Source organism: Quercus robur, chromosome 7 (genome assembly GCF_932294415.1).
Source record: "Quercus robur chromosome 7, dhQueRobu3.1, whole genome shotgun sequence".
NCBI lineage: Eukaryota > Viridiplantae > Streptophyta > Magnoliopsida > Fagales > Fagaceae > Quercus > Quercus robur.
Window position 1 is genome coordinate 811,110 of NC_065540.1, and position 63,427 is coordinate 874,536.

A 63,427-nucleotide genomic window follows, 5' to 3' on the forward strand; every position below is an offset into this window, starting at 1 on the left:
ACAAAAATCCTATTTAGATTTCTAAATAAATGGATATTTACATGATAGAAGGTATTATCAAATTGCTCTACAAGACTACAATCCTTTGCACTCCCCATATACTACGTGCCCCATCCAATCCGAAGATAAACTATAATTATAAGTTGATATGGAGAGCCAACTACCTTCCTTGAAATTCTTTGATTTTCTTTGTCAAGGTGGACTAAAAAATTGTTACGAAGAGCATTTAGCCCTTTACCAAGGATGCGTATTAAGATGTAAATTGTGATTGATGTCTATACCAAAAAAAAAAAAAAAAAAAAAATGTTGGGATTGATGAAAATTTTGTCAGAAAACTCATTGAAAATAAACTGGAATCTTTCCTGCCCCCAAATATAGAATGGGCTCGGTCCTCATATATGTCAACTCCTTCCAACAAACTGTCCCTCTCAGTTCTTGGATTTTGAAGGCTGGCAAAGGGTGGTCAATTTTTATTTATTTATTTTGGATATATATATTGAAATCTCAATCACTCCCATACCATTCAGTACAGCTCCAGGCCCATTAGCATTTCTTTCTCTCTCTTTAGTGAACATCATCAACGCACTACAAGATTAAAGCCCTTTAACAAGTGAAAGAAAAAAAAAAAAAAAAAGGAGAGAAAGACACACCTTAGGTCTAAATCTCATGGCCAACTCTTTTGGTTGTGAACTCTTTTCGTTCTTTCTGAGTTCCAATTAAAAAAGAGAGAGAAAAAAAGAAGAAGGTATTGGCTAAAAAGAGAGAAATAAAAGGAAGGTGGTTCCCATGAGGTCATTAACTGTGACATATAGCAAAAATGAAAGATATGATTTTAAAGAGCCATGCTTTAGATGTATGCTTTATTTCATTTCAGGTTTCACCCACCAAAAAAGAAAAAGGGAATATACTTCTTTTTCTTTTTTGCATCAGGTGCTAAATATAAAAAAAAAAAAAAAAAAAAAATTACATCTTGAAAATTTACACGTTTTTAGTTTCCACCTATCTTTATTTTCCTATATATCATGCATTTTTTATCCACAATCTGTTCAATTGGTCAGGGTATTAACTAGTTGATTCTTGTTAAAAACTTACAAATTCTTAACACTTTTTACAAGCCAAGACATTCGTAGAGGTGCTCCCGATGTTTTCAGTAAATAGTTTCTTATTGAACTTATTGATAGCTTCCCCCTCCCCAAAAATAAAGAGAAAAAGATTGGAAACAGCATATCTAAATGACAAAAATACATATTTTAATTGAAAATACAACATAGTGTATGTAGAAAGCACATTCTTCCTCTTAAGAAGGACGATTTATGGCAGCTGGATAGACTAATTTGTTAGAGAGTACAAACAAATTCTAAACAGGCTGTTCGCGCGAGGATACTATATGCAAGACGGGACTTCGAACCAAAAAGATGGATTTTGCCACAACTTAAACTAATAGAACTTTCGGAAGTACAAATAAACCGAGAACAGAGGAACAAAACAAAAAGTAACAATCCTATTGATATCACAATGAGTCACAAATATCATATTACAAGATCACACAAGTACAGAATTAAGATTAAGTTACAAGCTCCTAAGTTAAGTTAGGATACTTCTCCTATATAATTCATGCGAGGTAGAATACACTTACAAACATGAAGTTATCATTCCGTTAATTAGATATGAAATCTAGTTTGTCAAATTATGTGTGTCTTGTGAAAGAGTAAATAATTCCTATTTATACCCCATTATTGGTAGTTATTACATCCAAGGACGTAGCCAGGAATTTCCACATGGGGGGGCCGGATTATACATTCATATGTTAGCTGTTATTTTATAAATATATTATGTATATAAAATTATCAAATTAAAAAAAAAATATAATATTTCTAAACTTAAATGAATATATAAAAATTATTTATTTTGCTATAAAGATGTACAAAATTAATATTTTAATGAAGAATTTAGCATCTCCCATCAAAGTTATGCTTGAAAATGATCTTTCATCGAATAAAATCATTCATTATCATGCATCTCCTTAATCTTTAATAAAATGGTTAAAAAATTAATCTAGAAAAAAAAAAATCTTTAGTCTTAATATATGGCTTTCACTTCCTATATTTAACTATTCCTTTAAGCACAAAAAAAAAAAAAAAAAAAAAAAAAATCATTAGTCTTGTATGGACCAAAAAAATAGGTAGTCCAGGCCCACCTAGAGTAGTGGGTCGTGTCTTTCAACCTTAGCCCAAATCAATAAAATTTGTAAGAGGAGGGAACGAACAACAACAGAGGGCTTTGCTCGAGGATAGCAACTAGGAAAAATAGGGTTTATATTAAGGAACAAATGGCTATCTAGCTCTCCACAAGTTCTCCCAAGGAGACTAAGTCTATACAAAAGGTAATACTGTTCAATCTCTTCTCTCAACATTCTTCCTTCTATTATTATTATTATTTTTTTTTTCGATCCCTTTTGCGATGCTCTTCCCTTTTCTTATATACCCCTACCTCCATCACATCTCCACCATCCATTTCTACCTAATCTCCCTCCTTTTTCAACACTTGTTACCTTTCACATCTGAAGAAGATGGTGGAAGGAGTCTGCTTAGCTGTGATTTACACTGTTCAGGTCACTTCCTCATCAATACGGCTGATAAAACTGTTGTCTACCATTTAATGCGAATGCAACAGGCTATACCAGGCCAAAAGCTTCCCTACTGCCTACTGATTTCCACTCTTTTCAGATCCTAGCTTCCTACTTAGAATACCACAGAGTACCATGATTCATTTCTTCTCCTCCTTGGGCGGCTTCCTTCCTTGGGCCCATGGCTTGCTGCATTTCCACGTCAATGCTGCGACCTTTCAACTTCATCCTCGGTCCTCGGGCCAATGCTACGAGCTTTCAACTTCATCCTCGGTCCTCGGGCACCCACAAGTCTTAATCAACCATAACAAACAATTGTAAATTTAAGCAGATAAAATATATATTTTTAATACTATGTATAGCATACATATTTATTAAAATCATTATACATAACTTGAGAAGATTCTACTGTAAAAGGGAAATTTTAGAAAAATATATATCTTCTCTCTAGAACAAACCCAAATTATCTTCTATGAACAAATCACTATTGGAACAACTTATTTGGCACCACAATTCAATCCAAAAGAAAACAAATCAATTTTGAAAAAAAAAATGATATATGATGATGATGATGAGAGAAAATTATATCCAATTTAAAAGAAAAAAATTATGATGATGATGAAGAGAAGTAAAGGGTGAAGTTTAAAGATTAAAAAGAAGAAGAAGAACAAAGAAAAACTCACTAAAGCCTAGTACATGTTTTCAGTGAGTTTCTTTTCTTTGTCCCTCATGATCATGGGTTTTCAGTGGACTTTTAGTGTGTTGCCACATGGGATATTAAGAAGAAAAACAAAAAATTTTTGGTGTTGCATAGTGCACGTTTTCACACTTGCACACATAAGTTAGACGAAAGTTAAAAAGTAAAAAACCCAAGTGACATTTAGGTGGGATTTAAACTATTTAAATGTAAAGTCCATACTTTGGGGGGGCCACTCAATATATTTTGGAGGGGCCAACTATTAATTTTTAAGACCCCAACTAATGTTTTAGACCATATTATAGAAATGTTTTGAACTTTTAAGGGGGCCATGGCCCCTCCACCCAACAACGTGCCTCCGCCCCTGATTACATCATCTCTTATGTGCCCAAATAATTGCTTGCTTGCTTATGAACACTTGAATAACTGCTCGCACTATTATCCTTTTCCAATTGGCCCTGCAATCTCTTAAATTTTATAATTTGTTGAATATTGACTCAAATTTCTAATTAGTTTTGGTTTGAGTTTCCTTGACGTAGAAGCAAAGATATTTCCATGGTGTGGAAGACAATGATTCTCCTTGTCATAGGAGGAAAATTATTACTTATTGAAGAAGTAATGAGTATTCCTTGTCCATCAAGGAATAAAATTGAAGTTTTATAAATAGGCATTGTTGCAAAGGATTTGGTGGCTTTTGCCCAAGATTCCTCCCACATGGGGAGAGGTGGAAAACTTCTAGAAGAACATGGTGGGTTTCTTTGAAGAGTGGTTGGTAGATTATTCGGGGTTGAAAGATTACCCATGGTTGTGTGTTGAGAGTTTTTTGTTTTGTGAGTGTGAGAGATTTATTGGGTGTATTAAGGCTTTGGGTTTGTGAGTTAATGTTGGTGAGGTTTGTGAGTGTTGTTCGTGTGAATTGTGAGTAGTGGCGGCTCCAGAAATTTTTTAAAGAGTGGTAATTATGAAACTTAAATTATATATAATCTAATAAAAATAGAATTTCATATATTGACAAAAAAAAAGCAAATACTGAAAATCTTACAATTTTCTTCTACGAGTTTTTTTTTTTTTTAATTTTGAAATTGTTGCATGATAATCTCATTATCAATGCTATAGTTAGATATCTTTCAAAATTTTAGTTCAATAAAATTTTTCTTGGGCTTTTCCTTTTTGTTTCTAAAGCCCTAATATAATGTGAAGAGGACCAAAGTTTTGTTAGAATTTTTTTTTTTAGAAGAAGTATGGCTATAAACTTAGTTGTAGTTTGAGGTTATAACTCTTACTAAAAAAATTAATATAGCTACATATCTTGAAAATCTAATAGTTGAATTACATTTTCTTTATGTTTTTAAATACATGTTAAATTTCATGTCAATCAGATGTTATTTAGTATTCGATCCATAAATTTATCTTTTATGTATAATTTTAACTACAAAAACTCAAAATTTAAATGTTTGATTGATAACATAACTTTTGATCTTTGATTTTATTGATATTTTGCAATGGATGATATAAGAAGAAAATATAATACAACGGTAGATTTGTCAAAATTTACATTCAATAAAAAAAAAAAAAAATTAGGTGGAGTTGTAGCTTAATCTACAACTAAGTTTGTTACTAAATTTTGTCCAAAGTTTATTTATGTTGGGCCTAGAAAAATTTAGGATGGTCACCAAATTTTTTTTAAAGTAAAAAAATCATAAAATTTTTAAATTTTATATATAATAATTATTTTTTTCTAGGTCAGGTGGTCCTCTGATCACCTTGGCATCAATGTAGAGTCGTCCCTAGTTGTGAGTGTTGATTAATGTTGTTGTAATCCATATTGTTGATAGTGGATATTTTAATTGGCGTGAACGTAGGCATGAAGTTGGTTGAACTGCATTAAATGTTGTTATCTCTTGTTGATGTTTTATTTTTAATTTTTATTATTCGTGTGAATGCACTTTTGCTAGCCCCATATATATATATATATATATATATATATATATATATATATATATATATATATATATATATATATGCGCGCGTAAAAACACAGATTTTTGGCTCTCACGTATGCCATTATTTTATTTATTAGTCGAATAATGTGATAGCTACCTGCTATTAACAGGGTTTAAAGGAATACACAAAATCGTAAACTTCAATCTGAACTCAAACTTAAACTTCAAATAAATTTATATATAATAATAAAGAGGCTAGCGTCATTCACACTTTCTATGATATCACTAGAAGTTGGAACTCGTTTGGTCTTTTGTCAACCCCTTGGAGTTGAAACCCCAAATTGCCAATTTTTTTTCTTTGGAAAAACCAAAGTAAACCCTTCTTTCATCTTTGCTCTTATTTTTATTTTTTGTTTAGCAACCAAAAGTTAATTGTATTATTTTTTTTCTCACAAAATTTTGGAATATACAAACTCCGTTCTCTAGAGGAGGAAAGGCCAAATTATGTTATTGAATCACAAACTTCTTGATATCAAAGATGAAACTGTAATTTACACAAGTTACAGAGAGTGCAAATAATTCTGTATGAATTATGATGTAATTACTTATCTACCAAGTCCAATTTACAAGATTTAAGAATATAAAATATAATTTTCTCATTCAAAATAATTGAAGGCACGCATCAACATGATTACAATCACAACAATTTACTTTTTAATTAATTTAAAAACCTATAAACGCATAATCATTCATCTATCCACGTTAGTCACGCATAAAACAACTAGAATCCATCCATATAGTATCTGAGGCTTGGTATTATTAATAAACCCCAGATAGCGTGTACATGGCCTGATGATGGCCAAAAGGAACACCCCGGATAGCTAGTTTCTTGATGGTATGTTAGTGATGTTAGGACCACAATTTTTGCCATAATTTTGATACAATTTATTCATGTTTTGAGTTGTGAGTGGTGGACCCATATGAACCCATCATTTTTACTACACTACTACGTGAGCAAGTTATTACAAAAGTTGTGGTCTTAGTATTTTCCCTTAATATAATCGTAAAAAAAAAAAAAAAATTACAATTACCTAAAAAAAATAATGTTAGTGGAGGGTCCGATGAGAATTGATAAAAATTTGTTACATTAATAATTTTAAAAATGTTATAAAATAGTCTGCGTGGTTGTAGAATTTTTTTTTGATACAAGATAAAATTTTTACTCTATCCTAATCTAAGTGTTTATGTGTATGAAGCTCCCTTCTGAAGACGTGAACCCTGGCCTTGCCCCCCACCCTCAAGAATTTATACTTGTGGAGTGACCACCGCACTAAAAATGCACAGTGGTAGTTGTAGAATTATCCATTCAGAATGAGTAAAAGCTTATTAACTCATTTGTTATGAAATTTATTAAAAAAATAATTAAAGGTATTACAAATTTTACAAAATTAAAATTACAAAATAGTCAATTAATTTTTATTTTTATTTTACTGATGAGTGACCTTTTAATTTATAAATTTCACGTAAAAAATTAAATAGTCTTAACATCATCACTTTTTTTTTTTTGATGGTAACATCATCACTTATTAGGTCAGTATCATTACTCAAATCCTAATATTACAATCATTTTTTTTTTTAGGAACTAATAGTTCAATCATATAATATGTTTTTATCCAACTTTTCAAGAGTTGACATTAGATTCTTAGATTTTAGGACTCCACTATATATAATTTCTTATTCTCTGAAACAGCACGCGATGACTCTCTAGATATCCAAAGTCAACCCCAACATTAACATTAAAATAGGTCAAAAACATTAAACAATTTTCTATAGAGTACAAACACATACTTACTTACCCATATCTAAAGTCAACTCTCTCACTCTCTCCTCTTCCTCGCCTATGTCAGAGATTTCATTTCTGAGCTCTCCTTATTCTTCATCATCATCTTCATCTTCTCTCTTTATATCACTCAGAACCACGCAATGAACAAACACATCGAAATCTAAGTATCTAACGCTAGCTAGGTTGAGCTTACTTACAAGTTACAACGAGTCCAAGAAAGAGTAACATTATATAACGTACAGAGTTATCATGGGAAACAATGTAGGAAGAGCGTATTACTGTTTCGCCGGTGAAGCAGGAGAGCTCTCAAAGCGCTTTAACGACGTCACTTTGGTCCAGTCTGAGCCTCTGGACGAGGTGATGGACTTCGGTCATTCCTTTTGCTACCCAAAACCCGAACACCAACCAAGGCTCTCTGGCGTCTCGGTCTCCTCAAATTCAGAGGAAGACCATTCCTCCACAACGACTACGTTTCCAACAATCTCAGGAGCTTCTGTGAGTGCCAACATGTCCACGCCTTTGTCAACTTTGCCCTTGGACACGTGGGGTTCCTCTATTGGTGTGGAGCGTGCCGCATCGTTTGCTAGTACCGCGTCATTCGCTTCCACACCTCTGCAACCAGTGCCTCGGTGCTCCACTAGTGAGACGGGTTCGAGTTCGGGTCCTGGAGAGAGAGGGTTCAAGTCGGGACCAATGGAAATGTTCGTTTCTGGGCCTTTGAATTCGGATCCTATAGAGAAAGGACATGAAAAAAAGGTACAACAAAACATTTCTTCAAATAATGGTAGAGTGAAGTCTAAGAAACGTTTCATTGTTGATTTTAAGGAAGCAATATCCAGGATGTTTCGAACTAAGAAATTGGTTAAAAGAGGTAGTGGTGTTGGAGTTAAGGAATCGAATTTGGATAAGAAGAATGGGAATGTGAGTGTGAATATTGGTGATGTGAGTGGTCGTGGACATGTGTGTACGAAATATAATGATGGTCATCATGAGTTGAGTCCGGATTTAATGGAGAGAGAGAATCTTCAATGGGCGCTAGGAAAGGCAGGGGAGGATCGAGTTCAGGTTGTGATTTCTGAGGAACGTGGTTGGCTCTTTGTGGGAATTTATGATGGGTTTAATGGTCCTGATGCACCTGAATTTTTGATTACTAATCTTTATTCTGCTGTGCATAATGAGCTTGAGGGGTTGCTTTGGAATAAGAAGGTTGAGTCCACAGATGTAGAAGGTGATCAATCCCAAACGAGGAATTCTGATAAGGATAATGACATTTTAGGAAGTGGGGAAATGGATTTGGATTTGGATTCTAATATAAAGCGAGAGCAGGGGAATAGTCGTTCTAAAGGTACTAGTGGAAGGGTGGGCAGCTTTGATTTTGAACTTGATGATGGGGAAATTATAGAGCTTGAGAAGAAGTTAAAGAAACAGTCAAATCCAGATGGGTTAGCTGGAGTTAATCATTCAGAGGTGTTGAAGGCTCTCTCTGAGGCTTTAAGGAAGACAGAGGATGCTTATTTGGAGAGAGCAGATGAGATGGTGAGCAACAATCCTGAGTTAGCTCTGATGGGTTCATGTGTTCTGGTAATGTTGATGAAGGGTGAAGATGTTTACTTGATGAATGTGGGGGATAGTAGGGCTGTGTTAGCTCAGGAGGATGAACTTGATCGAGGGCCAAGGAAAATGCACCAGGACTTGAAACGGATGAATGAGGAAATTTTAAGCAATCAGTATATATTGGGTGGTGTCGGATTTGGGAAAATAATAAATTCAATTTCCATTCAGCTCACTACGGATCACAGCACAGATGAGGAAGAGGTAATTTAGTTGTCTGCCAGTAATATGATCCTCTCTTATTATGATTACACTATAGTGTTTGTACTCTCTCTATTTGATTATAGGATTTTTTCATGACTGAGGCCTTTTTGGTTTTCAGGAAGTTCAAAGAATCAGAAATGACCATCCTGATGATGCTTCTGCCGTTATAAATGATCGGGTGAAAGGTTATTTGAAGGTCACTCGGGCTTTTGGGGCTGGCTTTCTCAAACAGGTATTCTAATTTCTAAGCTTACATATTTGTGAAGGGATTACCTCAACAAGCATGCGAAATACATATATTTTAGCAGCTTAGTATCTAAAAACTTAAATATTTTTTTGATCATCAAAATTATAAGCAAATACCATTTACATTAGAAATATGCTAATCAAATGTACCTGGTTTCTAATTTGGGGATTTTTGGATAAGAACTCAATTCGAAGCTGTGCCAGTCAAAAGATGGTGACTTCTATATACTGAGCTTAGAAGCCTCTTCAATTAGCATAAATTTATTCAATTATGGGTAGTTCTGAGTCAGAAATGTGAATGATCTGCAAAGGTCTTATATATTCAATTCTATCTTCACATATTTGTGTAATAGTAGGATCTAGCTTTGGTTTTGATGATCACAAATTCCTCTGGTTTCTTTGCAGCCCAAGTGGAATGATGCACTCTTGGAGATGTTCAGAATCGACTATATTGGCACCTCCCCTTACATTACATGTTGCCCTTCACTCTACCATTATAGACTTGGTCCAAGGGACAGATTCTTGATACTATCCTCTGATGGACTTTACCAATACTTCACCAATGAAGAAGCTGTTGCTCAGGTTGAATCCTTCATTGCTTCATTTCCAGATGGAGATCCTGCACAACATCTCATTGAAGTAGTATTGTTTCGAGCAGCAAAGAAAGCTGGTAAGGCCTTTTGTGTGCGTGTGTGTGTGTGTGTGTGAACAAGAAATGAAAAAAATACAGGAAAGAATGATGAGAGAAACTAACTCCAATGAGCTTGGGATATTGCAGGTATAGACTTCCATGAGTTGCTTGATATTCCACAAGGGGAACGACGTCGATACCATGACGATGTTTCTGTCATCGTTGTTTCATTAGAGGGACGAATATGGCAATATGGCGTTCCTTTGTATAAATAGAGACATTGAAAGATACAAGAAACAAATACACTTTTTGTAAAGATTATTGGCAGAGAGAGTTATGCCTGCCTTACTGGTATTTATTTATTTATTTATTTTTTTTCTATCTCCATTTTCCCCATGACGATCATGAAGAAGTGGCCAGGATTGTATAAAGTTGATCTCATTGAGCAAAAAAATGTGAAACTGCTTCCTATTTTTCCCTTGTTTATTGATAGATCAAAATGTAAATGACATTCTATATAAAGTTTCCATTTTCCTAGAAACGTACGGTATCCCTAAATTGGATGTGATGATTTAAAATCAAGGAATTCCATGAATCTTTATTAGTATAAATTGCTTGATATAAATTTAACAACTCATGATTATTTGAGTTTCATAGATTTCGTTCACACAGTGATATTTGGATTTGAAGTGACATTTTAGAGCATTCAAACAAAGGAGGTAAAAGAGCTAAAAAGCTATTTTATACCTCCAAACACTAAAAACCACCCAACATCAATGGTGTTATAGCTAAAACATTTTGCATACATGCTATAGTAATTTGCTACTTGTAGCAACTTGTTGTTATCAATTTTTTACTTTGTCTTCTCTCTCATTCACATAATCTCTCTCTCTCTCTCTCTCTCTCTCTCCTAACTCTTTGATTCTCTCACTCACTCTCCTTTCTCTCAATCACTCACTCTCCTTCCTCCTTTGAAACCCCCAAGCTGATTCACCCTAACCCAGCTTGAGCTCCTCCAATGATCTCTCGGTTTTATCAAATTTTTCTTCGCTTCACCATCAATGGTAGATCATCAAGAGCTTTAAGGTTTAGATCTCGTAGTAGAGTCATGAGTGGTTATTGGAGTGAGAGCTTTCAATTTCGGCTTATGTTGATGCATTGGTTGGTGTGGTTGTCATTGATGAGATTCATCCTAATCAGGTTCTTTCTTTGTTCCTTGACACTAGAAAGTCGTGGATTTCGCAGAAATTATTAGGTATTTTTGATGATAATGATAGTATGCTAGTTGTGATGTTGTGGTTTCAGTGTTTTGTGAGGTTTTGAGTTTAATTCAGATTAGTATTGACCAAGTTGGTGAGTTTTTTCTACATTTTTTGAATGATATGCCTTTGTTTTATAAAGTGGTGTTGAGTTCGCATGAGATTGACAACGAGTGTGGTTGGGTTTTAGTGGGTTTGTGATTGGATTTTGGGTGGTAGGGGTTGTGGCTCTTGTGGGAGGCAGTGATGGTGGTTTTGGGTGGTTATTTTGTTTTGGGTTTGGCGGGTTGTAATTTGGAGGGATTGTGATGGTTGGGTGCTGCAGTTGTGGGTGGTGGTGGTTGTGTGGTGGTTTCCGTGGCTGTAGCAATGGCTGTGGTTGTGGCGGTGGTGGTTGTTTATTTTGTTGGATATATTATTTTATTGTGTTGTTATATTATTTTAATGTGTTGTTGCTAAAATAAAACCATTGATGCTGGGTATTTTGTAAAGTAAAATGGTAAAATAGATAAAGTAGGTTTTTGAGGTGTCAAAAGTTAAAATTTGTAGCTCCTTTGATGTGAATGCTCTTAGAGCATTTGTATTAGCTCGTGCAAAAATTTATATCTATTTTAGCATAAGAACCTATATTTTCTATTATATATACTCGCTTTTCAAAATACCCCACATCAGATTATTTATTTTACACTACATTTAACAACCACCATCCACTCTTCTTCATCCTTAAGATATGTTAAAGAAAGAATAAACAACTAAATGCAAAATAAATATTATCAGTGTAAATTTACATGGTTACTATAGTAAACTTGTAAATTTACACAACTATATACGGACTGATGTGGGTCATTTTTAGGAAAAATTGTGTAAATTTTATACATTTTTCTATTATAAATGGACTAGTGTGAATGCTCTTACACACTAATAATAACTTCAAATCTATACGGAGTTTAAATAATAACTTAGTGGTAATGACATTATTATTAACTAGTTTGTATAAATATAATAAAATAATTTATGGTTCTATCATTATTATTAATTAGTTGCTAACCCGAGCGATGCATGAGAAAACTATTGAGTATGACTTATTATTTAATATGAATGTTTTGCAAATATAACTCTTCTAACCTCTTTGGTTACACATTAGGATTCCAATCTTAAAAATTCAATATGAAATATTAAATTACTAATGTTCTTTTTGTTTTAGCATTAACATTTTCTAGGAAAATATCAATCAAACAAAAAATTAAATAAAAGTTAGTATTCAATTATCTAATAAATGTTGCAATGTTAAAATATCAATCTGTATTGTTTTTTAGAAATTTTTGTGATGATAGCATTACAAGTGAAGACAGTAGGCCTTGTATTCAAAACAATGTTGTGAATACCATTCCGGTATGTCTATTAGAAAGGAATATCTCGGTACAGGTTTATTTCAGCATACTGTTTCTGAATTACTATTATATATATATATCAATAAAAAATTATATTACGTATGACTATTTTTAAGTCAAATGATATAATTTAATGAATTTTATTTATTACAATGTTTCAAAAAAAAAAAAATCATAATAAAGTGATCAGAATGGTGGTTATTGAGGAAAAAATAATTCACATTTGGGTTTTCTTGTAAATATTCAAATATATTTGTATATTTATAATTTTATACATCGTGAAGCTTCTCCACTCCCAAGTCCAGCCACTTACCCACGTGATACCACATTCCAATGCTTTTGGCATTTTATATTTCCAAGTCTCATTTAGAGTTTGTTTGAGATGTGATTAAAAGTTCAGTTTATTTGAGTTTTAAAATTTTTTTGTAACTATTTATGGGTCCTATTGCATTTTTTGGTATTATTTATGGGTTCTATTGTACAATTCAACTAGCTTTTAACCTTTTTTTTTTTTTTTTTTTTACACCTTCAATAAAAAGTTTTCAGTTTTAGCTAAATAAGCTGTTTTCAAATGGACCCTTGGTCATCTCACTATACTAGTTTGAAAACTTAACAAACTTACAAAGTTTAGATGCAAGCCTTGAAGAACCAATTTTTTTTAATGTTTGATCATTGATGTGAGGAAAAATAAACATGGAACGAAATTAAGAACAATAATTCGAAAACGCAAAGTGTCTTGCCACTGCTATTGCGGCATCAAGGTAAAGTTGAGGAAGGAGGAGATGATAGAGTTTGTTTTTGGAAGAGTTGGGCTTTTTTTTTATGCTCATGATGATAGCTCTTTATTATCAGACCAAAACGCTAATTGGTTTTTGGTGTAGGTGGGGATTGAACCCCAGATCTCTTATTCAACCATCAGAAATTTTACTAGTTGAGCTAACTAGAACCCACTGATATGCCTTGAGTTAAACCATAATTTAGAGCTGAATATTTTAATATAGAAATAGGAGATAGATAAATACAACATATATATTGTTGGAATTTGAGCATATAGGAAGAACCAAATAACCGCCTATGTGGGCGACCCACAGTTTTAGAGTTTTGGTGTTTATATTATATAATAGCATTCACATCAGTGTAGCTATTTTAATATTTCAGCAAATATGTAGCTAAAAGCTCAAAAAAACTCACGCATCAATCTCAGTATTTTAACCCACAATTTTAACGTGGGGTTGTTTCCTTGCCAGACCTAGGGATTCTTTTCACTCACTACACAATTAAAAAAAAAAAAAAAAAATCAAACCCTGTTTTTATTTTTCTCTCCCTTTCTTTCTCTCTCTTCACTCACTCTCCACCTCATTTTACACTGCTCCCTAATTTTACACAAAAGCCTAATTTTGCACAAACTCTCATCTGACTTTCTTTAGTCCACTTCCGACTTTAGGATTATTTTCTAGAGGTCAATAAAAAGCATAAATTCTACAAAATATAAAATAAAAGAGAATCTAAATATATATATCACAAAAAAAAAAAAAAACCCAAATATATGAAGTTTTACAATTGCCTTTTTCATATTTTGAAATCATTGCATGATATCTTTATTATCAACCCTACAAGCTACATCTCTTTCAATATATACAACCAAGTAATCATTGATCTACTCATCTCCCATTTGTTTGACTTATTTCAAATTTGTTAAGATCTAAATTGGCTTTGTTGTTGAGCTGATTAATTTTTTTTTTCTTTCCAAATTTTAGATCAAATTGGTTTTTTGTTGGGCTTCTTTTTGCATTTGAAAATGCCAAGATATTGTTAAGAAGATCATATTCAAACTTATTTCTGCTGGACTTAAAAAAATTTTAATTATAATTTTAGGGGATCAAAGAAAAATATTATATATAAATTTTTTTTCCCAGTTCAGGATGTTCTAGGCTTCAAGTGGAACCAGCCCTGCTCTAGTCTCAGGTTACATCATCAAAACCCTAAGTTTTGGCCTAAAAGTATAAACATCACTACCCTTTAACATTGTGTGTAAACACTACATTTAAATTAAAAACTAAAATTGCTCTAGGCTTTCTTAGCTGTTGAACCTTTTCTTTTTAGGTACAATATTCTTAACCGTTGACCCTGTCCTTTAAATTTAAACCATTATCAGAGGTGACCGAAGATTCATAATTTTTCTTTATGCAATATGTATATCAACATCATACCAGACTGGGAAAATCAAGCTTTAGAATCGTACTTATTTGGGATTGGAATGGTTGGTGTGATCTCAATGGTGGTCAGTTCTCCTTAACGACTTACAGTTGTCTGGTGCATCTCTTAATTTGTTACCAAATCTACTACAAAATATCAAACCAACTAGATTTTCATATAGAGTTCTTAGCAATACAAAACAAAGCGTCAATCAGCTTTATTATTGAGTAAATTTTTTAGGTTCCCCTAAGTGGGGTTCGCGTGGAACATGCATGGTTGATGATCCATCAAAGTTCTGTCGTTATATGTTTGGGTATTTGAGTCTGACACACTATGCGTAAGGCTGCTAGAGAGAGGTTTCGAGTTCCATAATCTTTAAGTTAAGAAATGCAACGTAAGACAGTGCAGTTGGGGATAAATGAGTAGTCTAATGAATCCCGCAATGTCTTTGAGACAGTTATTATTTAAAGGGAAAAGTACTTAATAGATGACCTAAGGACATTGATTTAAGAAAATTTGTACAAATTTTTTATGGGGAAATAAAAAACAATTAATTTTTTTAATGATTTTTTATATTTTCCATAAAAGTAGTGTCAAATTTCGTAACTTAATTTATCAACAATTGCTCTAAAGGGTACCGTTAAGTTGTTAACAAGATCTTTATTTAAAATTCAATACCCATACGTTTCATGTTTGAAAGTTAAGAGTTAGAGACGTTTTGGACAAGATATATATTCAACCATTGTTTTTATATGACTTTTTATATTTTGCATAAAAGTAGTTTCAAAGTTTTTAAAAATAATTTATTAATAATTGTCTTAAAGATACTTGTGGGGTCGGAGAATTTGTGGCCCTGGGCCATTTTACATTAGGGCCCAAGGCCTAAACCGAGGAGAGCTATTGCCGAGGACGCATAATGAAAGCCCAAAAAAGGCCCAAGGATATAGCCGAGGACGATCTTATGCTCAGCACCCCATAGAACACCTAAAGAAAGGGACGAACTCTGTGCAGGGGCAGGCCAAGTGAGAAAGCTACCAATACCACAATAAAGAACTCTGCGTCTGACAGGTCCATGCCTTTCACCATGCTATTCAGCTTTTACAACCACTCCCAACCACTCCAGGTATGGGCTGATAGGACAAGTCTCAACCCCAGAAAATGGAGCTTACACGTGGACACTCAAAGAGGGGTAAATGCTAGTATAAAAGAGAAGGAGAACCAATGGAGAAAAGAAAAAGGTGGGAAAAGAGGAGAATAATAACATTAAGCTCCTCGGACGAGGTCTAAAGACCGGAACCATTCATGTCGCCACCAGAAGAAGGTCTCGCTAAACTCGTCAGGTTCACCTTCAGGCAAATTTCCATAGACATCATGGCTGATCGCTGTTCGGTGACCCGGGCCTAGCCTTTCAAGCCCACGCTTTACAAATGATATTGTTAGGGCCCTTAAATGTACGAACCCAATATCTTTTTTGGGTCGCTACAAATTGTGTCCTTACAATTAGCGCCGTCTGCGGGAAAGGCTTGCGCGTTGGCACAGGTGGTGGCGGAATCAAGCCTCTGTCAAACAAGGGTCTGCGAAAGCTCCTCCATTTCCGGCGGCACGCTGTTGTTGTCCTAACATAAATTTCCGCTAAGGGCTACACCTCGCAGTGTCAATGGCAAGGCAGTTCTAGGGGCTTCCAACATCAAGTTAACGCCCCACACCTTGGTTGAGGGGCTAATCCTCGAAACTAAAAAAAAAAAAAGATAAAAAAAAAGAAAAGATTATAAGTTTTGGACAGAACCAAGGCATTGTATGGTCCTCAGACTCAAGCCTATGAGGAAACCAACTACTTAAAAGAGTTTTGGACAGAACTAAGGCATTGTATGGTCCTCGGACTCAAGCTTATGGGGAAACCAACTACTTAAAAGAGTTTTGGACAGAACCAAGGCACTGTATGGTCCTCGGACTCAAGCCTAAAAGAGATTATTATTATTATTAATTAATTGTTATTATAACTTCTGGACAGAACCAGAGTATTGTATGGTCCTCTGACTCTGACCCATGGAGAGATTGCCCATTAAAAATTGGGTTAAGTCCCGGACCGAATGGAAGTCCCGATCTATCCTCGGATCCTCAATTCTAAGGGAACTAACGCAAACGAGTGTTTAGGCCCGGTATAGCCATACCCCGATCCTCGGACCAGATGCCAAAAACGATTAAGTTCATATGTTACCGAGAACGCGGCCAAGCCCCCTAGTACTTGGCAACCCTCTCGAATGATTTATTTTTGGTTACTCCTTCTCGGATGACTGCCTCGCGCGCAATACAGGACATTCAGCTGTTATCACGATTAGTCTCGTATGTTTAATCCACTGTAAGTTAGTATTATTATGCTTGACAGTCTCAATAAGTTCAAAATAACAGCTTTTTGTTACAAGGGTTTTTGCCCTAAGTATCATTCAAAAAATATAATGATAAAAAACACCCATATGAAATACATCCATTCACAAAGTAATTACTACAGAAAAGTAAGAATATGCAGAACAAAACAGAATCATCTTTTATTAAAACAAAGAAACAGTACAGCGTACAATGAAGGGCTTAAGTAAGCCTATACCAAAAGCTAACTGTAGAAGCAAAAAGAAAAAGATACAAGAGATAAATCTTTCAAAACACTGCTCTGGTAGAGATTATGCGTGACAAGATGGCCCGCTAATGGAAGAGAAGAAGAAGCAGAGGAAGAAGAAGTAGAAACACCAGGGTAGTCCCGGTGATGAGAAAGAAGAAGAAGCGGAGGCAAAAAGATACACCAATGAAGGAAGAGAGGAAGAAGCAGGGATGCTTAATCCCCGCATTAGCTCTAACTCCTAACACGCAGGTGTCATATTAGCAGCGCTCGAGAAACAGCAGATGGTACTGACGACGAGAAACCCCACTGCTGTCGCACCAAAAATCTGACGCGACCAGCACCTGCTTCGGATTTTGACTGAAAGAAGTGGAGGCATCGCTCCCACCTTGTGAAAGCGGGGAACTGTCTTGAGTCTGTGTCTCCCTTATCCTGACCGCGCCATCTTAAGTCTCGGAAGGATCCAGTGCCTCTGGAGCGGGTGTGGTTCCTTCATCCCCACTCGTGCCTCAAACATATCACTCTAAGGTTTGATTGCGCTGGAGATGAAGACTTGGAGCATAGCTGAAGGATTAAGAATTTGAAGAGACTGAAAGATCTGCACGCAAAGGGAGTGACTCCGTACCCTGCTTTTTATATGGAGGGCAAGTGGGCGGCATTTAATCTACCTAGATTTCCAAGAAGCGCCACAGACGAGACAGTTTCTATTCAATCCCCCACACCGTCTATAACCATAGGATTTGGGTGGCCTCGTGAAGGGGACATATTAAAGACGCGCCTCGAGCACTGAAACAGCGAGGACGCCGCGTGAGTAAATCTAGAAGAATGTCTCATAATCCGGCGCACCTCCCATGCGAATGGAGGGACACCGACATTAATGAGGTGCAGAGTTGGGCAAGCCATGATGTGGGCCCAACATCACCAAAACCTTCCTCCCCAACTAAAAGGTCGGGCAGCAAGATTTTGAGGGGCTATTGTGGGGTTGGAGAATTTGTGGCCCCGACCCACTTTACATTAAGGCCCAAGGCCTAAACTGAGGAGAGCTATTGCCGAGGACGCATAATGAAAACCCAAAAAAGGCCCAAGGATATGGCCGAGGACGTTCTTATGCTCAGCACCCCATAGAACACCTAAAGGAAGGGACGAACTCTGTGCAGGGGCAGGCTAAGTGAGAAAGCTGCCAATACCGCAATAAAGAACTCTGCGTCTGACAGATCCATACCTTTCACCATGCTATTCAGCTTTTACAACCACTCCCAACCACTCCAGGTATGGGCTGATAGGACAAGACTCAACCCCAGAAAGTGGAGTTTACACGTGGACACTCAAAGGGGGGTAAATGCTGGTATAAAAGAGAAGGAGAACCAATGGAGAAAAGAAAAAGGTGGGAAAAGAGGAGAATAATAACATTAAGCTCCTCGGACGAGGTCTAAAGACCGGAACCATTCATGTCGCCACCAGAAGAAGGTCTCGCTAAACTCGTCAGGTTCACCTTCAGGCAAATTTCCATAGACATCATGGCTGACCGTTGTTCGGTGACCCGGGCCTAGCCTTTCAAGTCCACGCTCTACAAATAATATTGTTAGGGCTCTTAAATTTACGAACCCAATATCTTTTTTGGGTCGCTACAAATTGTGTCCTTACAATACTATTAACAAGATTCTTATTTAAAACTCAATACCCAAGACATTTCATGTTTGAAAGTTGAGAGTTAGAAACATTTTGGACAAGATATATATTCAGCCACTGTGACAATGTCTGATTTTCAAACAAATATCTAGGTATTTTTAAACCGTGTAACACTACAAACAAATGATTAAGATTGGAAAATAACAAAATGTTGAGTCTCAAATGAGTTCTTAGGGGACAAATATAAATGGTAGTTGAAATGAAAAAAAAAAAAAAAAAATACTGGTTTGTTTATAGTTTATAGTTAGTTAATACAAAAAATTAAAAAATTGGCATGAATTAGTAAAAGGAGTTGAAAATACTGCTGAAGTGATAAATAAAACTCAAAAGGTTGGTTTCATTGACTTCACTCCCTATAAAACTAATAAAACATCTGACATAAAGTAAAAAAAATTGACATAAAACAATTCCTTAACATGCACCTTATGGTGCCAATTAACATTGCCCTATTAATAATAGATGATAAAGTAATAACATGGTGAGAGCTCGAGAATCAATATAAACCAATAAAATATGTAAACATAATTCCCATGCCATGTGATTGATTGTAAGTAGTAGACAAAAATTAATGGATTCATGTGTTAGTGATAAACAACTATTCACAGTATATCATGTCAATTGTGAAAAAAGTTGTCTAATTTTTTTTTTTAATAAAAGTAAAAAAATTGTAATTATAAAAGAACTCAAATAAATTTCTAAGCTAATTATTCTGAAAAATATTATAGAAATTATCGTGTTACTTAATTATAGTATAAAAAATATTATAGAAATTATTGTGTTTTTAGTTTTACTTTTATTCATAATAATATTTAACAAAATTATAAGGAATATAAAAAAGAAAGCAATGAAAATAAATTTAAAAAAAATCAAAATAAAGCAAATAGTACTTGGGAAGAGTTTAAAACAACGAGCATTAGGGTATGGATAGAGCCGGTTAGCTATGGGGCATAGATAGAGCACTGTTGCATAGTTTGGTGACCTAGGGATGAGGATGAGGGGCCCACGGCACAAACAAAGCTTCAATCTTTCACTTGTGACCTGTGTACAAGAGAGAGAGAGAGAGAGAGAGAGAGAGATAGAGAGAGAGAGAGAGAGAGAGAGAGAGACTTGGTGGTGCGGCACATTAACAAAATTTTTTGACTTTTTAATTTTTCTACCGTACCAGTAAAGCCCTATATGTGTTGGGATGAAAATTATAATTTTTTTTGCCCTTTTTTTGTTGAGGTAATTATTAAAATACTTATGTGTTCATTTTAAATATACTGAATATTTAATTATTATAATTTGTTGACATATGTATTTATAAATTGTATTTTATTTAAATGAAAATTATATTTATTTTTAGACTTTCTTAAATATATATATGTATATTATCAGTTATGGGGGCCAAAATAATAAGGTTATTTAAAAATTTTCAAATTGTTTAAGTCATTTTCCAAAAAAAAAAAAAAAATTTTTTTTTGAAAATTTTGGGGGAGCCCAAGCTCCCCTTGGTCTTCAAGTGGCTATGCCACTGAAGCTAAGAGTTAGAGACGTTTTGGACAAGATATATATTCAACCATTTTTTTTTTCTTGTATGACTTTTTATATTTTTAATAAAAGCAGTTTCAAAATTTTTAAATAATTTATTAATAATGCGTTGCTATTTTATTGAGGATGTTAATTTATTCTGAGTTTTGGATGAGAGTTTGGGAAAATTATTGTGTATTCCCGGAATACCATAAATGCGTACTCTCTCCTCTCACATGAATGGTGGGTCCCACTAATTAAATTCATGATGGGACCCACCATTCATGGTGGGACCCACCATTCATGTGAGATGAGGGAGTACGCATTTATGGTACTCCAGGAGTACTCAATAATTTTCCGAGAGTTTGAAGAATTATAAGTCCTGTCAACCAACCAACCTATATTGGGAATCCATTTTCCATGACTTTCGATCAAAAGTAAAAGAGGATATTTCTTTTACCAAAAAAGGATTGGATGTTGGGAACGCCATTTCCCCGCAATATGCCATGTGTTTGAACTTTGAACAATTTTTATTTATTTAATTTTTTGGGCACAATCTTGGAATAAGACTTGGGTGTGTACACATTGGGATGCTTCAATTTTGAGGACTTCTTCTTTTCTTTTCTTTTTAGATGGAGGTAATCTTTGATTGAAACCAATCCACTTATTTTAATCATTTTATTTATCTATATTTATATAAAGTTGAGTATAAATTACGTCTAATATAACTTAAACAATATTACACTATATATTTTGTTATTGAATGTGAGTTTTGAAAAATTCATCGTTGGATTAATTTTTTTTTCTTACATTCAACATCCTTACAACATTTCAATTTAATATGAGATCAATAGTTATCTTATCCATAAAGTGTTTAAATTTTAAAATTATATAAAAGATAAATTAATGAATCGAATAGAAAAGAACATCTTATTGACATAAAATTCAATCGTAAATCTTCAAAATACTAATCAATAAAAAATTTTGAATGTTACACTAGGTGTGACTTGATCTATCACATTTACATATAATATAAATTAAAAGTCTTTAACTCTTTTGTTGACTTCTTCCACAATTAGCATCATTATTCTAAGATAGGTGTGAATAAAATTTGGTTTTTAGAGTTATAAACAATATTAAACTATGATAGTTTTTAGAGTTACAGCTCAAATTCTATTTGGATAAATTTTGGAGAAAACAACCTGTGGGGCCCAATAGTTTATGGGCCCGGCTCGCTCGCTTATAGGGAGTCCACAGGCCCCAAACTAAAGGAGGCCAGGGCCCAAGCCCAGAAATAGTGAGCCCGATGCGGCCCAAAGATACGTCCGAGGACCGCTCAGTCCTCGGAAGACCCAGAATCCCATTGACGAAAGTGGAATACAAGCAAACTTAAAAGATCAGAAAATATCTCAGGGAAATAGTCCTTAATACCCTTCATTGACATGGCACCGCACCTAACAGAGCCGGATTCTTAGGCTTTATGGACCATCTCCCACAATTTCGGGATTAGACTGATGGGACAAATCTCTGTCCTGGAAAAGTCGACCCTACACGTGGACGGGGGATAATGAACGTAGGCTAGTATAAAAGAAAACGCAAGGTAACAAAGGAGGGGAGACATCTCACTTCCTGGAAAATACTCCAAAAATGAGAATTCCTGGAAAGTATATACGCTCCACCAGGGATAACCCCTTGACGGGTAACCGGAGAATACACCAGTGCTCCTCGGACATGATCCGAGGAGCCCAATCCCTCAATTCATAAAGTTAATGGGCTTAGATAACCGGACTAAAGCCTTTTCCAGTCTAGGTTTATCTAATGTCCGGCCTGTACTAACGTCCCGTGACCCAACTCCAGCCTTTCAAGCCCACTCTCTACAAAATTTATTGTGAGGGATCCATGCGGGCCCAACGTCATCGTTGGGCCGCTTGAGAATCGTGTCCCTACACAACCTAAAACTAAACAAATTTTGATTAAATTATGTTTGATTTTCTCTAACTAATTAAACAATTTATAGTTAAATTAGTTACATTCTTTTTCTACAAATTTTCTAATTAGAATCTTTATTTATTAATACACATTAAAAGATTTTGAATAATAATAATAATAATAATTTTTTTTTGACTTTTTGTTTTTTCTAATCTTACCACATAAGTTTGTGAAAACCCATATCTTTCCACAACATTACTCAAATATATATATTTAATTTGATTTTTAAAGTTACAAATAGTTTTAAAATATATTTTTTAAACTAATTAGAACGCGCACCATCTTTTTGATAAAACAACCCAATTGCTAAACTATTAAATTAGGTGCAATCTTCTATAAACAAATCTTAAATAAATTAGCATGTTCTTCTCTATAGATTATCTAATTTGACTTTTATTTTTATTGATGTTTATTAATTTAATATGTATCACATATAAATTGTGTTTTGGTCAAACCTTTCTATGCATTGGGTGAATTAAAGACTAGTATATTATAAAATAAAAGCATTTAATTTTTTGTTAACATGTTCTAAAGTTGTTACGTAACTTTTGAAAGCCCACATTTTTTCACGTTATTATTCTAATATATATTTTTTAATTTGATTTTTAAAGTTACAAATAATGTTATATTATGTTAGTCTAAAATAATTAGAATTCACCATATTTTTAGATAAAACAACCCAAAACCAAGCAATTCTTATCAAATTAAGTTTGATATTCTCTAAACAAAATTATATAATATATTAGATATGATTCTTTTTTACAAAGTCTCTGATTATGCTAATTAAATATATAGTGTTGATGAGGAGGGACGTATCTATCATGTTTATAAAACATTGAGGGTGGGAGTGTCATTTCCCAAAACGTTTTGGGGGAGTGTCATCCCTTGAAACCTCAAAGGAGTTTAATACAATTTACCCAAAATTTTTGTGTTGAACCTTCTTGTACATTACACAAAATAACAACTAGCTATTATAAAAATAATCAAACCAAATCAACCCACAAGATAAATCATTTTTCATTACTTTACTTCTACTAATGTTATGTTAGGTCTTCCTCTACATTTTTTAATTCCCTCAACTTGAATTAACTCTCTCTTAGTGGAGAAAAGTCAACTTGTGAAAAATCAATACATTCCCTTTGAGATAATCAAGTTAATTAGGTTGACAGGTAGAATGCACACCCCTAAATAAGGAGGTGGTATTATGTGTAACCATTATATGCATCCCTCTTATATGGTGATGGATCCCACACTTGTGAGTTACCCTTATGTGAGAAGATATTGCATGTAACTATTACGCAAAATAATAAATGCTAAATAAGAGTGTGTTTGGATACCGTTTATTTTGTTGAAACAGAAAAAATTATTGCTGGAAGTACTGTAGATAAAGGTAAAAGTTAGTTGAAATAGTATAGTGGGGCTTATGAATAGTGCCAAAAAGTGTAATAGGGCTCATGAATAGTAGCTAAAATAAGCTAAATAGTGAAATAATTTTCATTTTTCATCTATACCCAAATGCACACTAAGACCTAAGAGAAGGAAGAATAATCAACTGGATGTTTGATCAATGGAAAATTTTTTACTTGAGGCTACTATTTGACTTGAGCTTGGTGGAAAATGTATCCTTAATAGTGTGTTAATGGTTTGAGGCTTTGGTAATTCCTCAATTAAGACTCTAAGAGGACTTTCTTTTTTTACGAACTCAACTAAGAGGACTTAAACCAAGGATTGATCATGTAAACAAGATTCAAGAGCAATGAAATTAATGGTAACTAAGTGTGAAATTTAAACAACATAATTGATGACATAGATCGAGGCTAAACTAAATTGATCGATGCTAAATTGAATTAGTAGTACAACTAGAGGCATAAGTAAATTACCAAACCAAAAGTTAAAAAGAAATTAAGGCATTGAATCTAGTCTCACTTGCATTAGCATGACAAAAAAAACTATAATCAATGCTTAATTTAAACTAAAGGGGAGATTATGTGCGTTTCAGTTAGCTTAACTAGTAAAGTCTCTAAAGGTTGAATAAGAGATCTGGGGTTCATATAATCCTCGGCTTACACCAAAAACCAATTGGTGTTTTGGTCTAATGATAAAAAGTTATTATCAAAAGCGGACGATATAGATTGAAATTCTTTCAAAAAATCTAAAGGGGAGATTTTAAGGATAAATAAGCAAAATTTGAGCATGTTGTTGTTGTCTTTTATCCTCAAGTGAGAATTGTATTTATATTTGAGGCTTGATTATTGTTAATAGTTGCCATAGGACACGTTACTCTTGCATCAATCTTGTAAGACATGTACATATGTCTCGATGTATCGTTGCTCATTCCTTTATTTTTAGAGCAATTACCTAATTGGATTTTGATTTTTAACTCCTATTTTTTTTCTTGGTTATTTTGATGATTATTAAGTCATTACCACTTGGCACAGGACATGAGTTACTCTTACATTGATCTTCTAAGACACGTCTCAATGGATCTTCACTCACTCGGTCATTCCTTTATTTTGGGAGTAATTACCTAACTGGATTTTTCTGTTATGTCTTGGCTATTTTTATCCCTATTAACAGTTGCCAAAAGCTACTCTGGCATCAATCTTCTAAGACTTGTTTTGATGGGGCAAAGCTTGGGCCAATACCAGATTCATTACAATGGTAACATGTGTCCATTTTTGGCTGTGTTATATTATGTCTTCTTCTTCTTTTTATTTATTTTTTATTTTTTTATTTTATTTTATTTTTTTATTTTTTCAAAAAGTTATTGCCCCACTGGGGGCATATTTAGGCTCCAAAAGCTTACCAAACACAGATAGTTTCAACTTATAGCAAATTTTAATATTTTATAATCAAATGGGATAACATGCAAAAAAAAAAGAAAAAACAGAAGCTTGTTCAAGGGTGTTTGGTACATGTATTTAAAAACTGAAAATTGTTGTTTAAAAACATGTATGAAAATACGCATGAGTGAAAAAGTGTGTGAAAATACGTGTAATATTGTTTAAAAACTGAAAATTATTGTTTGAAAACATGTTCCACACACCCTAACAACAAAATAAGAGTATAAAAGTATGGTATCAATGGGTTGAAATTGAATTTAACCTTGGTGGGCTATAACAAACAAAAGTTAAAATAAAGGAAACCACAGCTACAGCTCAATTTTAATCTCTCTCTCTCTCTCTCTCTATATATATATATATATATATATATATGTATACATATACATATACACAGTACCACTACTTCGTTGAGTAATTTTGGGTGAGTTTGGTTCAGCTTTTTGTAAAAGTGCATAATGAAAAAATGTATAATTGAAAAAGTGCATTTTCAAAAAGCTGAGTGTTTGGTAAAAGCTGTTAAAAAGTGCTTTTTGAAAAAGCTGAATGTTTGGTTAGCACTTATAAAAGTGGCAGTTTGAGGGATAAATTACCAAAAAAGACAATGTATATATAAGAGCATCTCCAGTAGGTTAGACAAATTTTTGTGCTGTTTGGACAATCAACAGTGACATTTATCTTTTGCCTATTCACTTTTTTAATTTTTATTTTGTAATCAAATTTATTCTTTTTTAATTTAATTTTTTCTTTTTCTATTCATTCTCAACAATTATATTTTTCAACAAAAAGTGTTACATCCACAATATTTTTTGCAATACTTTCGCAAGAATTATAACAAAATCTTATATGAAAAGTTGTTATTAGTTTTAATTTGAACCCATTACTGAAATTATATTTTTACTCATCAATATTAGCTAATTACTTAAAATTTATTGTGAAAATGTTGTGATAATATTTTTAAATTGTGATTTCTAATTCTTTGCCTTTTTTTTCCTCCATACGTTTCCTTTTTTTTTTTTTTTTTTTTCTTGTATTTTGTCCACCACACACGTATACATTATTTTGTCCACATCCTCTCCTTTTTCTTTTTCTTTACTTCCACAGCTCCACTTTCCAGAAGCTCCTCATTCTTTCATTCTTTCCTCTTTTATTTTTCCTTTACCTCCACTTGATGATTCCAAAAGCTCTCCCGCTCTCTCAAAAAATTTTTTTTTTTCCACTTGATTCCAGAAGCTCTCCACAAACCACTGCTGACGCTATACACTTCCGCTTCTTGACTTATATGAAGCAAATTGCTCGCGGACCTGAACTGAACATTGAAAAGCCTCACGACCTTGAAGTCATTGGATACAGAATCGAATCCGAACCCAACACTATGGGTTCGGTCTTTCTTCGTCTTCCTCTTCTTCTTCTTTCTTTCTGTCTTTTTGCGTGTTTATGGTTGTTTGGCCGTGGGTTTGGCCGTGGGTTTGTGCTATTTGATTTCTGTAGTTTTGGATTGTGGTTTGTGTTTTGGGTAATGATTTTTCTGTGTGTTCTTTGGGTTGATTTCTCATGGGTATGAGTTGGTTATGATTTCTCTGTTCTTTGGGTTGATTTCTCACGGAGAGGACAGAGCAGAGAGAAGAGATGGGAGGCGTGAGGTTAGGCGTTGAGAGAACTGATTAATTTCATGGGTATTTCCGTAATTCCATCATCAGCAACGGTAACCCATCAAACGTGCAGTGCGCGTTTTCATTTATGAACCCTCAGAGGTCCATAAATTTTCAGCGTTTAGTCTGCGTTTTTGGCCAATGCCCAAAACGCAACTTTTATCAAAAAGTTGAGTTTTGGGCTTAACCAAACGCAATTTTAGGCCTGGCTTTTTTCAAAAAGTCCTTTTTGGGCTCAATACGTGGAAACAAACGGGCACTTTATCAGTCATTATTTGTCATAAAGTGGTCGCAGAAAAGGGTGATGTCACACGATAAATATGATCAGAATTTTGCTTTTATTGTAAAGAACTACAAATCCTGGTACAAATTTCCTAGGCATAACAAAGTTGACTTCAATATATGCATTTGAATCCCTCCCTCTGTGCTAAAAAATCCGTAAATAAAGTATACTGTACAACATGGCTTTATACCGGCAAAAGAAAAGCAAATGAAAAGAAAAAGATATATAATGGACGGAGTTTTGAGGAGGTCACAACAGTAAATAGGGGATACTCTCTTCGTAGCCTAGTCAAATTTGTATGCCACTGCATTTCTTATTTTTAGTTTGCTCCACAAACTTTAAGGGACTGTAGAGTAGACAACGGATGAAGAGTGCAAATGAAAAAAATTTACAACAGGTAAGATCAGTAAAAAGAGTTTTGAACTGACTGTGGAGCAATGGTGCAATGGATTTCCACACTCTAATGAAAGCAAAGACCTTGATCGGGTTTACTATGGACTCCACAACACAGAGCAGCAAATTCAGGAATGTTCCCCCCAGCCCCCTTCTTCAGGCCAGGAAATGTCATCAACCACAATCAGTATCTTTAGACACTTTATCTCAATTTCCAAGGACCAGGATCATGCTTTCGACATAAAGAGGAAGAATTCCACCTGGGTACACACTGCACGTCGAGAATTTAGGGATCTGGAGTAGAGAATGACCTATAAGAAACACTGAAGTGGTCCTAAGATCCATCATCCTCGACTGAAATCCAAATGATAGCAGGTGGGATTGCATGGATAAGGGCAATCAATTTGCTTCACTGCTTTTCGATCGAAGAACCAATCACCAACAGACTCTGCAATTGTCTGTTCAAGAGCAGTAAAATCCAAAAGCAAACAGATAATTAATTTCATAAGGAAAGATGGTAAAAATCCAATTACAAAGCAGGTTATGATGCTAAGTTCAGATGTCCAAAGCACCAAACAGTACAGTTCAACTCTGTGGAGAGTAAAATATTATTACATGAACCATTTGATGGAGCCATTATAAACATAATGCTTTTTTTGTAACATAAATCATCAACTAAATGGGACTAGTTTACTGGTGAATGGACTTCTTGAGAACCAAATTGAAGTTAACAAGTGCATGGACTCCTTGAGAATGAAATTGAAGTATTCCAATTTCAGTCACAAAGTCCATGAACAGTGATGGCAGGGAAAGGCATATTTCAAGCCATTGCATTACAGACTCAAGTATGTACATCATAATCACATCCATGCACTGATGTGGACATGAGCATATAAAAATAACCTCCAATATGAAACAGAACTTTCAATAGTTTTTATTTTTTTATTTTTAATTTACAGAAAACGAAAGCTTGAGTGTTACATTGTGGAGATGGGGTGAGGTTTTCAGTTTATTAGAAGCTTGGTTTATTACAGAATAATCATGTAAAACATCTTGAATGGTGACCCAGTGACATCGGAAATAAACCAAGCTTCTAATAAACCAAAAACCCAGACCCATCTCTGCAATACATTTCAGATAATAAAAATTTCCCTACCCTGTTGTTAATTCTTGGAGATTTGGCCGAATGCCATGTTTCAGCCATCCATGTCTGGCAATGAACAAAGCAAGAATTTATAAACATTCCCCCTTCCTTGATTTTCTGGAATTCACCTAGTGCCCTGAGCAGAGAATTGCGGAAACCTGTATGTATTAAGTTAATAAGTCAATCTGGTCAGTGTGGCACTCTAACAGATCACATCCAAACATAAGACTACTGCTCAGGTTGCTCTCTGCCAAATGATAAGAGGCAATAGGATCTGATAGCAATAATCTATTATGAAACTGTCATCCAGTATTTGACCAGAAATGGTCACATTACTAATATTAATATGATAAACCAATAATCTAACAAACACTGCTGTAAGTGGAGAAACAAAAGTTCTGTTTCCATATGGGTAAATTTACCAGTAAAGTCTCACATAGATCCTGAGAATTTTCTGGTTCAGAATGAACTAATAAGAGGAGCCAAGAAAAACCAATGATTACCTTTGAAATGTAAAAACATTCAGGTTCATAACTTATCCAAAATAAATAAATAAATAAAATATACCAGCTCATGATCAGCAACATGAGCATTTTTTTAAAGTAAAGTAAATTCAATTAAATGAGCAAAAGGAGTGCAATCAAAGTACACAGGAGTATACCAAGGAACACCCAAAAGAAAAAATGCTACAGAATTAACATCTAAAAACATTAGCCAATTTTCAACCACGAAATCATTGAATAATAACCCTTAAAAACAGGGAATTAGAACTACCTGCCTCTATGGCACATATATCGTACTCCAACATTAGTTATATGAATGTGATTTAGCTGACTTTCACACTATACATTGGTTCCAAGATCCTTTTTGATAAATGGTTCCAAGATATATATCAATTACCATGTAGTATGCCAATCTGACTAGGATTACAATCATGAATGTTTAGTCTGCAATTCCGCCAGTCGCCATGAGGATCTGATGCATCTGGTATCAAGATATTTTGAATCTAGAGATGGTAATGATCAAATTAGTATCAAAAGATATGCATGGGAATGTCACAATCTGGAAAAACAGCAAATGTAGCATGTTATTAAGGAAAAAGTAACCTGCCAAATGTCATAAGCTGGGTTGACAAGGAACACTGCGGTCTTTATGTTTTTAATAATTTCTCGAGGGAAGAGACACTGCCGTTTCCATTCATGTCAAATGAGAGAGACAGCTAGTTAGAGATCATGATTGAGCAGCAGAGTGAAAACTGAATATGAAAATCGATCATTGATAACATCTAATGAAAGGAAAACAAAACCTGCCTTAGATGGTTCCATTCTCGCAACACAATCCTTGTGTAAACTTTTCGCGACACCCTGATGACAGATAAGCATGAGATACTAACATTTCAAAAAGGGAAAACTTTTGATTTCCTTCTTCCTTTTTGTTTATTTTATTTGTTTATTAAAAAAAAACTTTTAATGAAAAGTAAGAAGATAGTTAAGGCCAACTGGGAATGGGAATCTAAAAATGTGTAGCCTGTCACTATCACAAACATACTGCTCATATAGAGTCTGCAAAGATTTCCTAATCAAAAGGGGACTATGCAGATCAAGTAAAATTCATTATAGCTGAAGATCTATGTCATACATGACACATCAAATAAATCAAAATAGCACCTCCTTTATTTGTTTCATCCATCAATCCACAAAATGCTGGATCCTATGAATCATGTTGTTTGACCACTAGTAATAAATAAGTTAATACAAATCATTTAGTATTGATAAAGAGCAGAGTACAACCTGCAAGTGGACAACATCATTATAGAAAGATCTCATGGTTTGATTTCCAAGAATATCCTTCCTGAAATGAGGAAAAGACAAAGTGGCTCAATTTTCTTTTAAACCTTAAGCAGAAAGGTTAGTAAAATAGCACAATACAAGTGACACAAGATCTAGCTGCTAAATCTGAGCATGGATGAGTTTCAAAATTCCTGCTGTAGCTTGTCACCCCATCACAAATCCTAGGTGGGTGAGTGTCTATATATATATATATATAATTGTCTAAACGCTCATTACATCATGTTACGGCTTCCTTCTTGACCAATTTAACTTGACAGCATATATCATGCTACTTCCGCAAATGTGTATAAAATGTGTAATTAGAAGAGATTTTATACAAACCTATAAAAATATATATTTGATCAGAAAATAAGGCATTAAAGGACTCCAAAATTAACAGCAAAACCTCATATAACAGATTAGAGAAAAATATCAGTGCATAAAACTATAATGTGTACACCAAAACATACTCATCAAGGAAAAAACCTGCGTCAGCAAGACACTTGACAGTTGTATCCTTTGGCAGAAGTTCTCGAAAGTTATCACAATGTATAAGAGTTGCCAAGCCTCCAGCTGAGCATCCTGAAAGAAGAGCCTGCAACGATATCAAACATCTAGTCTGAATCAAATATGTACATGGGAAAATTTCATATGAACTTTTTTTTTTTGATAGATAATAAAACTTTTATTGAAAAAAAAAAATTGAACATCATGTTCATGATGGTGAACACTAAAATTTCATATGAACTTTACAAAAGATAAATGTTCGTGGTGCAATTAGATTTCAATATGTATTGTACAATATAATATTGATAGCATAAGACAAATCCCCAGAGAAAAATGGCATTCAATCTTCATATTCACTCTATGTATTTGACAAACTGTTCCAGAATACATCAGAACGAGAGTGCAGTCTTTGGAAGCTGAAATTTTCAACTCATTTTTTCAATGCATAAAAAAATCTATATGCCATAAAGCTATTAATTTAAGAAACAGAACTGTTAATATTTAGATGTTATTAGATGAGAGAGAGAGAGAGAGAGAGGGAGTTATATCAAAACCAAGGAAGGCTACCTGTTTTGCATTGGACAATCCAATTGATAAAAGTTCATCCATAAGTGCTTCCCAGATGAGCTGCCCTCTAAAGAAAAGTTTCTCTCCATTCTATAGCATGAAAAAACAAACAATATAATTAACAAAAACTAACTTTCTTTTGTTGTTAGATATAACCAAGAGGAAAATTTTGCTGGAGACCATGTCTCATGAAGTCGAGGCAAGTGGTTCAAACTCCCCATCCCCTCTCCTTGGGGCCAAAAACTCACTTATCCCCCCAAAAAAGGGAAAATTCATAGTGAATAATTATTTTAACCTGAAACAATGCACACAAATTTTATCACACTTTTACCTTTGGCTCACTTTCAGGGTGGCTAGCAAAAGATGCACCATCACAGTAACGTATCTTGACTTTGTTCCAGTTAAAGAAATCTGAACAATGCTCCAAACATTAGAAATTAAGAGACATCATTCATTCATTCATATGAACATAAATTTACCTGACTACAGTTGTAACATACATATATATATATATATATATATATATATATATATTTATATATAAATAAATAGAAAACAGTCATACAGAGTCATGGTAAAAGGTATCACAAAAACTAAAAAAAGATAAGGACTTTTTACACATATAATAATAAGATTTTGTTACTATCATTTCAATTGGTGCAGTAAGTTAGCGAAACGAGCATTGATTCTCTCACACTCGTTATTGTACATCATCACATCACTCATTTCAAAAAATTTACCGGGGTTTTGGGACGGGTCACGGCTCAAGATCCCGGAAAAGGGGACTTGAGATTCCATGTATTTTGAAGAACCTAAACGGGTAAATTTACGCGAAGAACATGATGATACTGTATTGCACCAACCTCCACCCTATACTTTAAAATGAATAAATGGGTATTAGTAAGAAATGAATCCAAACAAAAATTAGAGACATGAAATGAAGTGAAAGAAAAAAAGACCTCAACGTGAAGCAGCCAATTGTTAGACCCAGATCCGAATCCCTTTTGAAAATGGTACCCTGGCAAACTCCCATCTAAACAAACTGCAATTTTGTTATTCAAACAAAGGAAAAAAAAGAAAAGAAAAGAAATTTTAATCAAAATTGTTGTAATGAATAAGAGGGTAAAGAAGTGTGGAACAAAGTAGAGATGGGGTCATGTACAGGCGCCTTTATTCTTGGCATTGCGCACCAAGGTGAGGTCGACGAGATCGTGAGTGTGATCGAATGGGTTGTTGAGGTTGGAGTCATCACGGCGGCTCCAAGAGTCGGAGATGAGAGTGAAAAGAAAGACGATTAGAGAGAAGCCAACGGCTGTGATTGCCCAGTCCTTCTTGGCCCACTTCCTCCACCAAGTCAGACCTCGAAGCCTTGAGTTCGCCATTGCAGTTAGCTGAGAGTCCTGAGCTATTTGACTTTTATAACTGGACTGGGTCTCTGTTTTATCTTTCTCTATTTGCTGATCGCTGTAAAATAAAATATAGTAAAAGCCAAGACAATAATTTTTTGCCATAATTTGCTCACGCAGTAAGCTGTGAGTGTTGAAGAAATATACATGCCATTTTCACTTTACTTCTCACGACTTGTTACATGGGTAAATTATGAATAAATTATAACAAAATTTATACTCTTAGCATTTTTCAAAATAGAAAGATGAAACCACTTTACTTGAAACAAAAATTCAAATTAAAAACTAAAAACTAAAACGTGTTCATAAACTAAAACGTGATCATGACTTGTTATATGAGCAAATTATGAATAAATTATAACAAAATTTATAGTCTTAGCATTTTTCAAAATAGAAAGATGAAACCACTTTACTTGAAACAAAAATTCAAATTAAAAACTAAAAACTAAAACGTGTTCATAAACATATTGTGTTGCAATTTTTTAATTTTATTTTTTTATTTTTGGGTCTTGATTGCTTGCATATTGTAAACACTCGATTTTGCACCCATGATTTAATCAAGGAAGACGACTGGAATAACCATCCATGTACTCAAAAAATCATGATTGCATTACATGCATTAATTCATTCATTGCATGTCATAAAAATGATCTTAAGGTTCTAACGATCACAACGGTATGTTCGGTTTCCAAATCGGATCGTCTGATCGAAAAATATCACATGATCAAGTTTGCACGGTCAGCCTGCATTGTGTCTAGGTAGAGTCGACCACGTATGATTGATTTAAATTAATTCTAATTGGTTAAACAATTAAAATTAATTAAATAATTTTGTGATTGGTTGACAATTAGTGTCTAAAATAGGATTGCTTGCATAAGAATAAAATGAATAATTGGATAACAATAAAATTGTGGATAATTTGAACTTTATCAAAGTTTATTTTAGGATATTTATCGACAAGATAATTGTTCTTGAAAATACCTAACTTATCCAGAAAAGAGATAATCACAGAATACGGATTGAAAACACGTCTAAGTGCAAGGACCGGCTCAAGGAAACCTAAAAAAGGATCCAAAACGCATCCGAATACGAAAGTGCGATCAGCACCCAAGAGTACCATTCGGCACTTTTGGAGTGCTGATCGGCACTTTAAAAGTACCGAATTGCACTCTTTTGGGCTTTGGCCCAATTCTCTTCGAGTGCCGATTAGACACACCCTTTTCAACTTTTTCGTAGAAAGATGCGCCCCGATTCACATTCTACTCGTGGTTGCTTATTTTTTTAAGCATTTCGGTCTCTATAAATAGGGACTGGATCCCAAAATTCAGCACACTCTTGGACGCTCTAGGGGAGACACTTTCTCACACTCTTAAATTTCTCATATTTCTGATCTTCCTTTTTGATATTCTTTCTTAAGTTAGGGTTTTTAGGTTTCAAAGATAATTGCATAAATTTCTTTGAACCCTAAAATATCCCGTCAGGAAGAAGAGTGCTCCATGCAAGAGGTTGTTTCTTATTAACCCTTTTTTTTTCTTATGTTTCTCTTGTTGTGATGATGCATGTTTATATAGTTTAGTTGTTTCAAATATTCATATCATGAATTGTTGATTTATTTTGTTCAAACGTGTTCTTGATTCTTTTTATTATTGTTATGATCTATTTCTTAGTTTCAAAAATTTTCATGTTATCACTTCTTTTTCTCAAATAAAAATGGATCTGCATCTTCATTAGATGCAGATCTAAATTTTTCTCAAAATTAAAACGGATCTTCATCTTCATTAGATGCAGATTTGATTTTTTCTTAAAATAAAAATGGATTTACATCTTCATTAGATGCAGATCTGATTTATTTTTTTATTTTTTTATTTTTTTAAAATAAAAACTGATTTGTAGATTTGATTTTTTTTAACATAACAAATTTTGAAATAAAAAAGGGGGTCATGAGTGGTTTTGTTTGTTTGTTTAGTGCATGTAGCATAGATTTATTTCATGAATAAAGTCCTCTTCTTAAAAAAATCTTTTTCTTAATATTGTTTACACGTATAAAAACAAATTTGATTTTTTTAATATACAAATCTGATTTTTTTTTTTTATATCACAAAATAGATCTGATTTTTCATTCATCAAAAAACCAATTCTTTCAGTCCACAAAAACAGATCTGATTATTCTTTCATCAAAAAACCAATTCTTTTAGTCCTCAAAAACAGATCTGATTTTTCTTTCATCAAAAAACCACATTTTTTAGTTCTCAAAAATAGATCTAATTTTTCTAAACCCAATTCAACTTTTATCACAACAACAGATCTGAATTTTGTTTAACAAAGAAGAGGATGCATTCATAAATAAACTTGTGTGATTTAGTTTCTTTTATTTTTTCTTTTATTTTATTTTTATATGTGCAACATATCATTCATGTCATGCATAAAAGGGGTACATCGGTCACAAGAGTCTAAAAAACTGGACTTTGTCTGGGCGGAATGGGTGCCTAACACCTTCCCATTTCATAACCTAGTTTCCAAATTTAGTGTCTTTGGATAGGTAGACCTAGGCTTTATCTTTATTTTTATTTTGGGTAGATTGTAACTAGGACAAAAAGCCATGTAATTATTTGGTAGTTTGTAACTAGGACCCAAAGCCATGTAATATTCAATTTATCAAATATGTGTTCTTTTTTATTCAATCAATGAGAATGGGCAATTCAGTAATGTATTTTGTATTTAATTTTTTTCTTATTTTTTTTTGTATTAAAAAAAATTGGCAACTCCACATCACTTACCCAAAAAGAGAGATGCCCTTAAAAGCACTCAAAAAGCTCTCTTTTTTTAGAGACACTTTTTGAGGTCTCTCACACATATCTCTTTCAAATTTTGTTCTTATATTTGAAGAAACTGCAAGAAATTTATTAGTCATATTGTGATACATGTGAAGACATTTAACAACTTGACTCCTTCCAAATTTAATATAATTTAAGGTTCTTTAAATCATTTTTGAACTGAAAGCACCCAACCACACTGTATTTTGGAGATAAGACTGATAAGTAACCCTTATTTATGTGAAGAAGTAATGGTTGGTGATAGACTAGATAATTATGTTCGTCCTGACGAACCAGCCTAGACGAAGAAGAACGCCATAAAGACAACCATTCAATGTCCCAATGGTTACGTATCGACAAGGAGATCGTTGTAGCCTCCATTAAGGCTACATTAAGCAAGACTGAGACGTTACAGAGAAGGAATTCAAACCACCATTAAAGAAGGCCAACGGCTAGTAAGAAGAAGAGCCCATTTATAGGCTTAACCAAGCTTAAGACAAGGCAGAGACATTATTCACTCTTATTACGAGTTCTCTCAATTCTCTGATTAACTCCAAAGCTCTATTTTCTGACTTTGTCATCAGAGACTCCGTGGTCGGCACCACACCGGTGACCACCTGAGAGAATTTCCTATTTGCAGCCTCTTGTAGGACCTTTGACGAGCTTGTGTTGGGAATCCTTAGGACGAACCTAACTACTGTCAATTTTAGCATCATCAGTTTGGTGCTGTTTGTGGGGAACGACAACTTGTAGTTCTGTTCGATTCTAACATCCAGATAGAGTCTAGTACACCACAAGATTTTGTAGCATTAGCTTTGCAAATCCAGACGCTTACAACTAGCGTGGAAGAACTCACTAGGTAGAACCAGGAGATAAGGACATAGCTACAACAAGAAGAAAATCGCTTACCCACGAGGGTTGGGACTAACAGAAACAATGACAAAGACAGCCACAGAAGAGATGGCTATCACCAACCTCACTCCTCAGACGGAGTAAACTTAGATTTGCTCAGGAACATGAGGAAGGAGATGGACGAGCTGAGGAACGCAATAAGGGAAAGGACAGATAGAAACTTGGACGGGATGGTTAGAAGGACGGACTCCCCCTTCACTACGAAAATCTTGGTATGTCCCCTGCCATCGAAGTTTCTTCTTCCGTAGCTAGAATCATTTGATGGCCTGAAAGACCTGCTGGATCATATAACCACCTTTAAGACGACTCTGAGTCTACAATAGACCCCAGATGAAATCCTATGTCGCTCTTTTCCTACCACCCTTAAAGGAGCAGCGTGAGTGTGGTTCAGTAAATTGGCAACCTCGTCCATCGATAACTTTGAACAGTTGGGCAATTTTTTCGTGCACCACTTCGTTGGTGGACAACATCAGAAGAGGTCGGTGGATCACTTGCTCACCATCAGGCAAGGTGAAAGAGAATCCCTAAGGTCATACGTGAAACGTTTTACCTGAGAAGTACTAGAGGTTGACGAAGCTGATGACAAGGTGTAGTTAACCACCTTTAAAGTTGGGCTGAAGTCCAGGGAGTTTGTAGTTGCCCTCGCGAAGAGTCCTCCGAAGACAATGACCAAGATGCTATTGAAAGCCTAGAAGTACATGAATGCAGAAGATGCCCTGGCTGCGATAGGAGAAGAGAGCACGCCTAAAGAAAAGGAGAGTGCTAGGGAAGACTGAAGAGGATGCAAAAGAAAAAGGAGGAATCGTTAGACCAACATTGACGGAAGTAAGTGAAGAGACGATAAATTGTCACGGATGGTAAAATTTACTCCTCTGGTAATGTTTGTTGACAAAATTTTGATGTAGATTAAGAACGATCATCACCTCAAGTGGCCAAAACCACTTCAATCCTCACCCAATGTACAAGACAAGAGGAAATATTGCTGCTTCCACAAGGATCATGACCATTACATTGAAAATTGCAGAGACTTGAAGGAGCAGATAGAAGAACTGATTCATAAATGGAAGTTGTAGAAGTTTGTGAAAAAGGGTGAGTCCAGTCAATCTAGAGTTGATCGCAAGGAGAAGCCCGAGCCTAATCCTAAGGACGAGGAGAATTCGCATAATCGTCCACAAAGCACGATAGGAGAGATAAAGACGATCATTGGAGGACCGTCCACTGGCGGATCCTTTAGATCCCTTAAGAAATCACAGTAGAGATAGGTAAACAGTGTTCATAGGGCACCTCCTTTGAAGCAAAGAAGAAAGACGAGTATGGACATCCTGTTTTCAGAAGAAGACACCAGAAGTGTGAAGCAACCACACGACGACCCCTTGGCCATCATACTCATGATAGAAGGATTCAACACCAGACAAGTTCTTATCGACAATGGTAGCTCTGTTGACATCATCTACCTCTCAGCTTTCCAACAACTGAAAGTGGATCCCAAGAGGTTGCGGCCCCCCAGAGGGATAGTAACACTGACAGTTACAATAGGATCATATCCCCTACAATTAACTCGGTAGCTTGACTTCTTGGTGGTGGATTTCCCATCATCATACAATGTAATCATTGGAAGGCCCACATTCAACCGTTGGAAAGCAACAACATCTACATACTGCCTAAAGGTGAAATTCCCAATAGAGTATGGCATAGGCGAGGTGAAAGGAGACCAAGTACTGGCCAGGGAATGCTACCAAGTAGTGCTAGCTGCAAAGGAGAACCATATCTAGATGATTAAAGAGGAGGAGAAAGAGAAGATAGAAGCCCTAGAAACTATGGAATTGGTGGATGAAGAGCCGGCGGAGCCGACAAATACAATGAAGATAAAGACAAACTTGAGTACTCAGATAAAGAAGGAGCTGGTACAGTTGCTTAAGAAAAATTTGGATATTTTCGCATAAAGTCACGAAGACATGCCCGGCCTAGTAGCAGAAGTCATCTAGCATCGTCTGAATGTAAATCCTGAGAAAAAGCCCGTCCAACAGAGATGACGAGTCTTTGCCCCTAAGTGGAACAAGGCCATCATGGATGAAGTAGATAAGCTACTTGCAGCTGATTTCATCCGAGAGGTCTATTACCTAGACTAGTTGTCCAATGTTGTCTTAGTGAAGAAAGCAAATGGGAAGTGGAGGATGTGTGTGGACTTCACTGACATAAACAGTGCCTGCCCTAAAGACAGTTTCCCGTTGCTAAGAATAGACCAGCTCGTGGACTTCACGGCAGGACATAAGCTTCTCACGTTTATGGACGCATTTTTGGGCTACAATCAGATCAAAATGTTAGAAGAAGACCAAGAGAAGACTGCTTTCATCACCAGCCAAGGGCTTTACTGCTACAAGGTGATGCCTTTGGGCTAAAGAATGCAGGAGCAACTTACTAGAGGTTAGTTAACAAGATGTTCAATAGGCAGATCAGGAGAAACATGGAAGTGTATGTTGATGATATGCCCGTCAAGAGCAAAGAGGAAGACACACACCTAAACTACCTCAAGGAAACCTTTGCGACCTTCAGGCAGTACCAAATAAGGTTAAATCCTAGCAAGTGCGACTTTGGGTCTTGTTAGGAAAATTTCTAGGGTTTATGGTGTCCTAGCGAGGAATAGAAGCTAATCCAGAGAAGGTGTAGGCTATATTAGAGATGACTTCACCAAAAACAGTGAAGGAAGTGCAGAAGTTGACAGGGAGGATCGTAGCCTTCAACAAGTTCGTCTCCAAAGCCACAGACAAATGTCTACCTTTCTTTAAAACCCTAAAGCAAGCTTTTGCTTGGACAAGTGAGTGTGAAGAAGCCTTCTAGGAGTTGAAGCGCTATTTAAGCAATCCTCCCCCCTAAGCCCATCAAAGGAAGGGGAATTTTGTTTTTATACTTAGCCGTCTCAACCACAGCCGTGAGTATAGCGTTGATTCGAGAAGAAAATAGGGAACAACTTCCTGTTTACTACGTCAGCCAAGCATTCCAAGGAGTCGAGGCAACATATCCACGGATGGAGAAGATCATCTTTGCCCTAATCGTTGCTTCACGCAAGCTTCATCCCTACTTCCAGGAAAACCCCATTTTGGTAATGACATACCAACCAATAAAGAAGGCGGTGAAAAAACCCAAAGCTGTAAGAAGAATGGTGCAATAGGTAGTCGAGCTGAGCCAGTTCGACATCAAATGCCATCCCAGAATAGCAATCAAATCCCAGGCATTAGTTAACTTCATCATCGAGTTCACTTTGTCAAACGATGAAAAGTCCCAAGACAATTCAAAAAAATGGATGATCCAAGCAGATGGCTCGTCATTTCAGAGAAGAGGAGGAGTTAGGGTTATCATTAACACTCCAGAAGGTGGAATCCTTAAGTATGGAGTACAACTTCAGTTCCCTGTTACCAATAACAAGGCAGAATATGAAGCTATACTGACGGGGCTCAGGATCGGGAAGGCCTTGGGGCCTAAGAACATACTCCTTAAAAGTGCTTCCAAGCTGGTAATAGGGCAAATAAGGGGAGAGTATGAAGCAAAGGAAGGCAGGATGCAAAAGTACCTTAAGCTAACAAACCAACTGATCCAAGAATTTGATCAGGTAGACTTTACATAAGGCCCCCAGAGCCAAAATTCAGAAGCAGACGAGGTAGCAAGGCAGGCATCGTCAGAAGAGGGAACATATTCGCCAGACTTGAAAGTAGAAGTAGAGAAACATCCAAGTATTAAAGAACTCCACACTTTTGCGATTCAAGACTAGAGCAGTTGGACGAGTCCAATCTTCTCTTTCCTCCAAGATGGACGACTCCTAGCAGACGCAGACAAAGCAAGGAAAATCAAGAAGTGAGCAGCTAGGTTCACGATCTTGAATGACATTCTATATAAAAGGGGTTTTTCCATGCCCTACTTGAGGTGTGTCGAGGAAAACAAAGCTAAATACATCCTAAAGGAGGTCCATGAGGGAATATGCGGAGACCACACAGGCCTGAGATCCCTGGGAAGCAAAATTATTAGAACAGGTTATTTCTAGCCCACCATGCAGAAAGAGGCAAGGGAATTTGTGTCATTCGAAAGATGCGACAAGTACCAGAGGTTTGAGAACGTCCAACGCATCCCAAGAGAAAAGATGAAAGCCATAACCTCCCCATGGCCATTTGCTCAGTAGGGGATAGAGATCATGGGTCCCTTACCCCAAGGTAAAAGGCAGGTAAAATTTTTGATAATTGCAATTGACTATTTCACCAAATGGGTGGAAGCAGAAGCACTATCAACAATCACAGAGGCGAAGATCCAGAGCTTTGTGTGGAGAAACATAGTTTGCAGGTTTGGCATACCAAGGACGATAATATCAAACAATGATCATCAGTTTGACAACCAGGAATTCAAGACCTTTTGTTCAAGACTCGGAATCAAGAACTAGTTCTCTTCACCAGGACACCCACAAGCCAACGGGCAGACATAAGTAACAAATCGAATGTTGCTGAAGATCATCAAATTTCAACTAGAGGGGCAAAGGGTGCATGGCTAGAGGAATTACCAAATATCCTGTGGGCCTACAGAACCATCACTAGAACCCCAACTAGAGAGACGCCATTTAGACTCACCTATGGCATTGAAGCAGTGATACCAGTCGAGGTAGGAATCACCAACATGAGAAGAAAATTCTTTCAAGAAGGCAGTAATGACAATCAACTAAAGGTCAACCTGGATTGCCTGGATGAAATGAGGGAAGAAGCGTCTTAGAAAATGGCCAAGTACCAGCAAAAGATGACCGAGTATTACAACAAGAGAGTAAAGCTCAAAAGACTCAATACAGGAGACCTTGTTCTATGCAGGATCACACCAGCAACAAAGGACTCAACACAAGGAAAGCTTGTACCAACATGGGAAAGGCCTTACAAGGTCGTCCACAATTCGAGACAAGGAAGCTACCACCTGGAATCGATGGACGAGAAAAGACTACCACACCCATGGAACATCGAGCATTTGAAAAGGTATCATCAATAAAGACAAATCATTGATGTAACCATGAAAATAATCTCCTCATTCGAAATAAAGCAATAAAAGTACTATTCAACAAATATTCTTGCAAATTGTGTATAAGTATATGACGAAGCAAAGAAAATGAAAGTGATAAAATTCCTTAAATGGATGTAAATCACTGACGAAGTCAAGTGATAAAATTCCTTAAATGGATGTAAATCACTGATGAAGCCAAGCGATAAAATTCTTTAAATGGATGTAAATAACCTAAAATCGGCTAAGTGATAAAATTCCTTAAATGGATGTAAATCACTGATGAAGCCAAGTGATAAAATTCCTCAGTAACGAAGCTAAGTGATAAAATTCCTTAAATGGATGTAAATCACTGACGAAGCCAAGTGATAAAATTCCTTAAATGGATGTAAATCACTGACAAAGCCAAGTGATAAAATTCCTTAAATGGATGTAAATTATTGACGAAGCTAAGTGATAAAACTCCTTAAATGGATGTAAATCACTTGAAAGACAACCTAAGTGGCACAACCCCTAACAGGAAATGACGAGTTTAAGTGAGGCAGACCCTATGGCAAAGGTCAAACAAAAAACAAAAAACAAAAAATTCGCATAGCAATTAATGGAAGACGATCATCATAGGTAAGACAAACAAACACATGATATACACATATAAAACTATAAAGAAATTGTTTCAAGGTTTCCAAATAGCATCCTCGTCCCCTCCAGTGGCATTAGTAGGAGCACCCTCAGGATTAGCAGTGTTTTCCTCTGGAACGTTCCCTTCGGTAGTAGCGGCAGCTTGGGCAGCCTCGTCAACCTCCATCTCCTTGTCCACCTCCTCGAAGTCCAGGTTTTCTAGGTTGACTCTAGAGGGGTGCTTGGCCAAATATCTCCTGAGGAGTTCAAAACCTTTATAATACCGACTAAAGAGTACTGTATTGTACTCTTTAGTCAGTTGAAAGGCTCCTATGGCAATCGAGTCCTCGAAATAATCTTTAGGAAACCCTCCAATTGAAATAGAGATTAAATCCACTACATCGCTAATTGCATCATTAAATGCCGCAAGAATGTCAACATCAAAACACCCATCAGACCAACATATCTTGCAAACAGCAATGCGAGCAGAGGGAAACCCTCCTTGAGCTGTCCCTAAGCCAAGGCCAAATAGGCTTGTGCCACTGACAAGATTTCCCGCTGCTGTTGATGTAGTATGGGTCCCATGGCCTTCAGAGTCTCTTGGTGAAGCAATATCATGTTGACCTACTGTTCCTTGGCTCTGATAGTATCAAGCTCCAATAATTTTGCTGTAGGAATTAAAATTATTAGAAGAATGGTTAAGTGATTAAGTTTGAGCTTTTTGGGATTCATTAAAATTTTATTATAATATCATAACAATTCCTTTTGAGTTTAAATATTATGTTCGTATTATCTCTTATTTTAAAAAGTTCAAAATCCTTATAAATGTTTATGTTTTTGTGCATGTATGTTAATGTGTGATGATTATATAAATATTTACTTGTTGCAAGTAAAATTGGACAATTCTTGACAACTGCCTTTTCATCTTTTTGAAGGTGGACCAAATCCTTGATCATTGAAACTCTCTGACTCTGACCAAATGCTTGAGTCAAGCATTCCAATGATAGCGTCACTTTCAAAAGTTGTTCTATTAACATTCTAGGAGAAGCCCATGAAATCCCATGACCTTGTGTGGAGTTGTTTCTTTTCGTTAGGGAACACGGACACTATGCCCTCCATGCCTGAAATCCAAAATTTAGTTCTTTTTCATATATGACTTCATGATAAATAAAACAAGGAACAATTGGTAGCAATCTCTAGAAAAACATAGTTCAAAAAATTAGCCTTCTAATTTTTGCGTCTCCTCCTTGATTAGCTTTGCCACAAATCCATCGAAGCTCTTTTTGTAGCAATATAGCAAAAAATTCACTCCATTGTACAATGCATTCCATTAGACAAATTAGGTACATGGTATCATGGGAAAAATGAGCATTTGCTCCTAATTTATAAACTATGCAGCAAAATGCCTTTGTTTTGAAACTATTTAGTAAAATGTCCTTGTTTTTTAAACTCGATTTTAACAAAATCAAGTTATAAGTGGAATCTGACATTAGCAATGTCGAGTTCTATGCATATTTTTGTTGCTTAAAGTTTAATGAAAATTTAAGTGGAACTCAACATTGCTAATGTCGACTTCCACTTAAAAATATACATAAAACTTGATTTGGAGAATTTAAAAAATAGGGACATTTTGCTAAATAATTTCAAAATAGAGACATTTTGTTGTTTAGTTTATAAATTAGGTATAAATGCCTATTTCCCCCATGGTATCACATAGTGATCTCTTTAGAAATGCATATTTGTTAGTTTGGATACGCATTTCTGTTTTTTAAATGACAAAACATTTCTTTTTATTGTCCAATGCAGTATGATAGCAAACGTCATTTATCATGTCCAATTTTATAGTTATTTTTTTTTTTTTTTTTTTTTTTTTTGTCGTTGAATTATAGTTATGGTATTTTAATCACTCAACCACCTGCCCCAAGTGCCCATCATCTAATTATATTATAAAAAAAAGCACCCCTAATCTAAATTGTCACTCAAAATCAATGTCTTTTTTTATTATTAATAACCTGCCAATAACTTCTTGTAGAATGTTTTTTTTTTTTTTTTTGGTTAGAAACGTACTTCATTAAAAAACTAAACAAAACCAGCAGATACAGGGCAAGCTCTGTTTACAAATAACCCAGCAGAGTCCTCATCTACAATGTTTCTAATGTCCACATGCGGACAATCAAAAGAAATAAAATCATGCACCTGGTCAGTGCTCATTCTCGCTAGCATATCCGCACACCGGTTGGCTTGGCGATAACAATGCCTAACTTGAATTTGACGAAATCGACGCATTAGCTGTCTGCAGTCATCCAAAATGGGTGAGATAACATTATTGTGATAGCTTGGGTTGAGAAAGCAATCCACAACAGTTTTAGCATCAAGTTCCACTACAAGAAAAGGAGCATTTAAGTCACTGCATAAAATAAGCCCCTCCCTAAGCCCCCATAATTCAGCTACAAAGCTGGTGGATATTCCTATCCGCTTTGAAAAACCAGCAAGCCATTTGCCACTCTCATCCCTCACCACTCCACCACAACCCGCCAAACCTGGATTTTCCTTTGCAGCCCCATCCGTGTTGAGTTTAACCCATCCTTTCAGCGGTCTCTCCCATCTAACCCTCTTTATGATAGTGCGTGTCAAGCATCTAGGGGATGAAGTGCAGAACACAAACTCCACCGCTTGATTCACTATCTCCATGGCCAGTTTCGGGTTTGGATTCTTCCTATCAAAGACACAACCATTTCTTCCCTTCCATATGTTCCAAATAGCAAAGGAGAAAACCGTTTTCCATGGAATGTGTGCACCGGCATGATTGTCCCTTGACTTCGCATTATTGTTCAACCACTCCTACAAATTTGGCAACCAAAATTCATGGTTTGAAGACTGCACTCCCAGCTGCCTCCAAACATTCTTAGCCTGAGCACAATCCCTTAAAGCATGTAAAATTGTTTCAGCTTCTTGATGACAAATGGGGCAGCAACCATCATTAATCACTCCCCTTCGCAAAAGGCAAGTCTTCACCCCGATGCTCTCATGAGCACACTGCCATAAGAAGGTTTTGATTCGTGGCAATGTCATCAACTTCCAAAATGTTGGTATGAATAGATGATGCAGAGATTTCGCTTTTTGGTAGACCGCCCAAGTACACGATGTAAACTTGTGCTCACAAAATTTTGTCAAATCATGCAAAATATATAAATAAAATGAAAAGCACCAAAATACTTATGGAATGGTCAGTAGGTCAAGAGGCTTGTAGTTTAATAGGTTGTCACTTTCTGATTTTTTGAACAAAACAGAATAAATCGTATGGAACTTTTTGTATAGGCTTCGCCCATTCAAAGTAAACCCCCAAGACCAAAAATAATTTTTGATTGCAACCTGGGTGCCTAGCTAGTCATTGTTTTGATCACAATACTGGCCCATGAGTTATCAGATTAAAAAAGATGAGGAAAAAAAATAAAGATAATAAAACTAAATTACTACTAAGCCTAATAGTGAGATGTTATGCCTTTCGATCAGTATCAATAGCCCCATAACTTGAATTAAGCAGTGTGCAGGTAAGGCAAATTAAGATCAGCCATGAAAAGGCAGACATTTGGCTTTCCATCAGGGAACTCTCCCAAGAGCCTGTGGTTTAGTTAACTGTTAAAGTTGTTCACTTAAAGTCTGAGAGAAATGGGCTACATATAAAGGAAGGAATTGAAAACTGACTTTGGGTTCTCAAACATCTAAGCTATTGTGAAGCATGCCAAAAAACAAAACTCGGTCCAAAGCTGGAAGTAGCAATGTTGTTGTAAAAAGAAATGGGCTTTGCAAAGGATGGAATTGAAATTATGGTTTAAGTCTTTGGGTTCTCAAACAGATATGGTTAAGCTCGCCAATAAACACAGTTGTCCAAAACCGGCTATTCACAATGCGACACCAATGCTGGAAGTTAACTTTACCCACTTTGTTAGACTTATGGTTAAGTGATTAAATTAACTATTTCCTAACAGTTTAAGCTTTTAGGACAATCGGTAATTTAACTTGGTATCTGAGCAGGAGATCTTGAGTTCGATCCCGGGCTTTACTCTACCTCCTATTTAAAATGTTAAATTCTCACTTGTTGGGCCTAGGGGTGTCAATGTTCGACCCAACCCGCAAACACGACATGAACCCAACACGGGTATTTTTGGGTTAGGGTTGGGCCTTAATGGGTTTGGATCATAAACGGGTTGACTAGAAAACGACACAATAAGAAACGTGTCATAAGCGGGTCAACCCTCGTAACTCGCAATAGACATGTTTGACACGCCAATTTAATTGTGTCAACCTGAAATAACCCACTTAACATAATCCGTTTAACTCGTATAACAAATAAATATTTATTTTATTTTAAAATTGTCAAATACCTTTTATATCCAACATATATTTTAAATTCAAAATGAAAAATGAGTAATTACAAAAATTTACAAGGAATATAATTGGAAATTGAAACTTTGTAGACCCTAGAACAACAATACTTTTTTCTTTTTCTTTTTTTTTTGGCATAGAACTTGCACAAATGAAATTGGATGAGCTTGTGGAAGATGTTATGAATTTGGACATCAACAAAGAATCAATGGATGATAATCATGGTCATAGTCAGGATTAGTCTATTGTTTGCTCAAATTCTTTCAATATTGATGCTTAGCATTTAGCGAGTTCCAAGTATATTATATTTTTGTTGAACTATGTTATTTTATTTTTGTTAAACTTTGTTATTTTGAATTTGGGTTGAAGTGTATGTACTTCTTTTGGAGTGTAAAGAACTTATTTCTAGATGAATGTTATATTTTTGTTAAATTATATTATTTTGAATGTGGGTTGAAGACTTGAAGTGTATGCACTGCTTTTTCGGGTGTAAAAAAAAATTATTTCTAGATGGATGTTATATTTAATATTATGCAGGTTGAAATGGGTTGTGTTACATTCGTGTCAACCTAACACGACTCGTTTATTAAGCGTGTCAAATGGGTTGGGTCAGGTCAACCTGCCTTATTAACAGGTTGGGTTAGGGTTGAAGGATCATGATACGATTATTAAATGGGTCGGATTAGGGTTGAGCCATTTAGTCTAATACCCCTACCTCGACACGACAGGAATCCGACACGCTAACCCGAATTGACACCCCTAGTTGGGCCCCCACTTATTAAGGGGAAGCTTAGGCCCACAAGTGAGAGGGAGTGTTAGACTTATGGTTAAGTGATTAAATTCACCATTTCCTAACAACTTAAGATTTTTGGACAATCGGTAATTTAACACAATTCAATCTCTGTTTCATTAAATCTTTCTTTGCAAAATTGTTAATCCTAGTGTTTTCTGAAACACTCTAAACGCGTTAAATTCATCCTATACTTCATCTAAAAGATTTTAGTCCTTCACTCTTGTTGGGAGAAATCAATGCATCGTTGCACATACTTTAGTCAACAAAGCAAGACTTTTTTTAAAAAAATTAATTAATTTTTTTTTTTTTTCATTTTTAGTTTAGATGGAGTCTAATAAAGTTGTTGCTGCTGAGTTACCAATTTTTTTTAATAATATTCATGACGAAATTTTTCTCAAAAAATAAAAATAAGAAGAATTTCACAATAGTGGAAATTACATTTTGTTTATCCTATGAATTTGACAATAGGTGAAATTAAATTATGTTTTCCTATAATTTTGTCATATTACATTTTAATTCATAAATTTTCTTTTAATTCATAAACTTTCTTTTAATTCGTAAATTTTCAATCAATATATTTCATCCCCTAAAAATTTGAACTAAAATGGAACTGTTAAATCAGAACCCGTAAGGATTTTTTTTTAATCCAAACTTTAGGTAGTCAACATATAGTAACTAGAAAGTTTTATAGAATAAAATTGTGATTAAGTCAAACCACAAGAGACTAAGTTATAATTTAAAGTTGGTAAAAAAAAAAAAAAATCTGTTAATTTAGATGGATCTTTAAAAATTTAATATTAATTCAAACTCATTGATAATTTGAGGATTAAATTATGATTGACCAAATCATATATGATAAATTGTAATTTTCCTATTTTATTAAGGCACTATAGAAGTTCAATGTATTCACCTTAGAGCATGGGTCTTACGTGTGATAATACTGTTGGGTTCTAAATATTCAGGTTAAATGTTTAGATTCTAAATTTATGTATGTTGGCAAACTGAAAACAAAAATATGTCTAGATTAGGTGTTAGACATTGCTCAAGTTTGTTTAAGTCAAGATTCAAGAACAGTCAAGTTGTAGAAAGAAGAGTTCAGATTTTGTGAAGCTCGACCGATCGAAAGAAAGGCTTTTTCCAATCGAAAGTCATATTCTACAGAATTTAAATCAGGCCCAAAGCTCGTGAAAACGTTTAGGGTTTCAATCTAATACTACTACGTATAAAAGGAAAACCCTAAAATAAGTTTCAGAAGTTCTTGGAAGTCTTGTGAGTTACTCCTGTGAGATTTGTGAGGCTTTTGTAGCCTTCTAACTCAACAAGCATCTACCAGAAGCTAGATCTAAAATCAAGAACTGGTGGAGACAAGTTGCTGCATAAAGATCAACTACTGATGGTGATCTAAACCTTTGAGTGGGATCTCAAAGTCACAAACGTGGGTATTTGTGTTTTGTAAATTCAGATAGAAGAGTTTGTGGAGTCGGAGTTGCACATGGTTGTGTGAGTGAGTACAACAAGAGGTAGCTTTAGATTTTAGGGAAAAAATATATTGTAAAACTTCCATTCTATCATAATGAAACGTTTGGTTTCATAGTTTTCCTAGGTAATCATATCGCTTGTCTTCTTTATTTTTCAGCAATTTATGATATGATTGTCTGTGTTTAACCTAGATCTCATAATAAACCTAAGTATCAACTTGGTTAATTAATTAGGTTAAACAAATCTGAGTGTTTAGGGGTCTAAACAAATAAATACATTTTGACTAAAATCATAGGTGTTAGTTGTTTTGCTGCATGAAGGCCCAAGTAGTGGTGTTAAATAGAGCAAGTGAGCTTACGAAGGCTTTAAAGTTTATACTTTATGCTGGTCTAACCAAGCCTAAATTTTCCTTTCTTGTTCTTCCTATCAATTACCTCAGTTATTCACAAGTCACATTTTCTTTTTCTCCTCAAACAGTACTCCACAGATTACGCTAAGATGAAGAAGCAATCCAATCCAATTACATAGATATTCATTTTAAAAATGTTCGAATCTCTGTTATATTGAGATTTACTACATGAAATTTGCCAAGCTAAATAAATTAGTAGCCATCATCTGAATAAAATATTTAGACACAAATCAGATTTACCATCTCCAACTTTGGTAGACAAACATATCAACTCAGCTAGGGATAGAGCCAGGACATGGAGTTAGGGAGGGTTGCTCTATTCTTGCTACGTGCGGCGGCTCTGACGTCCTTTGACTCCACTAATGGTTTTTCTTTTTTGGTGTCTTTGTTGCATGTGTTTGCTGTTGGGTAAGGGTAAGAGTTATTTGTTTTTGGTAAAGTAGGTTGATTGGACTAATTTTTTTGGGGTTGTATATTTTATTTTAGATTTTAGATCTATAAAATTTTTTATGGCCTCTAAAATAAGGAAAATACTAGAGCTACAATTTTTTTTTATTTTTTTTATTTTTTACAAATTGCTGAGGTGGTGAATGATTATTAGTAAGTAAAAAAGTTGTGTAAGTGTTAGGCCCAGATGCGAACTAATAAGAATTTGCTACCTCAACAGTTTGTAAAAATGTTGTAGAAATATTAATGGCTATAACATTACTTTTAAAAGAATCAATGATATTATTAAGGGAGGCAAAGTATAATTTTATAAAACAAAATTGCTAAAATTAGTACCTATGTATATATTGCCCCCATGTCCATGAGTGCCTATGTCCTTGAACTCAGCAACTAAAAAAACCCAAGATTTAGACCCAAAATGACTACAAATTGAAAATAATAGTGACCTAATTGGTTGCAAATTATAAATAATATGGACCAAATTGATTACTATTAAAATGTAGAGACTAAATTGACCGTGACCCCAAAATGTAGACACCAAAATGATATTTTTACTTTATTTCTTTAATGCAATGAAAAATACCAAGTTTATTGATTTACACATTAGATCCGACAGAAATAAGCACCTCTATTCTTTAGTGTAAAACCAAATAAGCATGCATGAATAAAAATCTCTTAAGAGTAAACTTGAGCAATAATAGGGCTCCTCACTTGATGCACCCCATCATACCAAATAAAGGAGCCAGAGATTATTATATGATCCATCTTTGTTTTGAGTCTTGTGACCTTCACCAAAAAGGATTTCTTTTGCCCAAGAGACTTAAATGAAAGCACATTTGGTATTACTTTAATTTTTAGTCCCGTTGGAGCATTTACAATGGCCTTGTATGTGGACATTGGTGACCCAACATTTGTCACAGTCCTAGGAAACACGTGGGTTCTCACATATTTTGACTTGGAAGATAATGTAAAGGAAGGATAGTTTAGATGTGAAGCAAGTTTTTTAGTGGTTTGTGGGCAACTATTGTTTTCGCTTGTGACAAGTCTTAAAAACTCACTACTATAGCCTTGCCCACACAAGAAATCTACATAATCAATCTCTCCAGCATCATATATTAAACCGGGGTTAATGGCCCTTATAGGATTTATCTGACCTGCCCCGTAAGCAAACTCCGCATCTGTGTTCCTGTCAACACTTATGGGATAAACTGTAAATAGAATAAGAAGATTAGTTTTCATAAAACTAGATTCTAATCACATTTGGTACACATTCCAAATTTCAATGTTGAATGTCTTAAAGAGAAGCAAGTTTGTTTAATTAACTTCTTTATACACTAAGTTTCAAATTCACTAAAGACTAAGCCAATCTAGTTTCTTATTTATTATAAAACGGCTTCTAGGACTAGTCATCCTAGTGATTTATATCCTTCAAAAGTTCTGACTTTTATTTAGGGATAGTTTCAACCTATGACGTCAGCTTTTGATAATTATTGCATATTATCATCAAATCAAAACACCAATTGATTTTTTGGAGTAGGCGAGGATCCAATCTTAGATCTCTTATTCAATGACAAGAGACTTTACTAGTTGAGCTAACTGAAATCCACTTCAAAAGTTCCAACTTTAATAATGAAAAATGTTAAATATATAATATGTTTTGTTACATAAAGTTTATAGACTGATATAGAAATTAATGTAATTGACATATCTCAACAACGTTATAAATTTTGGGAGTTTTAAAGAGAAGCAAACTTGTTTAATCTACTTCTTTAAGCATAAAGTTTCAAATTCATTAAAGATTAAGCCAATTCTTCTAACAATAAAATGATTTCTTGGCCTAGACACCCTAATGATTTTATATCCCACAAAGGTTCTAAATTTAATAATGGAAAATGCTAAAAGTACAATATATTTTGTTACAGTTTATAAACTAATGTGACAATTAATGTAACTAGTAAATTTCAACAACATAATAAATAGATGCATATTTGAGTTTTTTTTTTTTTTTTTTTGCAATTAGTGATAAATTAGTTTGTAAGATTTATTTAGTTTAATTTTTATCCCTAGCATCACTCTACCTGTTGTCATTAGAGCGGACTTAATTGCAGCAGGGGACCATGTTGGATGAAACGATTTCACATAAGCTGCTGCTGCAGTTGCATGAGGGCAAGACATTGACGTCCCAGAGACTATATTATATGGAACTATTCTTGTATCTCCTTCGTCTCCTGTCACAGTTGTAGCCTCTGACCATGCAGCCAAAATATCCACTCCAGGTGCTGTTAAATCGGGCTATACAAAATTATGTGAATTTAGAATTAAGAAAAAGGAAGGAGATTATGTACAAAATGGAAAATTACTAAAATTACCTTGAGAATGTCCCTTGTAATTGGATTAGGTCCCCTTGAAGAAAAGGTTGCTACGTATGGGGCCAATTCATCATTTCCCTCAATACTTTTTTGTATAGTTGCTGTGGGTGTTCTATTAGTAATCAACAAAACATTAAAAGAAATGGATGTAATTAATTTAGTACTAAGTGTCTTATAAGAACACAGTAGTATGCAACAATAATTTAGAAAACTTATAGGGAAATCTCATTAGTAAATCACTGTTGTGACTTAAGAAAATACCTAGATGAGTTATAGTAGTCTTTGAGTTCGGTTACTTTCTTCAAGCCCAAGCAGGAAGCAGGTAAAAGGAAAGAGGAGGCAACATCAGGGAATGTTGTATCTTGCATTATAGTACCAGCTGCACTGGCAGCCAGTTGCTCCTCCCCATTTAATGCCATATCACAAAGAAGAATTTTTCCTTCTACCAATTTCTTGTCGATGGTGTTGGTAAGACATAATCTGCATTTCAAAATCAATACCCCGTTAGGTGTTTTTGTTCGAAGTAGAGTTTTAACTGTAAAGCTCTTTAATTTTTGAAATTTTGGCTAATTTTAATGTTAGTGCTTTGAAATTATGAGTTTATATTGCTAACATTCTTCTAAAAATTTTCAAGTTTCAACATTAGCTCGCCTACAACTGTTTTCAATTTTAAGAACCTTGTTAAAATAGTTTTTATTGGATCATAACTCATAAGGGATTTCTTTCCAACCCAAATTGAAGGAAAACTTTTTCCATTCTTTTTTTCTATGATTACAAGCATATTAGCAAAACTTTAGTACATTCATAACTAGCATTCTATATCTTCAATAACCTGGAATCATATGGGTCAGAACCTGTGCTTGGGGCGTCTCCACCATAAATAATAGGGAACATTTTGTTCTTTAGGTCAAAAGTGTTTATAGAAAGCCCCTGTAAATAGAAAACAGTTATTATTAAAAAAATAAAAAAATAAAAAAAAAAACTAAAACTAAAACTATTACAAATTTTACAATATAAATCTTATAAATTGATTTCGTAATAAATGTGATTGATGAAATACAACCATCTAATAAATGAACAACAATAATAGAGAAAAAGTGGTGGGTCTATGAATGTCAGTTGTATTAACCACTTGTAGTCTACTAACTTAGGAATTGTGAAATTTCTTGAAAAAAAAAAAAAAATTGTCTATAGCAATATTGATAAACAATTGTTTGTAGTTTTTTTATTTTTTATTTTTTATTTTTTTAAAGATTATTGATAATATATCAATTTGTAAGAACTATGTATTAAAATTTGTAGTATTTTTAACATCATACCATGATTAAATGTCACTGATTAGTATGATACCAGGGATAAGTCCAGCCTTGAAAAGTATCATCGATATGACCAGCAATTTCAAATATAAAAGACAGCATTAAACACTAATCTACATGAAGAAAAAAGAAATCCAACTCACCTCATAAAGCTCACCATTACCCAACTTCACATTAGTCACAAACTTTCTATCAGTAGTGGTAGCAGCCACTGTGAGTGACCAAGGTGAAACATTGGTGACTGATGCAGGAGAAGGACCATAATTGCCAGCAGAATTAGATGTGAGTATACCATTCTTCATTGCATGGAAGGCTCCTATAGCAATGGAGTCATCAAAATAATCTTTAGTAAATAACCCTCCAACTGAAAGAGAGATTATGTCCACTCCATCGCTGATTGCATCATCAAATGCCGCAAGAATGTCAGCATCTGAACACCCCCTAGACCAACATATCTTGTAAACAGCAATCCGAGCAGAGGGAACTCCTCCTCGGGTTGTCCCTAAGCCAAGCCCTAATAGGCTTGCCCCATTGACTAAATTTCCTGCTGCTATTGATGCAGTATGGGTCCCATGACCTTCGGAGTCTCTTGGTGAATCAAAATCATCTTGACCTATTAATTGTCCTTTGCTCCGATAGTATCGAGCTCCAATAATTTTGCTGTAAGGATTATAATTGTTAGAAGAATGGATAAGTGATTAAGTTTAAACTTGTGGGATCAAATAATAATTTATCATAATATCATATCAAGTACATCTGTGTGCATGCATGTGTGTTTATATGTCATGATCACCCATTTAAAAAAGCTAAAAATATGATTGTGATGTGATAAATTATTCTATTCGAGTTCGAGATGACTAGCCTCTAGAATTTGAGAGAGGTAATAGACTTTTTTTAGTTAATTCTCTACTAAAAAGCATTCAATTTATATATATATATATATATATATAGTCAAGTATGTGATAACCTCATCACAATTTATTCCTAAAAAATAGGAACTAACTCCTACAAATTGAAATTAAAACAAAGGCTAAAACAATCTCAAATAATATCCTAACCTACAGAATTATTTAAACTTCAAACTTCATCAATTGGGGACATATATAGTTCAGATTGGGATATAAGTAATTGTGTGTAAGCGCATGCATGCATGTATATATGTCACAATGATATAGTGGTTTACTTGTTGCAAGTGAAATTGGACGATTCTTGACAATTACCCCTCCATCTTTTTGGAGGTGGACCAAATCCTTGATCATTGAAACTCTCCGACTCTGGCCAAATCCCCGTGTCAAACATTCCAATGATAATGTCGCTCTCAAAAGTTGTTCTATTCACATTATTGGGAAAGCCCATGAAGTCCCATGACCTTGTCGTGTGGAGTCGTTTATTTTCGTTAGGGAACACGGACATTACTCCCTCCGTGCCTATAAATAATCCAAGATTTCGTTCTTCTTCATATATAACTTCATGAACGTTAAAACATGCAAGGAACGCTTGATAGATAGCAATCTCTCTAGAAAATCACATATAGTTCACCAACCTTTTAATTTTTGTGCCTCCTCACTGGTTAGATTAGCCACAAACCCACTGAAGCTCTTCGTATAGCTATATAGCTTAGAATCCACTCCATCACTGTACAATGCATTCCATTAGACAAGTTAGGTACATGGTTTCGCTTGGTGTACTCTTTAGAAATGCATATGTGTTCGTTTGGATTAGCATTTCTGCTTTTTAATTACACAACGTTTTTTATTTTAAATTTATAATTATTGTCTAACGTAATATGATAGCAAATGGCACATGTCATGTACAATTTTAAAGTAATGGTATTTTAATGCTCATTGCTCACAACCGTCTGCCCAAGTAGCCATCATCTAATTATTATATATAAAAAAAAGTACCCATTATCATTCAAAATCAATGTTTTTATTATTATTAATAACCTGCCCACAACTTCTTGTAGAATGTTGGTATGAATAGATGATGCAGAAATTTTGCCCTTCGGTAGATCGCCCATGTACACAATGTAAACCTGTGTCCACAAAATTTTGCTAAGTCATGCAAAATATATAAATAAAATAAAAGGCACCAACATAGTTATGGAACGGCCAATAACCTTGTAGTTCAATAGATTGATATTTCCTGATATTTCTAACAAAAACATTCATATTTCCTGATATTTCTAACAAAAACATTCAGATTCAAATCACTCCCACACCACTATAAACTCAAAATAAAATATTAAAGCGTATGGAACCTTTTTGTACAGGCTTTTGCCCATTCAAAGTAAAACACAAGCCCTAGTCTAAGCCAAAAATAATTTTTTGATTCTCGCAAAATCAATGAGTTGATTGCAACCTGCATGGCTGCCTAGCTAGTCATTGCTTAGATCACAATGCTGGCCCATGAGTTTTCAGATTATAAAAGATAAAGGAATAATAATACTAATAGGCCTATCAGAGAGATATACATGCCTTTCGATCACCATCAGTCGCCCCATAACAGGAATTAAGCAGAGTACAAGTGAGGAAAAAAATTAAGGTTAGCGATGGAAACAGAGACGTTTGGCTTTCCATCAGAAAACTCCCCCAAGAGCCTGTGTTTTAATTAATTGTGAAAGTTTTTCACTCAAAGCGTGAGAGAAATTGGCTTAATAAAGGAAGGAATTGAAAGCTGTCTTTGCTTCTTTGGGTTCTCAAACAGCTAAGAATATTCACATCACCTCATGTAGAAATTTTAACAGAATCTTAACAGAAATTCAGATAGAAACCTAGAAAGATATTTGGGAAAATATCTTTATATTGCATTGAAATGAATCTATACCAAATACTCTGTTATATACACTAAGAGCAGAACTAACTAACTAATTCCACTAAGTTATAGCACGTGTGAACACAAGCCATGCGTATTTAGATGTTGCTTTATTCAGTTTTCATGTCATTTTGCTATTGCTTCTGTCGTTAATCTCTAGACTTAGTCTTCAGCTCTTCTCTTCCTTTCTTTTGATCTTCTTCCTTACTTCTCTTCTGATCTTTAAAACTTTAACAAACTTATGTCTATTTTAGCACAATAACTTTTTTTATCTAACCACTTTTAAAAAACATATAGATTAGATTATCTATTATAAGTTTCTAACCTATATTTCATTAAATATTAATTTTTCTTGATTTTTTAATTATTTCTCTCTCTTCACACACCACGACAACTATTCATTCTCTTCCTTCATTTTTGGAAAACACAAAAGAAGAGTAAAAAACTAAAATGCACAAATGTATATTTGCGCAAGTACTATGACTAAAATTCATTTTGCACAATTAATGCATAAGTAGGAGTGGATGATTTCTAGGATTGTTTAGGCAAAAGTTGACCCTTATGCCATTTTACACAAGTTGATGCGGGTACTCTAAGCTACGTTGAAGCACGCCAACAATTAAAAGTTCCAAAGCTAGAACTAGCAATGTTCTTGTTGCAAAAAGAAATAGGCTTTATAAGGATGTGAAATTAAGCTCGGATTTGTATAAATACACAAAAGCTTGTTTAGACCCCCAAATAAAAATTACGGCTAGAAAGCTATTACTCTAACTTATATCAAGTGTGGAAAAAGAGTAAGAAGCGCAAACAACTGTTATCACTACCCTAAGCCATATTTCTCTATTATCAACAATATAAAGTAAACCACAATAGTAAGGGAAGAGAGATGCAAACACAAGATAATACCGAGACATGTTCTCGAAGAGGAAATCGAAGAACTCTGCGAAAAACTTCTCTGCGACCCTCCAAGTTGAAATCAATCCACTAGTAAATAAGTTGGAGTACATGAATAACAAAAGACCCTCCAAGCCTAGTCTACCTAATGTACTTGAGCCCTCCAAACTCCTGCTACCAGCAAACTTCTCGGAGTCATGTTTTCACTAGTTTTTTGGATCTCGCAATACGCCTAATTGCATCCGCCAAGCCTCACTGGCTTCTTTTGGCAAATCCCCAAACTTCATGACAATGGGAGAGGGTAGGAGAAGAGACTACAATGATTTTTCACTAAGGATGAGTAGCTCTATCTCTAAAAGATGGGTGTGTTGTGTTGTAGAAAACCTATCTAGGGTTTTTCTCTTTGAAATAGCTTCTCTTGCTTTTGTGGGTAATAAGTGTATATATAGTATGGGTGAAGGGTAAGAAAGTCACACTCAAAATCTTCCAGATAGAAAGTTTTGCAAATATCTCATGGGTTGGCCCTTCTCACGAGACACTCGCGAAACTGACAACCTGGCATGACTCTTCAGATTCTAACATGTGCTTCTCATGTGCCCTTTTCGCAAGAACCTTTACTTGCGAGCTTCTTGTGAGTTAGTCATGAAATTGCACTGATTTTTCATTTCATGCTCAATTCTTCACTAATTTAATACTAAACCTAATACAATAAAATCCCAAAAAATTCAAGGAACAAAATTAATACAATTACAATACTTTTTGTTATGGAATAAAGCCAACATAAAACATAGTTGTAAATCACAACTTTACAAGATGGAATTGAGATTAAGCTTTAAGTCTTTGGGTTCTCAAACAGCTATTTTTAAAGCCTGCCAAAAATAGAATTATCCAAAGCCAACTATCATCTTTTGTTAATTCTGACATCTAAATTTTTCTTTATCAATTTAGTTTTCAAACATGTATAACCAATTCAAATAATTTTATTAATGTAATTTATCAAACACTCTAACCATTAAATTTGTCATATACCCTATGTAAAAGATGTTAGTCCTTCACTCTTGTTTGGATATGCTTCTGAGTTTGATTAGGATCAATGCATTTCGTTATCCTATGAATGGATAATTGAAGAACTTACATGGGAGAGTTTCATTAGTATTAATGCATTGTGTTATCCAATGACTTTAACAATGGGTGAAATTACATTTTATTTCCCTATGGTTTTGTCTTATTACAATTTAATTAATTCAAAAAATTTCAATTGATATATTTGATCCCCAAAAGTTTGTACTAAAATGAAATCGTTAAGATATAACACTTTTTGTGCCTATATTTTCTCTTAAAACAAATTAAACTAATGCTAGGATTAGTTTTGACTGACAGTCATTCTATTAATGGCTATGTTGATGTATCCATTAAGTGACACCTAAGCCTAATATATGTGCCAGTTAGACCAATTAAATCATTTAATGAAAATTTAATTATCCCATGTAATTAAATAACCTAAAAATATTTTTTAAAATAAAATTAATCTATTAAATGAATTTTTTTTATTCTTTTCAACATTTCATAATTGTTCTCCCCAAACTAGACTACGAGAGAGAGAGAGAGAGAGAGAGAGAGAGAGAGAGAGAGAGAGAGAGAGAGAGAGAGAGAGAGAGAGAGAGAGAGAGAGAGAGAGAGAGAGAGAGAGAGGAAACATTCAACGTATTGTAAAATAGGATTTTAATTCTTTAACATAATAATAACTAAACAACATTTTATTAATTTGCTTATTAGATAAAACAGAATTAAGCACTTCTATTCTTGAGTGAAAACCCAATATAAGCATGCATGACAAAAAACTCCCTTAAGAGGAAACATGAGCAACAACGGGACTTCTCACTTGAACTTGATGCACCTCATCAAACCAAATTAAGGAGCCAGAGATTATACTTTAATCCGTCTTTCCTATGACCCTTACTTTAAAGGATATCTTTTGCCTAATAGACTCAAATGAAAGGACATTTGGTATTACTACAATTTTCAGCCCCCTTGGTGCATTCATAATGGACTTGTATGTGGACATTGGTGACCCAACATTTGTCACAGTCCTAGGGAAAATGCAAATGAACACAGATTTTAACATGGAAGATAATATAAAGGAAGGATAGTTTAGATGCAAAGCAGGTTTCTTTGTGGCTTAAGTGCAGCTGCTGTTATCTTCGGTAACCAATCTTAAAGAATGGTTGTTATGGCCTTGCCCGCACAAGAAATTTACGTAATCAATCTCTCTAGCATCATATACTAAACCAGGGTTAATGGCCCTTGTGGGATTTATATGACCTGTCCCATAAGCAAGCTCAGCATTTGTGTTCTTGTCAACACCCATAGGATAACTTATAAATAACATGAGGGTATCAGTTATACATATAATTAGGTCGTTTAATTTAGTTCTCTAAACACAGTTTCAAATTCCCTAAAGAGTAAAAGAAAAAAGCCAATCTAAACACACATGCAGTTTCAAATTGCTCTTTTGTGTGGAGAAGCATTATGTCAACAAAGCCAATCTTGGAGAAAGGTTGCTGCTAGAGAGTAGGTGATGGTTCTTCAATCAAGATTTATTCAGACAAGTGGATCCCTAACTACCCCAAAAACAATGTTTTATTTCCATTGTGTGAAAAAGATGAGGAGAGGAGAGTTTCTAACCTTATAGACCCAGATCAAAAATGGTGGAGGTGTGATTTTATTATGGCAAACTTTCACAGAGAGGATGTTGAGGTCATATACCGTATACACCTTTGAGTCGTAGGAATGTGATGGATTCCATTGTTTGGCTGCAAATCAATAAGAGTGGTGTATACTCTGTCAAATCCAAGTATCATTTGGCTAGGCAGATCATGAGAAATGGAGATGTGACTGAAAGCTCCTTAGGTCTGAATTGCCAACATGTATGGTCTAAACTGTGGAAACTCCATATTCCAAATAAGATTAAGGAAAGTGGCTGGGGAGCATGTCAAGATATCTTCCCAACTTGTGTGAACCTGGCAAGAAGGAGAATAATCACAGACAATACTTGTGAATGTTGCAAGAGAGCTCTGGAGACTGGAATTCATGTATTATGGGAGTGTGGGGTAGCCCAGGATGTGTGGGCTAGAAGTCAAATCAAGTTGAAAAAATGTACTTGTGGACAAGCTAACAATTTGCAGCTGTTTGAAAGTTTGTTCAATCGACTTTCTTCGAATGAGTTTGAATTGTTTTTAGTCCAAGCTTGGCTTATATGGAACCAAAGGAATACGGTAACTTATGGGGGGAAGTTGAAGGAACCTAATGGCTGAATAGAAGAACTATGGATTATTTGAATGAATTCCAACAAGTCTAGGAGCAACTGACTTTGCCAACCACACAACCAAGTGTGAATGTGTGGAAACCTCCTCCCTCTTCAATTTTTAAATTGAACTTCGATGTTGCTATTTTTGCAGACTTGAATTACTTAGGTTTTGGTGCAATTATCCGCAATGAGAGAGGTGAGGTGATGGCTGCTATGTCTACCAAAGGACCACTTGTAGGTGACAGCAAAAAGGCTAAAATTCTAGCATATTGACAAGCTTTGGAGTTCTCAATTGATGCTGGTTTTACAGAATTGATTATAGAAGGGGATAATGCCAATGTGATGAGATCACTTTCTTCCCAAGTTCCTATTCATATTGCTAGGATGTGTCTATGGTGATGTCCACTACCTAGTTCATGGTTTGTATTGGAAGTCTATCAACTGTGTCAAACAGGATGCTAATAGAGTGGCCCATTCATCTTTCTAGATATGCTAGGAGTGTTCATGATGAATTGTACTAGATGGAGGACTTTCCCCCACCAGCTTCAGAAGCTTTGTTCCAGGATTCTCTTATTTTCAGTTAATGAATGAATGTTGTTTTCAGTTTCAAAAGAAGAAGAAGAAGGGAGGGATATTATGTAGAAAATAGAATGTCCCTTGTAATTGAGTTAGGCCCTCTTGACGAAAAGGATACTACAAATGGGGCCAATTCATCCTTTTCCTCAATACTTTTTTGTATAGTTGAGGTGGGTATTCTATTAGTATTTAACAAAACATTAAAAAGGATGTAACTAATTTAATACTATTATGTGTGCGTTTGGATTGTGATGGAAAATTAAAAGGCGAAAAACACATTTTGGTCCCTACATTTTGACCTGATTCCCGTTTTAGTCCCTAAGTTTTTTTTTTTACCGCTTTTAGTCCCTCTCCAGAAAAACGGTTCCATTTTGGTCCCTACCGTTACTTCATAAACGGATATTGCTGATATGGCAAACGGCATTGGTAGTCAATAATAAAATAATGTCTACAGTGCCACTGTTAATTACTCCCGCCCTTACTAGTCACTTGACACTCACGTGACGGTCCCTAACCAAACAAAACCCCAAATCACCCAAATAGAAATCCCTAACCCCCAAATTTCCCCAGCTCCTCGCTCATCAGTCACCACACGGATTGAAGTCCCTCACCAGTCACGAACTCAAAAACACCTTCAAATCAATTGCTCCTCGCTCACCACACAGCCGAAAACCATCTTCAAATCAACTGCTTTCCATGGATTCAAGCTCGATGTCATCGAGTGGAAGCTTGAGGAAAAGGGGCCCAGCCCGATGCTTCTGCTCGGAGAGACCCGTTGTGGTCGTTTCATGGACATCTGACAACCCTGGAAGAAGGTTCTACGGTTGTCCAAATTACTGGGTAAGGTAGTATCTCTCTTTGTAATGTTTTTAAATTTCTGGGTTTTTAACTTTGGAAGCACTTCAGGTTCATTTTCGTTTCAATCTTGCTTCAATCTTGCAATCCCCTTTAGTCTAAGTCTAACCCAGAATTTCTTTTCTTAAATAAATAAAAATTTTAAAAAATTTAAGGAAAAAAAAAAAAAAAAAAACTCAGCTTGTTGCTGACAATATAAATTGTGCTAATACAAGAACATTGTGCTAATACTATTTTAGTTTCTGGTAAGGTAGTATTTGCTAATACTATTTGTTACTGTTTTTCATGATTTTGGTTGTTCATTTAACATCATTTATCTGGTCCTTGGGTGTCAGGTTGGACGCAAGTGTAAATTTTTTCAGTGGCTTGATGATGAAATCTGCGAGCGTGGGAAGGTGCTGATTCCGGAGCAGAGGCAACGGATTTTGACCCTTGAAGCTGCCATTGTAGGCTACAGGAAGAGAGAGAAGAGGCTGCTCATTTGCCTGGGGCTGTCTCTGGTGATAAGTGGGATGCTACTTTGTTTGATGCTTCTTCTGGTTGGCTAAATAGGTGGGGGGGGGGGGGGAATGGGTCATTAGGTGGGTAGGTGTTAGTGGAAAAAGGCTTGAATTTTGTTGTATGTATTAGTGGCAAAATGCCTGAATTTTGGTGTATGTATTAGTGGAAAAAGGCCATAATTTGTGTTGGAATGTGTTGGTTTGTAGTAGTGGGAAAAGGCCTGATTTTTTGGTGTAATTCTCTTTGCAATCTAAGATTTTAGCAATGGAATATGGTCTTTTTAATTAATCTATGATTTGTGTACCAATTTATTACATTATTGTTAAGTGTTTGTGCCAAAGCAGTTTGTGATATTAACTGTGCATCAACTGTCAATTTGACACTGCAATTTTAAATGGAAACAGCAATTTGACACAGCAATTTGACACTGCAATTTTGAATGGAAACAGCAATTTGACAAAGCAATTTGATACTGCAAATTGATACTGCAATTTAGAGAGCAACTGGTTGCAAAATAAAAGAGGCAGCTCTTTATGTATTAAAGGAGCTGGCTGCAAAATTTACCAAAAATGCATGCATCACCAGCAGCCTGCATAATTTACCAAACCTGCATAGTTTCTGCATAACTTACCAAACCAATAGCTCTTTATTCATACATCATTACACATTTATTCATACATCATACATCATTACACATTAAAGTGGCTACTCCCAGCACATTAAACTCCAATGCTCACCAAATCTGCATAATCACCAAACTGCCCAGCAAAGCAAATCTGAATAATGGAAGCTGAATCATCATAACAATGGGAGAATAATTACAAAATATTTAACACCAATGGTAGTTTTT

At 35.0% G+C, this 63,427-nt stretch overlaps 4 protein-coding genes across 4 annotated transcripts; 2 read left to right on the forward strand and 2 right to left on the reverse strand.

Annotated features, from left to right (window-relative positions):
* Positions 1 to 7,121: 7,121 nt before the first annotated feature.
* On the forward strand, positions 7,122 to 10,275 carry LOC126691605 (probable protein phosphatase 2C 4). Its single transcript, XM_050386645.1, has 4 exons — positions 7,122 to 8,924; positions 9,043 to 9,156; positions 9,576 to 9,840; positions 9,949 to 10,275. The coding sequence occupies exons 1-4, from the start codon at positions 7,359 to 7,361 to the stop codon at positions 10,074 to 10,076; spliced, it is 2,073 nt and encodes a 690-aa protein (XP_050242602.1). The 5' UTR covers positions 7,122 to 7,358; the 3' UTR covers positions 10,077 to 10,275.
* A 17,051-nt stretch (positions 10,276 to 27,326) lies between these two features.
* LOC126691606 (pectin acetylesterase 5-like) lies at positions 27,327 to 33,111 on the reverse strand. Its single transcript, XM_050386646.1, has 12 exons — positions 32,823 to 33,111; positions 32,620 to 32,702; positions 32,401 to 32,530; positions 31,992 to 32,071; positions 31,661 to 31,750; positions 31,057 to 31,181; positions 30,548 to 30,608; positions 30,073 to 30,121; positions 29,864 to 29,946; positions 29,658 to 29,763; positions 28,770 to 28,915; positions 27,327 to 28,071 (listed from the first exon to the last, which is right to left on the reverse strand). Exons 1-12 carry the CDS (start codon positions 33,040 to 33,042, stop codon positions 27,958 to 27,960), a joined length of 1,287 nt encoding a protein of 428 aa, XP_050242603.1. The 5' UTR covers positions 33,043 to 33,111; the 3' UTR covers positions 27,327 to 27,957.
* A 17,509-nt stretch (positions 33,112 to 50,620) lies between these two features.
* Positions 50,621 to 55,659, reverse strand: LOC126690775 (cucumisin-like). Its single transcript, XM_050385902.1, has 9 exons — positions 55,577 to 55,659; positions 55,174 to 55,265; positions 54,814 to 55,057; positions 53,774 to 54,290; positions 53,147 to 53,244; positions 52,576 to 52,794; positions 52,315 to 52,426; positions 52,024 to 52,237; positions 50,621 to 51,195 (listed from the first exon to the last, which is right to left on the reverse strand). Exons 1-9 carry the CDS (start codon positions 55,648 to 55,650, stop codon positions 50,621 to 50,623), a joined length of 2,145 nt encoding a protein of 714 aa, XP_050241859.1. The 5' UTR covers positions 55,651 to 55,659.
* Positions 55,660 to 61,796: 6,137 nt separating this feature from the next.
* On the forward strand, positions 61,797 to 62,630 carry LOC126690777 (uncharacterized). The gene is made up of 2 exons (XM_050385905.1): positions 61,797 to 62,061; positions 62,412 to 62,630. Exons 1-2 carry the CDS (start codon positions 61,918 to 61,920, stop codon positions 62,622 to 62,624), a joined length of 357 nt encoding a protein of 118 aa, XP_050241862.1. The 5' UTR covers positions 61,797 to 61,917; the 3' UTR covers positions 62,625 to 62,630.
* The last annotated feature ends 797 nt before the right edge of the window (positions 62,631 to 63,427 follow it).

What these genes read in the sequence shown, in the direction of transcription:
- LOC126690777 (XM_050385905.1), top strand. Translation starts at nt 61,918, where the DNA reads ATGGATTCAAGCTCGATGTCATCGAGTGGAAGCTTGAGGAAAAGGGGC. An exon ending in ACGGTTGTCCAAATTACTGG is followed by an intron (nt 62,062 to 62,411) that starts GTAAGGTAGTAT and finishes CTTGGGTGTCAG; the next exon opens with GTTGGACGCAAGTGTAAATT.
- LOC126691605 (XM_050386645.1), top strand. Translation starts at nt 7,359, where the DNA reads ATGGGAAACAATGTAGGAAGAGCGTATTACTGTTTCGCCGGTGAAGCA. An exon ending in GGGCTGGCTTTCTCAAACAG is followed by an intron (nt 9,157 to 9,575) that starts GTATTCTAATTT and finishes GTTTCTTTGCAG; the next exon opens with CCCAAGTGGAATGATGCACT. An exon ending in TCGAGCAGCAAAGAAAGCTG is followed by an intron (nt 9,841 to 9,948) that starts GTAAGGCCTTTT and finishes GGGATATTGCAG; the next exon opens with GTATAGACTTCCATGAGTTG.
- LOC126691606 (XM_050386646.1), bottom strand. Translation starts at nt 33,042, where the DNA reads ATGGCGAACTCAAGGCTTCGAGGTCTGACTTGGTGGAGGAAGTGGGCC. An exon ending in ATGATGTTGTCCACTTGCAG is followed by an intron (nt 30,122 to 30,547) that starts GTTGTACTCTGC and finishes ATCTGTCATCAG; the next exon opens with GGTGTCGCGAAAAGTTTACA. An exon ending in TCAGATTGGCATACTACATG is followed by an intron (nt 28,916 to 29,657) that starts GTAATTGATATA and finishes TAATACATACAG; the next exon opens with GTTTCCGCAATTCTCTGCTC.
- LOC126690775 (XM_050385902.1), bottom strand. Translation starts at nt 55,650, where the DNA reads ATGGGCGATCTACCGAAGGGCAAAATTTCTGCATCATCTATTCATACC. An exon ending in TTACAAGGGACATTCTCAAG is followed by an intron (nt 52,238 to 52,314) that starts GTAATTTTAGTA and finishes AATTTTGTATAG; the next exon opens with CCCGATTTAACAGCACCTGG. An exon ending in GTCCGCTCTAATGACAACAG is followed by an intron (nt 51,196 to 52,023) that starts GTAGAGTGATGC and finishes AAATGTGATTAG; the next exon opens with AATCTAGTTTTATGAAAACT.